Raw genomic sequence first — 72089 nt, 5'->3', positions numbered from 1 at the left:
CAAGCCTATGCCATAACCGATTGCATATAAGCATTAATATCAAGATTAAGCCATTTTCGCATGGCTTATATATATACATTAAGCCATTTTCGCATGACTTATATATATACACATACCAAAATCAACATTTCCAAATATAATCTAGCCTATACATGCCATAGGTTCAAATTCAAACTTATAAAGTACCGAAAACAGTCGATAGTGTGATAAACTTTGCTGACGATCCCCGAGCTCGTAACTTGACTCCAAAATCTATAAAACAGAGGCAAATATACACACAGAGTAAGCTATCATAGCTTAGTAAGTCATAAGCAAATAAATAACTCAATGACAATATCAACTCAATTAACCAAACCAATTAATGACATTTAATTTCAAGTTCACAATTTTATACACAACATATACTTTCATATATAAATTTTACTTTGGTCGAATATGTAACACCCCGAACCCGTGACCGTCGCCGGTGTCGGACACGAGGGGTTAACGGGCCAAATCCTCTCAAAGTACCAACCAATTTGGCCTTTCCAGACAGGCTGGAAAACTGCGTCACTGTCGCCTTAAAAATCATATCTCGAGTTCCAAAACTCGGAAACTGATTACGTAAATTTTCCATGAATTTAGACTCATATATCCATCCATGGATTTATTTCTAGAATTTTTGGTCGGGCCAATTGGTACAGTTTATTAGTCAAAGTCACCCATGTTACAGGGGTCGACTACACTGACCATCACGCGTTACAACTTGAATATCATCTCGTACAGAGCTCTAATGCTCATGACGTTTGTTTCTAATGAAACTAGACTCAAAGGGGAATCTATGAATATAAGGCATGACTTCTAATTGTTTCTGGATAATTTATGGTAAATTTTCAAAGTCGGGACAGGGGACCCAGAAACCGTTCTGGCCCTGTCACACGAGAACTTTAATATCTCTCAGTATACTGCTCATATGGTCGTTTCGTTTCGTCCATATAAAAATAGATTCATCAAGGTTCAATTTCATAATTTACTCACTATTTAATTCTACTTCTACTATTTTTAGTGATTTTTCAATCTCATCTCACTGCTGCTGTCCGCAACAGTTACTGCAGTAGACTATGCCAATTTCATGAATCTTTCCTTGGCCTTAATCATCCATCATACATGACACAAATTATGGCCACCTTATCAAAATTAAAGTTTCTAAGACTCGTGGCTATAGGTTCTAGCATCCCACTCGACGACCACATAGGCCATTTTCACATGGCTTAAAGTTTACAACCCACAGTTCAACAAAACATAATAGCCTATACATGCCAAATGTTCTTCAACAACGAAGACAATACCACAAGATTTCCAGCCGGTGTGATGACTTCAACGACGGTTCCGAGCACGCAACAATACGAGTCCAAGAGACCTAAAATGGGTGACAAGAAAATACCGAGTGAGTTTATAACTCAGTAAGTCATAAGCATTCAACAATCATCCATTGATAAAGTTATCACAACATGAACAATAAACGAGGCTAGGTACTCATCCATATTGAAACTATACCATAAATCCTCGGACCTTTCGGTTCAATCTCATACCAAGTCATACATCCACATTTCATATTCTATACAACAAGATATTTGAGGCATTTTCACACACTAACTCATTTCCACCATAATCATACAATTTCAATCATCACACACTAACCCCGAGCATGAACGTATTTTCTATTCGTCATGAGCTCAAGGTACTTACCCGATCCGCTGTCCGGGATTAGCTCGATGATGTCGCACACTCAGTGCCAATTGTAATGCAAGAGCATATAGTGAATCCGCACACTTAGTGCTATATGTATTCAACTCGCACACTTAGTGCTATATAATCAAACTCGCACACTTAGTGCTGTACAATTTTAAACCCGCACACTTAGTGCCATACCCTTCGAGCTCGCACACCCAGTGTCGTATATTTCCAGCATGCACACTTAGTGCCATATATTTGCAGCATGCACACTTAGTGCCATATATTTGCAGCATGCACACTTAGTGCCATATATTTTCAGCATGCACACTTAGTGCCAATCTCGCCACCGCATACACACGTATTGTTCAAGACACTTAGTGCCGAAAGCAACTTTCGCACATTTCACTATTTCTTTTACATTCAACAAATGTCATCACTCCATACACATACATTTCATTTATATATATATCATCCCATTAAACACAATTGCATAGATTTTTACAATCATTTAAGCAATATCAAATATATGCTTAATGACTTACCTTATTGGATGAAACGATTTCCAATCGACTACTCGATTATCTTTGTTTTGCCTTTGTTTGATTCTCCCCTTTTGATGTCTTGATCTCCTAGTATAAATACATTTAGTAGTTAAATTTCTTGCTGGATACTTATGTGTATAATTTAATGGTTTTCACTCCGTTCACAACTATCCTTGTTCAAAATATCAAAACCTTAGCCAACATTCAATTAATGCATCAAGGCGAATGTATTATCACTATTAAGGTAATCTAGTCTCAAGTATTTTCAATTCTAATGTACAACATCTCAAATTCCCATGACCGATCACACCTATTCTTACTTTCCAATATTCAAATATTCAAAATCACATCCTAAACACAATAGTCATGGACAATGCCGAATCCTCAAGTGTTTGAACATAAATTATTTTACTAATATAAACATTCACGAATCATATTCATAGGAAGACCAATTTCTTTCCATAGCACATTCATCATCCATACTTAGATGAAACAACCAAAATCCCTTCCTTTATACCTAGCCGAATGCTCCAATCATCCATACAAATTACAAATTTTGCATGGCTAAGTAGGAGCCATTTAACATGCAAGAAAAATAATCATAGGAGAAGAATTTATCATTCTAAGTAAGCTCCTATCTCCAACATTTAATCATTTGGCATTTTGCCTAGACACACATAAGAAATCTCAACTTCCTTGACCTTACCAAGAGTGCATCCACCATTCAACTTAGCATATTACAAAACCAAATCAACAAATTCAATGCTTACCTCCTAGTAGCCAAAGATACTTGCCGAATTGACCTAGGTAATCTTCCTTCCTTTCACTTTTTTTTTCAAGAACAACCTAAAAATGAACAATGAATGAACAAAACCTTTTTTTTTTTTTTCTTTCTCTCTAGCTACGGCACAATGGGGGCATCCATGCTCATTTTTTTTCATTTCTTTAATGCTAGTTTTTATTTTATGGCTTCCTACATACACCACTAGCAAAACATGTTGGAAACATGTTTCCTTTGCCCATAATCTTGTCATGGCGGCCACTCACCTTAGGAAAGGGGTTATTTGACATGCAAGGACAACCATTTTCCCACATGTATTAATAGGCCACCTTACATTTGCCTAGCACATTTTTAAATTTTCTCACATAAGTCCTATTTGATAAAATTCACTTACAATTAACAAAATCCAAACATTCAATTTTTCACACATTCATATTCACATATTCTAGACAATAAATATTACGTTAGAACATTTCGGTGACTCGGTTTAGCGGTCCCGAAACCACTTCCCGACTAGGGTCAATTTTTGGCTGTCACAACTCTCCCCACTTAAGAAATTTTCGTCCGAAAATCTTACCGGTAAATAGGCTCGGGTGTCGCTCTCTCATAGAGTCCTCAAGTTCCCAAGTGGCTTCTTCAATTCCGTGTTTATGCCACACACCTTCACTAATGGGATTTTCTTATTGCGCAACTCTTTTACTTCGCGCATCAGAATGCGAACCGGCTCTTCTTCATAACTCAAATTAGGCTGAACCTCGACCTCAGATGGAGTAATTACGTGTGTCGGGTCAGACCTATATCGTCGAAGCATCGAGACATGGAAAACGTTGTGAATCTTTTCAAGCTCAGGGGGTAACATTAATCGGTACGCTACTGGCCCAACTCGTTCGGATACTTTATACGGACCGATGAACCTCGGACTCAATTTGCCCTTACGGCCAAATCTAAGCACCTTCTTCCAGGGTGAGACTTTGAGAAATACCTTGTCTCCAACCTGATATTCAATGTCTTTTCTTCTCAAGTCCGCATATGACTTTTGGCGATCCGAAGCAGCTTTCAAACTTTCACGAATTACTCGAACTTTCTGCTCGGCATGTGACATCCCTAAATTGACCCTAGCCGGAAAGTGGTTTCGGGACCACTAAACCGAGTCATAAGAATAATTAACCATCATAATTGATGCTCATTATATGTATACATGCATGTGTGAAAAATTTCATGTTTGGATTTTGTTAATTGTAAGTGAATTTTTATCAAATAGGACTTATGTGAGAAAATTTAGAAATGTGCTAGGCAAATGTAAGGTGGCCTATTAATACATGTGGGAAGGTGTTGTCCTTGCATGTCAAATTAGCCAAAATGAAGCAAGATGGCCGGCCATGCTATGGGTGGAAACATGTCTCCAACATGTTAGACTAGTGATGCATGTAGGAAACAATAAAATAAGAAAGTTAGCATTAAAGAAATGGAAAAAAAGAAATGATGATAACAAAAAAAGAGTGTGGATGCTTTCCCCCCTTGCCGTACATGAGAGAAACAAAAGCAAAGAAAGAAAGAAAAAAAAAAAGAAGAGTTTGGTTGCTCATCCTTGGTGTCTTGGCGAATAGAAGAGGGAAATTGATAAAAGGAAGAAAGGAGAAATTTGGTTATGTTTTGTTCTTCTTGTCATGAACTAAAGGAAGAGAAAAGGGGAGAAGAAGCTAGGTATTCGGTCTTCTACTTGTTTGATTGAGGTAAGTTTTAAGTAAATTCTTTGAGATTTCATAAAAAATTTAGTTGATGGATAGGTTTTGATTGAGCCCATGTGTGTATTTAGATCCTTGTGGTGATTTGGCCATTCGACTAAGGTAGGAAACTTAGAAGATGATTTCTATTCCTTGTGTTTTGTGAGTAGGGAGCTTAGATTAAAGTTGAATAAGGGAATATGAGTATTGAGGATTTTGGTAATATGGAAATTGGCTATGAGAGTGTGCATGTGGTCACTTGCGAATGTGGGTGTTAAGGTTAGTAGGTTGGCCTAATTCTTGCATTAGGAACTCATGAACTTGATTTAAATACTTTAAATTTATGGTAGTTAAATGGAATTGAAAGGATCTATTAGACCATAGTAGCTATTGAGGGTTTAAGTTTGTGATTCGTGTTAAATTTGATGATAGGAAGAAAAATTGGCTTGTGTATGTGTAGTTGCGAATGTGAATTTGGGTAACCTTTCTTGTAACATTAGCATTTTAAAAGTGGCTAATAGGGATTTTTAATGAAAATTATGCCAAGGCCGAATGTATCATGAAATGAATAAAATGCTACATTGTGCTTATATGTATATTCGCCAAGGAAGCATGATATGAAGCTTGATAAGCTTGAAAGACGAATGACCGAATTAGCTATAGGTCATGTAAGGATTAATTTTATGCATACGTGAGTGTGTGGCATTAGTAGTTAATGGTATTCGCATTATTTTAACTAAGAATTTAAAATGAATGTTTGAAAGTTAAATAGGTCACCCGAGTGACCGAATGTGTTAAAAGCAAAATATGGTTGCCGTATGTGTGTGTTTGATTGAGAAGTAAATTTGTTTGTTTTAGCTCAAGAACTCAAAGGATCAAAGTTGGACAAGGGGAAAGACAAAGTAATTGAATAGCCGTTGAAGACGTGCGATAACATCCGAGGTAAGTCATAAAGCATATATTTGGCATTGATTTAAATGATCATAATATATATGCAATTGTGTTTAATGAATTGATGTGTAAGTGGAAATGTATGTGTATGGAATGATGCCATCGTTGAATGTATAAAGGTAGTAAAATGCATAACGTATTGGTCTTGGCACTAAGTGTGCGGGTATAAATGGACACGGTGACAAGATTGGCACTAAGTGTCGGGTTTAAAATTTGTACAGCACTAAGTGTGCGAATTTGATTATATAGCACTATGTGTGCGAGCTGATTATATAGCACTAAGTGTGCGGACTTATTATATGCTTTTGCATCACTATTGGCACTGAGTGTGCGATATTATCGAGTTGATCACGGACAGCGGATCGGGTAAGTACCTCGAGCTCATGACGAATAGAGAATACGTTCATGCTTGGGGTTGAATTCGGTAAGCCTTAAATCTATGTGATGATTGAAATTGTATGGTTGTGCTGGACATTGAGTTAATGTGTAAAAATGCTTGATTATCTTGTTGTGTAGAATATGAAATGTGGATGTATGAATTGGTACGAGATTGGACCGAAAGGTTCGAGGTATTATGGTATGGATTCGATATGGACGAGTACCTAGTTTCATTTGTTGTACATGTAGTAGTAATTTTATCAGTGGATTGACGAATGCTTATGACTTCTCGAGTTGTAAACTCACTCGGTGTTTTCTTGTCACCCATTTTAGGTCTTTGGGACTCGTACTATTGTGTGCTCGGAACCGTCGTTGAAGTCATCACACCGGCTGAAATCTTGTGGTATTACTTTTTTTGTTGTTGAAGAACATTTGGCATGTATAGGCTATTATATTTTGTCGATTTGTGGGATTGTAAACTTTAAGCCATGTGAAAATGGCCTATGTGGTCGTCGAGTGGGATGCTAGAACCTATAGCCACGAGTCTTAGAAACTCAAATTTTGTTAAGGTGGCCATAATTTGTGTCATGTATGATGGATGATTAAGGCCAAGGAAAAATTCATGAAATTTGCATAGTCTACTGCAGTAACTGTTGCGGACAGCAGCAGTGAGATGAGATTGAAAAATCACTAAAAATAGTAGAAGTAGAATTAAATAGTGAGTAAATTATGGAACTGAACCTTGATGAACCTATTTTTATATGGACGAAACGAAACGACCATATGAGCAGTATATCGGGAATTATTAAAGTTCTCGTGAGACAGGGCCAGAACGATTTCTGGGTCCCCTGTCGCGACTCTGAAAATTTACCATAAATTATCCAGAAAGAATTAGGAGTCATGCCTTATATGTACAGATTCCATTTTGAGTCTAGTTTCATTAGAAACAAACGGCACCAGTATTAAAGCTCTGTACAGAAAGATATTCAAGTTGTAACGCGCGGAGGTCAGAGCAGTCGATCCCTGTAACATGGGTGACTTTAACTAATAAACTGTACCAATTGGCCCAACCAAAAATTCTAAAAATAAATCCATGGATGGGTATATGAGTCTAAATTCAGGGAAAATTTACGAAACCAGTTTCCGAGTTTTGGAACTCAAGATATGATTTTTAAGGCGACGGTGACGCAGTTTTCCAGCCTGTCCAGAAATGCCAAATTGGTCGGTACTTTAAGAGGATTTGTCTCGTTAACCCTCGTGTCCGACACGGCGCCGCCACGAGTTAGGGGTGTTACAATTTTATTTGGTATCAGAGCTATGGTTTAGTCGGTTCTAGGACTACCATAGCGCGTGTGAGTCTAGCTATACATGCCAAATTGATAGTGCTTAATAATGTGATGACTTCTGACGGTTGAAATTTTTGTTTTAATTAGCGATGGAACCCGGTAGAGAGACCCTTGGCGGATGACGTTGAAAGTGTAGCGGCTGCTCTGCGCAAGGGACACCGCCTGTTGAGCCTCAGTCATCCATGAATAATCAAAATGAAGGCGAAACAAGCCTTCTTCACTATGATGAATGAGTGGGTCGCGAATATGCCGGACCAACCCGGCTGTCCAACCATTCCGAATTTAAACACTCCACCCCAAGAGCCCGCAATGCCTCCGATTCATCGATCCTGTGAGGCTGAGTAAACCACCGTGGACTTGATTAGGAAGCGTGGGGCCAAGGAGTTCAAGGCCATAGTTCTTGATGATGCCGAAAAGGCCGAGTTACGCTCGATAACACCATTAGAGTGTTAGATGATCTGTCATGCACACCGACGAATGTCTTAAGTGTGCTATATCCTTGTTGCGAGACTCAGCTTACTATTGGTGGAGGACTTTAATTTCCATAGTCCCAAATGAACGAGTTACTTGGGATTTCTTCCAATCCGAATTTCGAAAGAAATACATTAGTCAACGGTTCATCGATCGAAGCGTAAGGAATTCTTGGAACTCAAGCAAGGCGGATGATCAGATCTGAATCTGAACATGAGTTCGTAAGACTTAGTCGGTATGCTCGGGAGTGTGTGGCTGATGAGGTTGCGATGTGCAAAAGATTTGAAGAAGGATTGAATGAAGAGTTAAAGTTACTAGTGGGAATTTTGGAGATAAAGTAGTTCGTGACACTAGTCGAACGAGCCTGCAAGGCGGAAGAACTTGGGAAGGAGAAGAAGAAGGCTGAATTTGAAGCAAGAGATTACCGTAAAAGATCGACGAGTAAAGCTCCGTTCTCGGCTGTAAAGAGGTTCAGGGAGGACACTAGTAAGTCGAGGACGACTGCGGGAATTTCCATTAGAACCCGACCACTGACGGACTCCCGAGCTACTTCAGTAGCTAGTATGGGCAATAATCGTCAAGAGAGACCTGAATGCCCCCAATGTGGAAGGCGACACCTAGGTGAATGTTGGGGTAAGTCTCATTAATAGGGCTGTTATGGATGCGGTTCAAGGACCACTTCATTAGGGATTGCACGGAGCTAGATGAGAAGAATAAGATGCAAGGTGCGAGATCTAGTGGGGACACGGCTAGAGGTAGACCCCGAGGGTTTCGGGAGGTAGGGGTGGTAATCGAGGGGAGCCACCGACACGGTACTGTTCGATCTGAGACCGAGCTCCTGCTAGAGCATATGCCATCCGCGCGAGAGGAGGCATCCTCCTCGACGTTATCACCGGTACTTTTACTCTCTTTGATACTAGTGTGATTGCATTGAATGACCCGGCTCTACTCATTCATATGTATGTGAAACTTTAGCATCCGAGAAGACTCTACTGTTGAGTCTCTTGAGTTCGTAATTCGAGTGTCAAACCCTTTGGGTCAATACGTACTCGTTGATAAAGTGTGCAAGAGATGCCCCTAATAATTCGAGAATCTGCTTTTCCTACCGATCCGATGCTTTTACCATTTAATGAATTCGATGTTATTCTTGGTATGGATTGGTGATCGTACATGATGCAATGGTGGATCGCAAAAGGAAAACCATTGATTTGAGGAGTGCAAATAATGAGGTAGTCCGAGTCGAGTCTCTCGATTTAAAAGGAGCGCCAACGATAATATCTTCTATGACCGCTCGGAGGTATGTGAAAAAGGGTGTGAAACATACCTTGCGTATGTGTTTGGAAGTAAAGAGACGGAAAGGAAACTCGAATCGGTACCAGTGGTTTGTGAGTATTGGATGTTTTTCCCGAGGAGTTACCGGATTGCCACCGGTTCGAGAAGTGGAATTCGCATCGAAGTTGTACCGGTACTACGCCGATTTCAATAGCCCCGTATCGTATGGCATTAACGGAATTAAAGGAATTGAAGGTTCAATTGCAAGAACCGACGGATAGAGGTTTCGCTCGACCGAGTTTTTCTCCATGGGCGACTTTGTATTGTTTGTGAAGAAGAAGGACGGAACCATGAGGTTGTGCATCGACTATCGTCAACTCAATAAAGTGACGATAAAGAATAAATATCCATTGCCACGAATTGACGATTTGTTTGATCAATTAAAGGGAGCCTCGGTGTTTTCAAAGATAGATTTGAGGTCGGGTACTATCGGTTGAGGGTCCGAGAATCGGACATACCAAAACCGCTTTTAGAGCGAGGTATGGTCACTACGAATTCTTGGTGATGCCGTTTGGGCTCACTAATGCCCTCGGTGTTTATGGATTTAATGAATAGAATTTTCAGGCCATACTTGGATCGGTTCGTAGTTGTATTTATCGATGACATTTTGGTCTATTCGAGAGATGATGGCGAGCATCTTGAACACCGAGGCTAGTGTTGCAAATCTTACGAGATAAGCGATTATACGCAAAGTTCATAAATGTGAATTTTGGTTGAAAGAGGTTAGCTTTTTGGGGCACGTGGTGTCCGTGACGGTGTCGTGGTGGACGAACAAAATTCAGCCATAGTCGATTGGAAACCACCAAGGAATGTTACCGAAGTTAGGAGCTTTTTGGGGCTTGCGGTTATTACCGACGATTTGTAAAGGTTTCTCGACAATAGCCACGCCAATGACAAGGCTACTCCAAAAGGATGTTAAGTTTGAATGGACGGAGAAATGTCGAAAAGTTTCGATCAACCTGAAAGCTTATTTGGTGAAGCCCCAATTCTAGTGCAACCCGAATCGGGCAAAGAGTTTGTCATTTATAGTGACGCATCCCTACTTGGGTTGGGTTGCGTATTGATGCAAGAAGGGCGAGTTGTGGCCTATCGTCGAGGCAACTAAAGCCACATGAGAAAAATTATCCGACCCATGATCTCGAATTGGTCGCCATCGATTCGCCTTAAAGATATGGCGACATTACTTATTTGGTGAGAAGTGCCATGTGTATTCGGATCACAAAAGTCTCAAATATTTGATGACCCAAAGAGACTTGAACTGCGACAAAGGCGATGGCTCGAGTTGTTAAAGGATTATGAGCTCGTCATTGATTATCACCCGAGAAGGGCTAATGTGGTTGCGGATGCCTTAAGCGGAAATCACTATTTGCTTTATGACGATGAATGTACACTTGTCTATTCTACCCGACAATGTGTTAGTAGCCGAATTGAAGGCCAAACCATTGTTGGCTCATCAAATTCGGAAGCTCGAAAGTTGATGAGGAGTTGCTTGCAAACGGGTGAGTGTGTTCGAACAAGGAATCGAGTTTCAAATTGATGATGACGATTGTTTGAGGTTCGAAGTCGTCTGTGTGTTCCAAAGAATTGAACTTATTTCGATAATTCTAAATGAAGCCCATTGTAGTCGAATGTCAATCCACCGGGTAGTACTAAAATGTACAATGACCAAACGCCAATTTTGGTGGCCGGTGATGAAACGAGACATTTCAATTTGTTTCAAGGTGTCGATATGTCAACAAGTGAAAGCGGAACATCAAGTGCCATCGGGATTACTTGACCGATCATGATACCCGAATGGAAATGGGATCGAGTCACAATGGACTTTGTATCCGGACCGCCATTGTCGGTGAGTAAGAAGGATGCGATTTGGGTCGTTGTCGATAGACTAACTAAGTCGGCTCACTTTATCCCCGCACGCACGGATTTTTCAATGGACAAATTAGCGGAATTGTACGTTTCTCAGTTGTGAGATTACACGGGTGCCTATTTCTATCGTGTCGGATAGAGACCCAAGATTTACGTCGCGATTTTGGAAGGAATTGCAAGATGCTTTGGGTACCAAGTCGCATTTAGCACCGCTTTTCATCCCCAAACCGATGGTCAATCCGAACGGATAATTCAAATACTCGAGGATATGTTGAGATGTTGCATCCTTGAGTTTAGTGGTTCATGGGAGCGGTATTTACCTTTGATTGAATTCGCCTACAACAATAGCTTTCAATCAAGTATTAAGATGGCGCCTTACGAGGCTTTATACGGTCGTAAATACCGTACCCATTATTCTGGTGAACTTAGTGAAGGTAAATTCTTGAGGTTGATTTGGTTAAGGATGCCGAGCAAAAGTTCGAGTAATTCGTGAAAGTTTGAAAGTCGCCGGATCGCCAAAAGTCGTATGCGATTTGAAAAGAAAAGATATTGAATATCGGGTTGGAGACAAGGTCTTTCTCAAAGTTTCACCTTGGAAGAAGGTGCTTAGATTTGGTCGTAAGGGCAAATTGAGTCCGAGGTTTATCGGGCCATATGAAGTATCCGAACGAGTTGGGCGATCGCATATCGATTAATTTTGCCCCCGAGCTCGAAAGGATTCACAACGTTTTCATGTCTCGATGCTTGACGATATAGGTCTGATCCATCGCACGTAATTGCTCCATCCGAGATTGAGATTCAGCCTAATTTGAGCTATGAAGAGGAACCGGTTCGCATTATGATGCGTGAAGTAAAAGAGTTACATAATAAGAAAATCCGTTAGTGAAGGTGTTGTGGCATAAACACGGAATTGAAGAAGCCACTTGGGAACTTGAGGACTCTATGAAAGAGCGATACCGAGCCTATTTACGGTAAGATTTTGGGGACGAAAATTTCTTAAGTGGGGAGAGTTGTGACATCCCTAAATTGACCCTAGCCGGAAAGTGGTTTGGGACCACTAAACCGAGTCATAAGAATAATTAACCATCATAATTGATGCTCATTATATGTATACATGCATGTGTGAAAAATTTCATGTTTGGATTTTGTTAATTGTAAGTGAATTTTTATCAAATAGGACTTATGTGAGAAAATTTAGAAATGTGCTAGGCAAATGTAAGGTGGCCTATTAATACATGTGGGAAGGTGTTGTCCTTGCATGTCAAATTAGCCAAAATGAAGCAAGATGGCGGCCATGCTATGGGTGGAAACATGTCTCCAACATGTTAGACTAGTGATGCATGTAGGAAACAATAAAATAAGAAAGTTAGCATTAAAGAAATGGAAAAAAAGAAAATGATGATAACAAAAAAAAGAGTGTGGATGCTTTCCCCCCTTGCCGTACATGAGAGAAACAAAAGCAAAGAAAGAAAAAAAAAAAAAAAAAGAAGAGTTTGGTTGCTCATCCTTGGTGTCTTGGCCGAATAGAAGAGGGGAAATTGATAAAAGGAAGAAAGGAGAAATTTGGTTATGTTTTGTTCTTCTTGTCATGAACTAAAGGAAGAGAAAAAGGGGGGAGAAGAAGCTAGGTATTCGGTCTTCTACTTGTTTGATTGAGGTAAGTTTTAAGTAAATTCTTTGAGATTTCATAAAAAATTTAGTTGATGGATAGGTTTTGATTGAGCCCATGTGTGTATTTAGATCCTTGTGGTGATTTGGCCATTCGACTAAGGTAGGAAACTTAGAAGATGATTTCTATTCCTTGTGTTTTGTGAGTAGGGAGCTTAGATTAAAGTTGAATAAGGGAATATGAGTATTGAGGATTTTGGTAATATGGAAATTGGCTATGAGAGTGTGCATGTGGTCACTTGCGAATGTGGGTGTTAAGGTTAGTAGGTTGGCCTAATTCTTGCATTAGGAACTCATGAACTTGATTTAAATACTTTAAATTTATGGTAGTTAAATGGAATTGAAAGGATCTATTCGACCATAGTAGCTATTGAGGGTTTAAGTTTGTGATTCGTGTTAAATTTGATGATAGGAAGAAAAATTGGCTTGTGTATGTGTAGTTGCGAATGTGAATTTGGGTAACCTTTCTTGTAACATTAGCATTTTAAAAGTGGCTAATAGGGATTTTAATGAAAATTATGCCAAGGCCGAATGTATCATGAAATGAATAAAATGCTACATTGTGCTTATATGTATATTCGCCAAGGAAGCATGATATGAAGCTTGATAAGCTTGAAAGACGAATGACCGAATTAGCTATAGGTCATGTAAGGATTAATTTTATGCATACGTGAGTGTGTGGCATTAGTAGTTAATGGTATTCGGCATTATTTTAACTAAGAATTTAAAATGAATGTTTGAAAGTTAAATAGGTCACCCGAGTGACCGAATGTGTTAAAAGCAAAATATGGTTGCCGTATGTGTGTGTTTGATTGAGAAGTAAATTTGTTTGTTTTAGCTCAAGGACTCAAAGGATCAAAGTTGGACAAGGGGAAAGACAAAGTAATTGAATAGCCGTTGAAGACGTGCGATAACATCCGAGGTAAGTCATAAAGCATATATTTGGCATTGATTTAAATGATCATAATATATATGCAATTGTGTTTAATGAATTGATGTGTAAGTGGAAATGTATGTGTATGGAATGATGCCATCGTTGAATGTATAAAGGTAGTAAAATGCATAACGTATTGGTCTTGGCACTAAGTGTGCGGGTATAAATGGACACGGTGACAAGATTGGCACTAAGTGTCGGGTTTAAAATTTGTACAGCACTAAGTGTGCGAATTTGATTATATAGCACTATGTGTGCGAGCTGATTATATAGCACTAAGTGTGCGGACTTATTATATGCTTTTGCATCACTATTGGCACTGAGTGTGCGATATTATCGAGTTGATCACGGACAGCGGATCGGGTAAGTACCTCGAGCTCATGACGAATAGAGAATACGTTCATGCTTGGGGTTGAATTCGGTAAGCCTTAAATCTATGTGATGATTGAAATTGTATGGTTGTGCTGGAAATTGAGTTAATGTGTAAAAATGCTTCGATTATCTTGTTGTGTAGAATATGAAATGTGGATGTATGAATTGGTACGAGATTGGACCGAAAGGTTCGAGGTATTATGGTATGGATTCGATATGGATGAGTACCTAGTTTCATTTGTTGTACATGTAGTAGTAATTTTATCAGTGGATTGACGAATGCTTATGACTTACTGAGTTGTAAACTCACTCAGTGTTTTCTTGTCACCCATTTTAGGTCACTGGGACTCGTACTATTGTGTGCTCGGAACCGTCGTTGAAGTCATCACACCGGCTGAAATCTTGTGGTATTACTTTTTTTTGTTGTTGAAGAACATTTGGCATGTATAGGCTATTATATTTTGTCGATTTGTGGGATTGTAAACTTTAAGCCATGTGAAAATGGCCTATGTGGTCGTCGAGTGGGATGCTAGAACCTATAGCCACGAGTCTTAGAAACTCAAATTTTGTTAAGGTGGCCATAATTTGTGTCATGTATGATGGATGATTAAGGCCAAGGAAAAATTCATGAAATTTGCATAGTCTACTGCAGTAACTGTTGCGGACAGCAGCAGTGAGATGAGATTGAAAATCACTAAAAATAGTAGAAGTAGAATTAAATAGTGAGTAAATTATGGAACTGAACCTTGATGAACCTATTTTTATATGGACGAAACGAAACGACCATATGAGCAGTATATCGGGAATTATTAAAGTTCTCGTGAGACAGGGCCAGAACGATTTCTGGGTCCCCTGTCGCGACTTTGAAAATTTACCATAAATTATCCAGAAAGAATTAGGAGTCATGCCTTATATGTACAGATTCCATTTTGAGTCTAGTTTCATTAGAAACAAACGGCACCAGTACTAAAGCCCTGTACAGAAAGATATTCAAGTTGTAACGCGCGGAGGTCAGAGCAGTCGATCCCTGTAACATGGGTGACTTTAACTAATAAACTGTACCAATTGGCCCAACCAAAATTCTAAAAATAAATCAATGGATGGGTATATGAGTCTAAATTCAGGGAAAATTTACGAAACCAGTTTCCGAGTTTTGGAACTCGAGATATGATTTTTAAGGCGACGGTGACGCAGTTTTCCAGCCTGTCCAGAAATGCCAAATTGGTCGGTACTTTAAGAGGATTTGTCTCGTTAACCCCTCGTGTCCGACACCGGCGTCGGCCACGAGTTAGGGGTGTTACACGGCATCCTTAATCAAATCAACCCCGAAGATTTTACCTTCAGTAAGTTCAGTCCAGAATAATGGGGTACGGCATTTACGACCGTATAAAGCCTCGTAAGGCGCCATCTTAATACTTGATTGAAAGCTATTGTTGTAAGTGAATTCAACCAAAGGTAAATACCGTTCCCATGAACCACTAAACTCAAGGATGCAACATTTTAACATATCTTCGAGTATTTGAATTATCCGTTCGGATTGACCATCGGTTTGGGGGTGAAAAGCAGTGCTAAAATGCAGCTTGGTACCCAAAGCCTCTTGCAATTTCTTCCAAAATCGCGATGTAAATCTTGGGTCTCTATCCGACACGATAGAAATAGGCACCCCATGCAATCGAATAATTTGGGAGACGTATAATTCTGCCAATTTATCAAGCGAAAAATCCGTGCGGACAGGAATAAAATGAGCAGACTTGGTCAGTCTATCAACAATGACCCAGATCGCATCCTTCTTACTTGCTGACAATGGCAGTCCGGATACAAAGTCCATGGTGACTCGATCTCATTTCCACTCGGGTATCGTGATCGGCTGAAGTAATCCCGATGGCACTTGATGCTCCGCTTTCACTTGTTGACATATTAAACATCTCGAAACAAAGTCAGAGATGTCTCGTTTCATACCATGCCACCAAAACCGACGTTTCAGGTCATTGTACATTTTAGTACTACCCGGGTGGATTGACATTCGACTACTGTGAGCCTCGTTCAAAATCATCGAAACAAGTTCCGAATTCCTTGGAATACATAATCGACCCTTGAACATCAAGCAATCATGGTCGTCAATCTGAAATTCTGATTCCTCCTTCGAAACACATTCGGCTCTCTTAGCGACCAATTCGGCGTCGACCTTCTGAGATTCAAGTACTTGTTGAATCAATAACGGTTTGGTCTCTAATTCGACTACTAGCACCCCATCGGGTGAAACGGATAGATGAGCATCCATCGCTCTCAAAGCAAACAGTGCCTTGCGACTTAAAGCATCGGCCACCACGTTGGCCTTTCCCGGGTGATAATCAATGATGAGTTCATAGTCTTTCAACAACTCAAGCCAACGTCTTTGTCGCAGGTTTAAATCTCTCTGAGTCATCAAATATTTTAGACTCTTGTGGTCCGAATAAATGTGACACCTTTCTCCAAACAAGTAATGCCGCCATATCTTCAAGGCGAACACTATGGCTGCTAGTTCAAGGTCATGGGTCGGATAGTTTCTCTCATGCGGCTTTAGTTGTCTCGACGCGTAAGCCACAACTCGACCTTCTTGCATCAACACACAACCTAACCCAAGCAAGGATGCGTCACTGTATATGACGAACTCTTTACCGGACTCCGGCTGTACTAGTACCGGGGCCTCGGTTAAACAGGTTTTTAGTCGATCGAAACTTTCTTGACAGCGTTCGACCACTCGTACTTAACATCTTTTTGGAGTAGTTTCGTCATTGGCGCAGCTATCATCGAAAAACCTTTCACAGATCGTCGATAGTATCCGGCAAGCCCCAAAAAGCTCCTAACTTCGGTAACATTCCTTGGAGGTTTCCAATCGACTATGGCCGAAATTTTGTTCGGGTCCACCCTGACACCCGATGCGGACACCACGTGCCCCAAAAAGCTAACCTCTCTCAACCAAAATTCACATTTATTGAACTTTGCGTATAACTGCTTATCTTGTAAAATTTGCAACACTAGCCTCAGGTGTTCAAAGATGTTCGGTTTCATCTCTCGAATAGACCAAAATGTCATCGATAAATACAACTACGAACCGATCCAAGTATGGCCTGAAAATTCTATTCATTAAATCCATAAATCTGTAGGGCATTAGTGAGCCCAAACGGCATCACCAAGAATTCAGTAGTGACCGTACTCGTTCTAAATGCGGTTTTGGTACGTCCGATTCTCGGACCTCAACCGATAGTACCCGACCTCAAATCTATTTTTGAGAACACTGAGGCTCCCTTTAATTGATCAAACAAATCGTCAATTCGTGGCAACGGATATTTATTCTTTATCGTCACTTTATTGAGTTGACGATAGTCGATGCACAACCTCATGGTTCCGTCCTTCTTTTTCACAAACAATACTGGTGCGCCCCATGGAGAAAAACTCGGTCGAGTGAAACCTCTATCCGTCAACTCTTGCAATTGAACCTTCAATTCCCTTAATTTCATTAATGCCATACGATACGGGGCTATTGAGATCGGTGTAGTACCCGGTACAGCTTCGATGCCGAATTCCACTTCTCGAACCGGTGGCAATCCCGGTAACTCCTCAGGAAAAACATCTGAATACTCACAAACCACTTGTACCGATTTGAGTTTCCTTTCCGTCTCTTTACTTTCAAACACATACGCAAGGTATGTTTCACACCCCTTTTTCATGTACCTCCGAGCGGTCATAGAAGATACTATAGCTGGCACTCTTTTTAAATCAGTAGACTCGACTCGGACTACCTCATTATTTGCACTCCTCAAATCAATGGTCTTCCTTTGCGTCCACCATGCATCATGTACGGTCACCAATCCATACCAAGAATAACATCGAATTCATCAAATGGTAGAAGCATCGATCGGTCAAAAATAGGATTCTCGAATTATTAGGGGCATCTCTTGCACACTTTATCAACTAGTATGTATTGACCCAAAGGGTTTGACACTGAATTACGAACTCAAGAGACTCAACAGTAGAGTCTTCTTGGATGCTAAAGTTTCACATACATATGAATGAGTAGAGCCGGGGTCAATCAATGTAATCACACTAGTATCAAAGAGAGTAAAAGTACCAGTGATAACGTCAGGGGAGGATGCCTCCTCTCGTGCGCGGATGGCATATGCTCTAGCAGAGAACACGGTCTCGGATCGAACAGCCGTATCGTGGCTCTCTCTCGATTACCACCCCTACCTCCTGAAATCCTCGGGGGTCTACCTCTAGCCGTCGCCCCACTAGATCTTGCACCTTGCATCTTATTCTCCTCATCTAGCTCCGTGCAATCTCTAATGAAGTGGTCCTTGAACCACATCCGTAATGAGCCCTATTAATGACTTACCCCAACATTCACCTAGGTGTCGTCTTCCACATTGGGGCATTCAGTGTTTCTCTTGACGATTATTGCCCACACTAGCTACTCAAGTAGCTCGGGGTCCGTCGATGGTCGGGCTCTGATGGAAATTCCCGCAGTCACCCTCGATTTACTAGTGTCCTCCCTGAATTTCTTTACGGTCGAGAACGGAGCTTTACTCGTTGATCTTTTACGGTAATCTCTTGCTTCAAATTCAGCCTTCTTCTTCTCCTTCCCAAGTTCTTCCGCCTTGCAGTGCTCGTTCAACTAGTGTCACGAACTCCTTTATCTCCAAAATTCCCACTAGTAACTTTAACTCTTCATTCAATCCTTCTTCAAATCCTTTGCACATAGCAACCTCATCACCACACACTCCGGGCATACCGATCGAGTCTTACGAACTCATGTTCAGATTCGAGATCTTGTCATACGGCCTTGCTTGAGTTCCAAGAATTCCTTGCGCTTCGATCGATGAACTGTTGACTAATGTATTTCTTTCGAAATTCGATTGAAAGAAATCCCAAGTAACTCGCTCGTTTGGGACTATGGAAATTAAAGTCCTCCACCAATAGTAAGTCGAGTCTCGCAACAAGGATATAGCACACTTAAGACATTCATCGGTGTGCGTGAGTTCATCTAACACTCGAATGGTGTTATCGAGCGTAACTCGGCCTTTTCGGCATCATCAAGAACTATGGCCTTGAACTCCTCGGCCCCACGCTTCCTAATCAAGTCCACGGTGGTTTACTCACTTTACAGGATCAAGAATCGGAGGCATTGCGGGCTCTTGGGGTGGAGTATTTAAATTCGGAATGGTTGGACAGCCGGGTTGGTTCGGGCATATTGCGCGACCCACTCATTCATCATGGTGAAGAAGGCTTGTTTCGCCCTTCATTTTGATTATTCGCGGATGACTAAGGCTCAACAAAGCGGTGTCCCTTGCGCGGAGCAGCCGCTACACCTTCAACGTCATCCGCCAAGGGTCTCTCTACCGGGTTCCATTTGCTAATCACAACAAAAATTTCAACCGTCAGAAGTCATCACATTTTTAAGCACTAACAATTTGGCATGTATAGCTAGACTCACACGCTCTATGGTAGTCTTAGAACTGACTAAACCTGGATCTGATACCATTAAAATTGTAACACCCCAAACCCGTGACCGTCGCCGGTGTCGGACACGAGGGGTTAACGGGCCAAATCCTCTCAAAGTACCAACCAATTTGGCCTTTCCAGACAGGCTGGAAAACTACGTCACTGTCGCCTTAAAAATCATATCTCGAGTTCCAAAACTCGGAAACTGATTACGTAAATTTTTCCTGAATTTAGACTCATATATCCATCCATGGATTTATTTCTAGAATTTTTGGTCAGGCCAATTGGTACAGTTTATTAGTCAAAGTCACCCATGTTACAGGGGTCGACTACACTGACCATCGCGCGTTACAACTTGAATATCATCTCGTACAGAGCTCTAATGCTCATGACGTTTGTTTCTAATGAAACTAGACTCAAAGGGGAATCTATGAATATAAGGCATGACTTCTAATTGTTTCTGGATAATTTATGGTAAATTTTCAAAGTCGGGACAGGGGACCCAGAAACCGTTCTGGCCCTGTCACACGAGAACTTTAATATCTCTCAGTATACTGCTCATATGGTCGTTTCGTTTCATCCATATAAAAATAGATTCATCAAGGTTAAATTTCATAATTTACTCACTATTTAATTCTACTTCTACTATTTTAGTGATTTTTCAATCTCATCTCACTGCTGCTGTCCGCAACAGTTACTGCAGAGACTATGCCAATTTCATGAATCTTTCCTTGGCCTTAATCATCCATCATACATGACACAAATTATGGCCACCTTATCAAAATTAAAGTTTCTAAGACTCGTGGCTATAGGTTCTAGCATCCCACTCGATGACCACATAGGCCATTTTCACATGGCTTAAAGTTTACAACCCACAGTTCAACAAAACATAATAGCCTATACATGCCAAATGTTCTTCAACAACGAAGACAATACCACAAGATTTCCAGCCGGTGTGATGACTTCAACGACGGTTCCGAGCACGCAACAATACGAGTCCAAGAGACCTAAAATGGGTGACAAGAAAATACCGAGTGAGTTTATAACTCAAGAAGTCATAAGCATTCAACAATCATCCATTGATAAAGTTATCACAACATGAACAATAAACGAGGCTAGGTACTCATCCATATTGAAACTATACCATAAATCCTCGGACCTTTCGGTTCAATCTCATACCAAGTCATACATCCACATTTCATATTCTATACAACAAGATATTTGAGGCATTTTCACACACTAACTCATTTCCACCATAATCATACAATTTCAATCATCACACACTAATCCCGAGCATGAACGTATTTTCTATTCGTCATGAGCTCAAGGTACTTACCCGATCCGCTGTCCGGATTAGCTCGATGATGTCGCACACTCAGTGCCAATTGTAATGCAAGAGCATATAGTGAATCCGCACACTTAGTGCTATATGTATTCAACTCGCACACTTAGTGCTATATAATCAAACTCGCACACTTAGTGCTGTACAATTTTAAACCCGCACACTTAGTGCCATACCCTTCGAGCTCGCACACCCAAAGGTCAGATATTTCCAGCATGCACACTTAGTGCCATATATTTCCAGCATGCACACTTAGTGCCATATATTTTCAGCATGCACACTTAGTGCCAATCTCGTCACCGTACACACGTATTGTTCAAGACACTTAGTGCCGAAAGCAACTTTTCGCACATTTCACTATTTCTTTTACATTCAACAAATGTCATCACTCCATACACATACATTTCATTTATATATATATCATCCCATTAAACACAATTGCATAGATTTTTACAATCATTTAAGCAATATCAAATATATGCTTAATGACTTACCTTATTGGATGAAACGATTTCCAATCGACTACTCGATTATCTTTGTTTTGCCTTTGTTTGATTCTCCCCTTTTGATGTCTTGATCTCCTAGTATAAATACATTTAGTAGTTAAATTTCTTGCTGGATACTTATGTGTATAATTTAATGGTTTTCACTCCGCTCACAACTATCCTTGTTCAAAATATCAAAACCTTAGCCAACATTCAATTAATGCATCAAGGCCGAATGTATTATCACTATTAAGGTAATCTAGTCTCAAGTATTTTCAATTCTAATGTACAACATCTCAAATTCCCATGACCGATCACACCTATTCTTACTTTCCAATATTCAAATATTCAAAATCACATCCTAAACACAATAGTCATGGACAATGCCGAATCCTCAAGTGTTTGAACATAAATTATTTTACTAATATAAACATTCACGAATCATATTCATAGGAAGACCAATTTCTTTCCATAGCACATTCATCATCCATACTTAGATGAAACAACCAAAATCCTTCCTTTATACCCTAGCCGAATGCTCCAATCATCCATACAAATTACAAATTTTGCATGGCTAAGTAGGAGCCATTTAACATACAAGAAAAATAATCATAGGAGAAGAATTTATCATTCTAAGTAAGCTCCTATCTCCAACATTTAATCATTTGGCATTTTGCCTAGACACACATAAGAAATCTCAACTTCCTTGACCTTACCAAGAGTGCATCCACCATTCAACTTAGCATATTACAAAACCAAATCAACAAATTCAATGCTTACCTCCTAGTAGCCAAAGATACTTGCCGAATTGACCTAGGTAATCTTCCTTCCTTTCACTTTTTTTTCAAGAACAACCAAAAGAATGAACAATGAATGAACAAAACCTTTTTTTTTTTTCTCTCTAACTACGGCACAATGGGGGCATCCATGCTCATTTTTTTTCATTTCTTTAATGCTAGTTTTTATTTTATGGCTTCCTACATACACCACTAGCAAAACATGTTGGAAACATGTTTCCTTTGCCCATAATCTTGTCATGGCCGGCCACTCACCTTAGGAAAGGGGTTATTTGACATGCAAGGACAACCATTTTCCCACATGTATTAATAAGCCACCTTACATTTGCCTAGCACATTTTAAATTTTCTCACATAAGTCCTATTTGATAAAATTCACTTACAATTAACAAAATCCAAACATTCAATTTTCCACACATTCATATTCACATATTCTAGACAATAAATATTACGTTAGAACATTTCGGTGACTCGGTTTAGCGGTCCCGAAACCACTTCCCGACTAGGGTCAATTTTGGGCTGTCACAGAATATATATATATATTATCAAAGTAACATTCAATTTCAAAACCATAGTACCATTATATAACCGAATATATACACACTCATAAGCATATACTCTTGAATCAAACTTTAATATCTCATACTTATACATATCATGTGGCCAAATATACTTCACAAATACACATATATTTTCATTAGCATAACGTATAATTTGCATCGCATATCAAATAACCAACTTACCTTAATTTCAAATAGGTAATAAACTATCACATACCTCTTCACTTAGCTCGATTTACACATTCGATCACAACTTATCATTGCCCGTTGAAGCATTTGGAATTGAATAGGATACTCGGATAATCACACATATCATACAATGCCAACGTCCCAGACGTGGTCTTACATGTAATCACATATCGATTAATCGATGCCACTGTCCCAAATAAAGTCTTACACGAATCAAATATGATGCCGATGTCCCAGACATGGTCTTACACGTAATCACATATCGATGCCAACGTCCCAAACGTGATCTTACACGAGAACACATATCGAAAATCCTATGTCATGACATATGTATCCTAGCTATTCCTAAGGTTCGTACGGGGCTTTCGGACGTCGTAACTCGATCGAATCGAACTCGTACACATAACTTTTAAGCATATTCACATTCGGCTATTATATATATATATATTCACATAATTCATTTCAGCATATAAAACTCTTATTTATTTAAAATTAACGTCTATTTGCTTATAAACTTACCTCGGACAACAATAATCGAAACGGGACAACTAATCGACAACTTTGGTTTTCTCCCGATCCAAATCCGATTTCTTTGGTTCTTGATCTAAACATATTCGAATTAAACTCATTCAAACATAATCTCATTCAATTTAGTCCAAAAACACATAATTTAAAAAATTACCATTTTACCCCTAACATTTTACACTTTTTACAATTTAGTCCAAATTACACAAAACACAAAACATGCAAAATTTGTACACACCATGCTTAGGCCGAATGTTACCCATGTTCATACAAGTCCATGCATTTCATTTATTTCACATTTTAGTCCCTCAATTTATTATTTTTTCAATTTAATCCTAATTATCAAAATCATCAAAAATTCCAATACAAAACATATTAATCCAAAACATATCTTTCATAATTCATCAACTAACATCACAAAGCCAATTATTCATCAATGACATAACTCAAAATACTCATCAAAATCGAAATTCAAGTATGGGCTTTGTACATTACACTGCAATGATCTAAAAAACGTAAAAATTATCAAAAACCGAACAAAAACTAACCTTGAATCAAGCTTGGACAAGGCTGAATACCGTAAGCTTATTTCTTTTCTTTCTTTCTCAATTTTCGGTCAAAAGTATGAACAAAATGCATTGTTGTTTTATTTTATTTTTATTATAACATATATTATTTAACAATTTACAAATTTAACCTTTATAATTTAATAACTAAAACATATATATTAAGGCCACAACCGTCTATCACTAACTCCAATGGTAATATTGCAACTTAAATACCTTAAATTAAAAAGACAACAACAATTCTTCCCTTACACATAAAACTATCAAATTTTCATTTTACGCGATTAAGCCCTTTTATTAAATCGGGCACTCAAACGACAAAATTAAAACACGAAAATTTCACACATATAAATTCACACATTATAAACACAGAAAATAATATTAAAATATTTTTCTGATTTGTATTCGTGGTCCCGAAACCACCGTTCCGAATAGGGTCTAAATCAGGCTGTTACATGTACTTTACGCGATTTAGTCCTTTTTATCAAATTAAGCAAATAAACGGTAAAATTTATTAATGAAATTTTTATACGGTAACACTATCATGCTGTAGGCACTAAAATAATAATAAAATAAATTTTCCAACTTCAGATTTGTGGTCACAAAACCACTATTCTAATTTTATTGAAAACGGGCTATTACACCCATGATTTAATTTCTATAAAAATAAAAAAAAAATGGCTAGAAACTTAGTTGAAATAAGTGGCCAAATGACAAACTAGGTTTTAGAGCTTTCTTCTCTTTAGCTACAATGGTAGACGGTTGAAGTGGAGAATATGATCACTCTTTCTACTTAATTTTGATTTATATAGTTAGATTAATTTACAATTAAACTTAATTAATTGACTTAATTATAATTAATTAAGCTTTAATCCGTAATTAGTTTAATCTAATGACATTCAACATCACATCCTACCATCATCTATTGAAGATTGTTTTATTAGCTATTTTAGTCTATTGGATAATTGTTATCTTATCTAAGTCCGTAAGCCTTTTCCTAATTAAAAATCTATAGCAATTAAACATTTACAATTTGATCCCTGGGCCTTAATTAATCACATTTTTAAATAAATTACTTAACCAAATTTCAATATATCTAAATAATCACTCCGTAAATATCTCTATTTAATATTTACGGAAACAAGAATCTGAAACTACATTTTTCGAACCATTAGAAATCGAGTCATTATAGAGCCTATCAAACGAGAATATAAAGACCCCTCACATTTGATGAACCGATGGAGAGTGTTGATTCCAAACTCTGGACAATAACAATAAAAACTGATATGGATTTTATGAAATCCAACTTAGTCCGGAAACTTATCGAAAGTTATTGATTCTTTATAATATAAAATTGGTCAATAATTCATGTTATTGAAAATCTATTCTTGGACAACCCGAGAGTTCTATTTCCATTCAAAGTAAGTGTGTGAGGTTTGTATCACTTATGTGTTAATCTCTAACATACTTACCCAAACTATGACCCTAATTTTAAATTAAATTCTTTAAATATTTTAATTAAATTTTCAAAATATCATTATCATATTAATTAAGTTATTCCGTTACAAATTTCAAACAATTTAAATTATGTAATGAAATTAATCTTCTACTTATTTTATACACAAACAACTAAATAGATATAATATAAAAGGTTTATTATATATTTAAAACCCTTAAAAATAATTTAATAATTAATTGAGCCTCAATTAAAAACAGCACTCAATTAAGTTCTTAACCAAATTTAAGCAAACAATTAAACTCTCACATCGACACTTTTTATGGAAGCGATTAACATTGTTAACTTCGCCACATAGCACGCTAAGGTTGTGTCACGTGATAAATTCTAATAATTTCACTTAATTTTTAAAAATCTAAATTTTAAAAATTTTAATTTTTAAAATTATAATAAATATTAAAAATAATAGAAAAATTGTTTAAAAATATTTTATCTTCTCTTTTTTTTTTTTACTATCTTCCTCTTTTTCCTTTATTTTTTCTTTCCAATTACCATTTTCCCTTTTTTAATTTTATTTTAAAAATATATATATAGGATTATAAATTCAATAATCAAACAGTATATCTCACTAATTTATGGGTTTTACTGGAGATAAATAAAAATCAAAACATTTATGGAATATAAGACCACAATACCATTTTCTTAATCAATCAAATATTCCATGGTAAAGCTTTAAAAGGAAAAACGAAATGAACATGAATTCAAGAAATTAAACCCAAAGTCCGCCTTTTAATTCAAACTTGGAAAAGGAAAAGCCAAGAAATTATTTTCATACCTGAAATGGTAGTAGCTAAGTCCATGTTTAACCCCAGACTTTAACTCGCAATCAGCACAAGTTTGAACACCAACAGCATGACTTTGCCCATCACACCACTCACCAGCATAGGAATCACCTGTATAAAACCTATAAACCCCAAATCCATGCCTTAAACCCTGTCTATATTGCCCCCTATATCTACTCCCCCTGCTCCAACTCTCTACTCCTTACCCCTCATATCTCCCTTCAACCCATTCCCCTTCGTATCTCCCATTCACAAAATAGTTATAAACCCCACTCCCATTACACTTGCCCTTGTGAAATCCACCTTCATAAAAATCTCCATTGCTGTAGAACTCCACTCCTCTATTCAGTCGGCAGAAGCCTTTTTTTTTTTTCTCTGCTGCTGTTGTTTTTATTACATTGAGTCTCTCCAATGAACCATTCGACGGGCTTCGAATTAGGTTAGGAAAAGTAGAATCTTGATTTGAAACAAACAATGCCTTGGTTTATTAAAGTTTTGTTTTTTGAAGATAAAAAAAAAAATAACGGGAAAAAGGAAAATGGAAAGAAGAAAATAAAGGAAAAAAGGAACGATAGTTAAAATAAAAAGAGAAATATTTTATTAAAGAATAATTTTTAGATTTTTTATATTTTTAAAAATTAAAAAATCATATTTCGTTATGTGGCACCACCTAAACATGCCACGTGGCAAAATAAACTGCATTAAATGGCTTCATAAAAAGTATTGAAGGCTTAATTAATTATTTAAATTCTATTAAGAGTTCAATTATGTTATTTTTAATTTAAAAACTCAATTAATTATTAAATTATTTTCAAAAATATTTTTATATAATAACCCATATAAAAGTGATAGGATTTATTCTATCTTAATAAAAATTTCGTTCATGTTTAAAATTAAAACAAAATTTCATACCAAATAAAAAATAAACATTTAATAACTATGAAAATAATATAATAGACAGAGACATTTTTAAGTACGAATGATGTGAATATTTAATATGCATTTCATACTCGTATAAATTTCAACAATTCAATAACACATACATATTTATGTTTACATTATTAAAAAATTAATATATAATATTTTTTGAATTTGTTTAAAAGTATTTAGTTAATGTTTGACTTATTTTTATTTAATATTTGAATTGTATTTTATCATCTAAATTGGTATGTATGCACTAACATAATTATTTTGTGTTAACATGATTTTCATAGTTAATCGGCATATAGCAGACTTCTCGTTGTGTCATATGATTTAGTATAAATTAAAAATTTTAAAATAAATAAACTAATGAAAAAATAAACTTTTATTCTGAAAATTTTATACTTTATTATTAATTTATATATTTATTTTTAAAATTTTAAATTTATATTGATCACGTGACATATTAAAAGCTATCACATATCATCAATGGATTAACTATCAATATAATATCAACATAAACTAACGATATTAATATGAAATAATAACTTAAATAATAAAATACAAATTCAAACACTAATAAAATCTAAAAATATTAATTACTTTAAACAAATTCAAACAAGAAATTACGTATTAACTCTTGGAAAAAATTTTAAGACAGCAAATTATCAAGTCATTTTAGATGTCAAAGATACTTATAAAATATCTTACTTTACCTTTTCCGCTTCTTAAAAATAGTATGGCGGCATGGGACTACTGTTTATTGGTGTTTTTATTTAATGTTTACAAAAATAAGGGGTTAATTTAATCTTATAGACCCACTTGATTTTTTTATTATTTTTGTTCTTTAGTTAAGTGGTCCCACTCCCTACATCACGAAAGACCTAAATCTTACGATCATATTATTTATTTTAGATTTTTTGGGGGATTATAGAAGGGAACAAATGCTTTTATTGGTGGGGTCAACATCAACATCCACACCAAAATTTGGGGAAAACCGAAAACCCCCCAGTTTCATTTTTGGATCTATGCAAGTTTTTATCCCTTACATCTGGAATATTGTACTTCTTTTATTTTATATAAGTTATTATAATATTATGCATAGAGGTCTAAAATGATTAAAAAAAAAGGACAATTGAAAAAGAATGAGAGCACGTGTGAAGATGAGAACAGATGCATGTCTTACCTTTGAGTACAGTTCTGGAACGAGTTTTCCGGGCCCACCAACCTTGAAAAAAAGCGAGAAAGGGTAAATTTGGAAAGGAAAAACATATCCTCCAAATAGTATTAAAATATTCATCAAATTTTATTTATCAATATATAATATAATTTTGTAAATTTTTAAATATTACAAATGAAATTAAAATAACAATACAAAAATAAAAATGTAACATTTTCAATCCCGTCTATGAATTTAAAATTTCCATTTATTAATGCATGAAAACAATTTTTAATGAATTTTTAAATACTCCCTTAATATTTTTATCCAGTGCAGATACTGACGATAGAGAGAGGTGGCCTTTTCAGCAACCAACTTTGTGTTGTTTGTTGAAGAGATGGGAAGGGTCTTTTTAGAAAAGTGGCAGTACAAGTAACTTTTTTTTTTTTTAACTTTTTTGGTGTCGCTCTATATGTAAAAGTATCAAAATTAATAAAAATAATTTCCCTGGTGTCAAATTTAAATGTTGTGGCACTAACAATTTCTTTCTTTTTTTTTAGGTGTTGCCTCATGTGGAGGCACAAAAAACAATGTTTTTTTGTTTTTTTTAGTGCCACTTATTTATCTGGTGAAGGTTTTAAAAAAAAATTAGGATTTTTTTGTTATGTTGAAAGAAAGAAAAAAGATAAATAAATATATTATGTTGAAGGGAGAATATTTATTATTATGGTGGTGTTTTATGAAAAAATTGTCTAGCTTTTAAGATATGTATGTGTTCACGTTGATACTGTGACGTTTGAAGTGGCACACATTTCATTTATCGTGTGGAGAGTGTACCATCACTCTTATAGATAAACGACTCATAAAATATAATATCGTTTTTTGCTCACCCGTAATGAAATACCTAGGTTAACACTAAGGGAGATGGAGCAATTGGTAATGGTTAAATGGTTAAGAGTTCCTGTTGACAATGGTTACACAATCACAAGGTAAAATGGTTACACAATCACAAGATAATTATGAGTATGTTGTCAAAAGTTTCTGTTGACATGCTTATCAATGGTTACACATAATTATCTAAAAAACAAGAAAAATGACGGTTATTGATATATGGAAATGTAAGACATTGATATATGAATGTGGAATATGTTTGATAAATGTGTTCATTCTTAACTATGGAATTATGTACCTCATGTGTGCTATTTGCATAACAATAATATTTCAAATACTTTGGTGAGTAAAGCTTAAATATGAAATAGTATGAAATCGAGACAAGTTGTTATGAAAATATATTTAAATTATCTGTAAGTGTTTTGTACTCCTCGGTAATACCTCGTACTCTGTTCTGGCGACAGATACGGGTAAAAGGTGTTATAAGAAGCCCTGCACCAATGGTCACATGCCACATTTGTAGTTGGCACCAGGAGAAAAATAAAAAAAAAATTACCTAATGCAATCACATTTGGAGCTAGGACCCAAAAAAAAAAAAGAACTTTGTTCATAGATTTTGGTGCCTCTATATGAAGAAGTGTCACCGAAAAAGTAAAAAAATAAAAATCATTGGTGCTACTACATTTGAAACTGTGACCGAAGATATTTTTTTTTTAAAATTTGGTACCTCCACATTAAGAGGTGACACTAAAATAAAATTACTGACATTGATGCCACCACATTTGAATTTATCACCAGAATAAAAAAAATTATTATTTTTTTCCTTCTTCGTACTCGTGAAAATACAAGTATTTCAAAGAACACATACAAATGTTGCCTAAAAAGTGACATACCAAAAATAATATTTTTTAAAGGTAATCATTTACTATATAATTAACTGATAATTAACTGATGATTGAGTCAAAATTTAAGATGTTATCGCCATTCACGTCTATTATAAAACTAAAGTCATTCTCATAATTAATCTTAAAATTAAATTATTTTCATAATTTTTTAAAATTATATAGGATCACTATTGTAAAAAAAGCCAGATGGGAACCGAGGGTAGAGAGTGCGAGGCTCAATCACTATTTGGCTAAGGGAAAAAATTATGAGAAAAATGGAATAATGTACAAAGGGTGTTGATTGATGAACGGCCCGCAAGTTTAAACCCTACTTTTTCCTTTTTGTTCATGGTTGTTAAACCCTACTTTTTCCTTTTTGTTCATGGTTGTTAAACCCTACTTGTTTATATACATAAAACGCCAGTGAGCTATATGAGTTCGTATTGTATTTGATTGTCTTGTTCAACTTTAGCTTCAAAAGCTTTAGTCAGGCTCTAGTTTTATCCACATCACCATCGTCATAATATCCCTCCTATCACCAGACAGAACAATCAAATCCCTCTTCTCTTCAACACTTGTGCTGCTACTAAAATAACAGGAATCGATTCAAGACATGTTATGGAAGAGGCATAATAATCAAAATAAAAATGAAGGCAAATAGATGAATAGAAAAAATGAAGAGGATTACTCTTAAATGTGCCTGTGAAACACATATACATATACACCCTTCAGTTGCATATATTATGTCAAAAGATTTGTTTACTGATCTATTCTGGAAATTTCAAAATCCCAAATTCAAAGATAAAAAGGAAATAAAATTATATAAGAAAAAGAACCTCCATTACTGCCACGAGACGGAAAAGTAGGTGTTCCACTTCCGTGCTTTTCCTGGAGCCCTATTCCCCTACACCATCTTCATTTGCCCTACAAAAACATTGTTGACAACCTATTTCTCCATCTTTCGCCCATCAAACCATTCTAGTTTAATTAGACTGAACAATGATCAACCTTGTCAAGAAAGTTTATGAGCACAAGTGTCTTGGATGATACGATAAGCACAATCAACAAGGAACTGCAATGCCAAAATCTCTTCTCAGTGCTGTATCTTGATCCCTGTATGGTGATAGCAATACAAAGCACAAAGCGCATATTTCTACTCACCAGCAGGTTGTTTTTGCTCTGCTGGTTTCACCTGAACAGCAGCAGGAACAGCATGAACGGATGGGAAACCTGGAACAAGCTGATATGGCTTTCCAGATGACTGTGTGGTTGCAAATTGTGCAGCATGTATAAGTCCCTGTGATGCTATGCCACCACCTTTCATATTACCAGCAGCAGCAACTACAGCCTTTGCAGGGTCAGTGGTGCCAGTATTAGCAGGAGTAACTGGAGAACACAATGACAACACTGACGTTGAAGTTGATGATCCTGAAGGCAGTGCCTGCTGTTGCTCATTACGGTGTCTTTGAAGAAAGAACCCATTTGCAGCTGTTGTGGTTGGTGAGTGTTGAGCTTGGGCCTGAATGTAAGCATTTGAGAAGAACAGTTGCGCTTGATGTAGTGCATGCTTTTGCTGCTGCTGTTGATGTAGCACTGATTGGGGCTTCGTCCCCATACTTGAAGATGAACTTAAATGGGGGTTTCCCAGGACTGATGGCACACTCCTCCCACCAACAGGAGATGATATCTGACTAGGCAATGATGGTGAGTTCTTGGTCAGCTGAGATGATAAACTAGATGCTTGACAACCTTTGTTGCCAGTAGAAGTGGAACCTGTTGTCCTGGGACTACCACCAGCACTTCTGGAGATTGAAGTTGTTGGAGAGCCAACCACCATCGGAGTAGAGGGGGATGGGGTGCTACTAGGAGGCTGTTGATTTTGTGTTGAGTTAGGATTAGCTGTGAAAGAAATCTCTGTGTGGTTTTGCTGCGGCCGGGCTTGTTGCTGGGAAATATTTTTTAGGCTTGATGAAGTTGAAGATAGAGATGGAGAAGAAGCTTGAGAGCCAGTTGTCCTTACAGAATTCTTCCATTGAGGAGATTGAGCTGGACTGCTGCTGGTTTGCACAAGATTTTGAGGGAAAGGAGACAGGGCATTTTGGAATTTTGTAGCCATAGAAGATGAAGGAAGGTGATCAGAATAAGCATTTCCATTACTTGTCACCGGCACCTTGCTTCGAGAAGCAGAAGCAGCCCCAAATTGGTGCGGCTTCTGAAGCTGAAGCATCTGCTGTTGCTGCTGCTGTTGATTCCGCTGAAGTTGCTGCCGACCACTAGGAGCATTTACACAACTGATTGAAGCAGGCATAACAGAACCTGAAGTTCTGGGAGCAGAGCCAAGATTAGTTGTACGGGCAGAACTATCAATAACATTGCTGCCAGGAATAGTGGAAACAGACGAATCAGACAGATCCGACCTGGTGAAGGCAATGGACTGCCCAGCAGTAGCTGAACTCTTTCCTGCCATGGCATTCCTTCCTTCTTCCACACTAGATGCATCATTAGTTCCATGATTCCCTTCTTCGGAAGCAATATAATTATTCTTCTTCTGTTGGGCTGTTTGGGCAGCTACAGCAGCTGCCATGATGCCTTGCCTTGAACTCTCCCGAAGGCTTTGAAGAATTGCATGATCTCGTCCAAAGGAGGAAATATCAACGCCAGGAGTAGTAGTACCATTAATGGAGGCAATCGACATGGCAAATGACTGAGATGTAAGAGACTCAACTCCAGCCTTTGAACCTGACTGTTGGATATGTTGTTTCTTTTCCCCCTGGTTACAGCCAGAACTGGTGGAACCACCCAATGATGCAGCAGTCATCAAGGTGAAATTAGGAGGTTGTAAAGGCATGGCAAAATTCTGACCATAAATATTCATATTTGCACGAGATACTCGGCTGTCAGAAGTTGATGGGCTATCTTTGCCACTTAATTCACCTTCAAGGTGCCGGGCTTGATAAGAAGCATGCTGACTTGGTTGTTGCTGCCGCTGCTGTAGTGGCAAGGGATGAGACGACTGGTTTTTGGGGGCAGGAAAGCCTTGCAAGGTTCCACTGCCACTACCACCACTTCCATGAGGCCTCTGCTGCAGGTTCTGCAAATGCTTCTGGGAGGATGATGCACCAATAGACATGTTAGTGTTCTGATGACCTTGTTGGATTTGCTGTAACTGTGTAGGTGGCTGTTGCTGCTGCTGAAGCTGTGTTGGGTGAACCATTTGGGAAGAATAGAAAGATCCAGGAATAAAAGGCATAGGCTGCGCATGATTCCCTCGATATGCAGGTGGTGCCCCAACATGTGCAGGAAATGGAAACGGATATGCATTATTCTGCAGAACTGCCAAGTACTGGGTTTCGTTGCTAGGCATATTCACATAGTTGAAGCTCATTGCAGGGGCGGCAGTTGCACCAGCAGGGGCGGCACTCACTGAGGCAGAATTAGACGAGCTCAAAGTTGTGCTGCCAGCACCAGGAGATTTCACAGACCCAGGTCGGACAGTCCCAGCAGCAGCCTGTTGCTGGCTCAATGGGAAAATAAAAGCAGGGCCATGCTGAAATAGAAATAAACCAAAAAGAAAAATATCAAATTTTTGTCCAGATATAATTGTGGAATTAACACAACACTGGACTTCATTAGAAACAAATGAACAGAAAAGTGAAATGAGGTTTTCTCGGGCAAGAGCATACCAGGATATTACTGGGTGCCCCAGGAGGTAGAGCTTGCTGGAGCAGCATTTGCTTTCTCTGTGCAGAATCCACCATGTTGGTAGCAGCCTGTGAACTTTTATCTTTGCCACCATGACCAGGGAAAATTGCAAGAGTCTGCCCCTTGTCTTGTACAGAACTCACAGCTCTCCCAGGAATGTTCCCATTCAATTCCGAAGCAGGCACAACATTTAGATTTGCCTTCAGACCATAGAGTGAAGCTGAACCAGGTGCCGTGGGCCAGAAAGGATTCATCTTCATGAATTGCTGGTGACAGTGTACATTCCGAGCAATGTAGCAATGGGTTGCAGATCTCTTTGGCCTTGGTTGAGTAAACAGCAAATGTGGAGACTGCAAAAGTCCAAAAGTTCAAGGTAAATTAGAACCCAAAACAATTAAATAACCAAGACCTGAAAACATTAAGAACATATCGACATGCCTGAATAGATGCTGAAGATACAGCGCTCCCATCCACGGATACAACACCTTGCAGAGGAGCCATGTATCTGCTCAGGAAGGGAAAAAAATTCATTACCCCCCATTACAACATCTAAACCACTGGTTTATATACTAAAGACAAAAAAGCACAAAACCCAATATCAAATCAACAAGCTATACCCCATTGGAGGAACTCCACCAGGCCAGCTAGCCAATGACATCGGCAAAGGTAAAGCACAAGATTGTGCTGTAGAAAGCAAAAAACATAAGTCCAGATCAGAAACAAGAGAGGAAAAATTTTCCCAGGAAAAAAAGGATTAACTTTTACCAGATTTCTCTTTATCGGGCTGCTGTTGCTCCTGCTTTAGAACATTGTGTTTGAACTTGCTCACACCGACACTACCTGTGCCACTATCTCTATCAGATTTCTCCAAATCAAGCTTTAGATGAGCATTCATTTCACTCTTTATAACTGGATTATGCGATTCAGTTTCTTCAGCAGTCAGTTTGGCCTTCTTATTATCCTCGGCTTCCACATTCACATCTTCATTTCCGACATTCACTCTTTTATCATCTTCCTTAACCGTAGACTTCATCTCCTGCACAAGAAAAGAAAAAAAGCCATTAATTTATGATACACATCATACCAAGAGACTGGTGAAAGCTAGGTGACTAACCAATTCCATATCTGTGGGCAATGGTTTAGGATCTGAAACCCCAAAATCAATCTCATCATCCCTCTCTGGTGATGATCTAGATGGAGGAAGAGCCTAAAACCAAAATAAAAAATAGCTTAGAATTCCAGAGACAAAGAATCAACTAGAAGGGAGATAAAAGAGCTTGCATCTTTTAAGAAAAGGAGGATCCACACCATCAGATCTATCTGGAACTTCACTTCCCGCTGACTCTCGACCTCACCAACTGTTGAATTCCTGAAACACCAAAGCTTTCGAGACTTATAACACCCCATAAAAAGTTAACGAGGAATGAGTAGAAGGAAACAATGCTCACGCTTTTGTCACAGTCTCACGCTCATCATCCAATCTGGGACCAGCAATAGAGGGATTATTAGCAGGAGAAGGTAAAGTTTCCTTCATTGGCGATTGAAACTCCTCTTTTTTACAGATACCCACGTCTCTAATCTCAGATTCTTCAGTCAAAGGCTTAGAATCTGGTACCAAATTGTTCTTCTCTTCCTTCTTTGGTTCAGCCTGAACGAGCTCTGCAGAAGCTGGTCCAGCTTGAGAAGAATTCATCAAATAAGTACCATCAATTTCAGCCATGGAGGTAGCTTCAATTTTAGCGGGTTGATCAATTTCAACCTTAGTTGTAGATGAAATTGAATTGTTCGAAACAGAGAATATAGGAGGTGGTGCTACCGCAGTAGTTTCATCCTCGTACTTCACCGGTCTTGGTCTTTTCCTCTTGGGAGCTGCAACAACAATACCCAAATCAAAATCTGTAGCCCAATTGCTCAGAAAAGCAGAAGTTTCTATTTCTTCTAAGCTGAAAGTTACTAACCAATTGCAGACATAGGAGTAGCAGAAGAGTTAGAATTTGAAGGTATATTGGAAGATGGTTGAGGAAGGGTTGACGGGGAGTAGGAGATCGGTGAAGAGACTCTTGATTTAGAATCAAGATTGTGTTTATTAACTTCTCGTGAATCGAACTTGACCGAATCATTCCCATTTGTATCTTGCTTCGATGGGACTTGTGGCTGCCTCATCAAACCATATAAGACCTCCGCAATCTCCATCTCTATCTCTTCCTGAGCTGAAGATGAGGATTTCGACGAAGATTTGGGTGGCCTTTGCTTTGGTCCGTTAGCCTTCACGTCAAAAACCAAATCTTTGTCACTAGATTTAACAAAAAAAGAGCCAAAAACAAAGAAAAAAAAATTCAGAAAACTGACCATCTTCTTCCTCATAGTAGCATTGGAAGAAGATGGAGAGGCTGGAGCCGGAGACGGTGATGTTATCATCCCAGCTACACCTGTTCTCACCGGCGAAGTTGAAGCTTGACGGTGAATCTGATCTCCGCCTACTAAACCAACACCACCGCCACTTGATGCCCATTCATGAGACCTTTTAGTAGAAGCTGTACAAAATAAAATAAAAGGAAAAATAACAAATCAGCCACTTCAAAAGCAGAATACTTGCTAACAAAAAGGCTGAAATTCGTTAATCTCTTCCACCTCTCTACCTGACCGAGCTTTTCTAGGCACCGACACGCCAATCATCTCATCGGCTGCCTTCCACGTAGACGAGGTACTTGTGCTGGTAGTCAGAACAGGCCCCGAAGGCGGTATCGTTCTAATGACTTTCACGGGTAGTGGAAAACTCTTCCGATGTTGATGCTGCTGCTGTTGATGATGAATCGACAAAGACCCGGCCATGTTGTTCGGCGGAATCATCCGAACAGAACCTCCTCCAGGTATTCCCCCTCCGTCTTCGTCGTCATCATCTTCATCGTCGTTCACACTTTCTTCAGAACTTTCATCGGCCCCGTCTTCTCTGTTACTTATCAATCTATCGCCTCTTCTTCTCTTACTCGTTCTACTAAAGCGATCTCTTTCTCTTTCTCTTTCTATATCTCGCTCTCTATCTCGTTCTCTTTCCCTTTCCCTTTCTCGATCTCGATCCTTCTTCCGATCTCTTAAACGCGTCGTTTCTTGAAACTCCACCGGCCCATCATCCTCTGCACAATACAAAAGGGAAAAAAAAAATAAACAAATCAGAAAACTTCACTATGAAGACACCGTTAGAGGTGAAAAGAAAGACCAGATCTGATTTTAAAACCTGGGGAGTCTCTAACAGAGCTACTTCTATGCCGCCGCCGTGAAAGGCCATGTGTGGCGGAAACGGCAGCCATAGTGGCTCTCCTCGCTTCTCTGGTTCTATCCATCTTCGTAAATCAACTCCTTTTGCAGATAACGAATTAGTTGATATAGAAACAAGACTAATCGCATCACTCCTCAGTCAATCGTCTCAAATCTACCATAATTCGCCCAGAAATGAACTCCGGTGACTGATTCCGGCGAGAATCCGATCTCGATAATTTTTCAAAGATCTTGTGTTGAAACAATCTGTCAGACTCAGACTTGAAAGATTTTAGCTTTTCTCTTCTTTCCCTCTGCCCCCCTCTCTCTCTCCGCTCTCTTCTCCTTATCTCCCTTTCCTATTTTTGTGCTCTAAATGTCATCTTCTTTTCGCTATTTCACCCTCAACGAAACCCACTCCAAGCCTTAATGAACGGCCAAGATCCCTGATTGCAATAAGTGCCCACATCTTAACCGTTGATTCCTCGACAAATCCAACGGTTTTCATTGGCTTAAACCAACATGGCAAGATCTGAACGGTTGATTAATTATCTCTTCTCGCTCTTAACCCTTTCTAAATTATTCTATATTGCAACGTGTCATATTTTATTTTTCTTCCCTACTAAGCTTCCGTAGTTTCATCTCACTCGCTACCGATTTGGTAACAATAAAAAATTAATTTGTAATAAATTTAAAATTTAAAATTTCTTGCCAAAAAATATTTTAAAAATTAAAATTGCTTGGAGAGCTAAGAACTGTTTCCCAAGAATCTCGATTAACATAAGTAGGGACTCTTGGATTTCCCGAAGTGATTCGTGACCTGCTATTGCCGGTTGCAGAGTGGTAAAAAGTACATGAGCATTACCATCTCATGGACTCAGCTGACCACAAAATATATGTTTACCACCGGTTAATGTTCATTATTTCGGTTCCGTGTTTATACTAATCTGCATATATTAGTGTAATAATGTTTGTATTGTAATTATCTTTTAAAAATTTAAAAATAATGGAAACGCAATTTTAACATAAAATTAATAATACATATTAATAATATATAGAAGATATTAAAAAAGATATATTTTATTATGGAATTTAAAATATTATATTAATTATAATAAATAAGTATGTCAATATTTTATTATTAAATTTTGTACTAATAAACAAATTAAATTATGAAAAACAGTTGTAGTTAATGTTGGTTTTGGACACCCATAATTAACGGCTCATTTTGCAACTTTTTTTTTCATGGCCATCAAGGAAAATAAAACAAAAGCTTTTTTTTTAATTTAAAATGAAATTACCAAAGCAATTTTTAAATTGGTGTATATAGTGGGAAAATGAATGGATAAAAAAAGAGTAAACAGGACTTTTTCTTTCAACGAGAAAAGGAGCTTAAAAGTGTTCTTTAAAAGGAATTAAATTATATTTTTTGAGTGTGTGTTTAGTGTTGCGGAATATAGACGATTTTTTATTACACAATTTTCTTTTCATCAGTACATCGAACCAATTCAACAACGATTCCGTATGTTTTCCTTAAGAGTTTGTTCATATATTTTTGTTAATGGCATGTTAGTTTTTTTTAACAGATCCAAAATGTTGTAACGACCAAACGTTAATGGCTGAACGCCATTCTCATATTTGAATGGCCTTTTACTGTATTTTTTAGTGGTAAAATGATCGGGCTACTGTGTACGAACACTCAGTAAAGAGATTTGTACAAAAAATATAAAAATTGAAATGCGACTTTGCTACAAGTGTCATAAGGTTATAATATTTCTAGTGTTTATAACAGAACACTAAGTATTCTGAGGATTGAGTGACAAGATTGACCAACAATAACCAAGCATGCAACAAGAAAGTCTATCAAGCTAATTTCTAGATAACATTGTATGAAAAATCATAAATGAGTGAATTACGTTGAAATCTAAACTATAAAAACTAAATTACAAATATACTAATTTCACAAGATTAACAACTAGGGCACTAGAATGTTTAATTTTCCTAATTGGTCCAATTTTACTTCTCGATCACTATTTTACCCAACTAAGCAATTCAATCTAGTTTATCTTTCGACCTCACTAAAATAAATTGGACTAATTGAATTAGTGTTCAATAGGATCTCCTCTTAGTCTCACCTATCTAAATAGTCTCCTAGAGTCGTCAATTCTATGTTTTATATTTTATTTGATTCAGTCTAAATTTCACGATCTAGTCCCTAAACTTTAAATCAATCAATTAATATTTCAATTAATCAACGACATACAAAATTAGTTCACATCCATAATCAATTCAAGCAACTCAATAATTTTTATGTTAAATCACACAAGAAAAATAACAGAAGTTAAATTGAGTTTAGAAATGATCAATATAATCAGCAGAATCCTTGAATTAATTGAAGGTTTGATGTGTTAAATCCCCGAATATTGAACCAAATCGATAAAATGCGAAATCGAATGAAGAAAATACTAAAAGTCAATTGAAATATTAAAGAGATTATAAAATGTACAAGTAGGTCTTTATACTGTTTACTATGAAAAGGAAAATGCAATAAAAATGTAAAAAGAATGTTTATAAGAATCTAACCAAAAAGAGCAAAATCCTAAATACTATATGAAAAGTGTTATAAAAGTACTATTTATATCTGACACAAATTGACATATAAAGGAAAATTTTGCCCTCACTTAACATTTGGCTTAAAGCTTGATGGACTAAAATGCCATTTAGAATTTGAGCCTTGTCAAAGTCAATGTCTTGACATCCACACCTTGGTGTCGTGACATCTACACCTTGGTGTCGCGACATCAGCAATAATTTACTCCATTGGGTGCTTTGGGGCTTCAGTATTGCGATAATAACCTCCAAATGTCGCAACATTATACTCAAGTGACTTGACTTTTTCAACTTTGGAGACCGTGGCTAGTGTTACAACCTTGCTAGCTTGGAGTTGTGACCCCAAAGGTTGATGTCGTGACATCACCACTTGGTGTTGTGACATTACAGGTAGTCCACTTAATGTGCATTTTGGAGAAGTCCAACTCTTCAATTGATAGTGGAAGTATTGGTGTCACGGCCTTGGTCCTAATGTAGGCTCCTTTTCTCATTTTCACCTCAACCAAGTGCATAAAACAAGCTTAGTTCAAGGTTAAGAGCCTAATGGCATAAGCTTGCTATTATCCTAAAAAAGCATAAAAACATAATAAAGATGAAGATTACACAAAATCTATTAACTATGAAAATGTAGTAAAAGACATCATACACTACTCAAAAGTAAGCTCTTTAAGTCTTTGCTTAGTCTTAATTTGATGTATACAGATATGGAAGATCAAACTCCCCCACACTTAAAGTATTTGCTTAGCCTCAGGCAAACACTGAATACACTAACATGCAAACAGGCGACTCTTGAGTAATGATGATGTATAAAATATGGTAAACAACTATGTGCAATGTATGAAACCTTTGTAGCATACAACTTAAGTATGCTGTATAGGTAATTCATAACTCCTAAAGTAAATTCAATAAGTTCAAAACATTACAAAGCAAATAGATATAGAGGCAATTATGCAAAAGAACCACCATCCTTTATGTTTTTCCATCAAAATAACTTATGTAGATGTAATGTCTATCAAAAAAAAAAGAATTCAAATCATCCACTTTTCATATATATATGCAAATCAAGAACTAATGTACAAAAATGTCTAAGGGTGGGTTTGGATGGGCACTGGAGTGCGGTGCATTGCATTTAGCTTATTTTTTGTCTCACATTATAGTATCACTATAGTATCTAATCTCATCGCCATCACTATTTTTACACTAACCGTAGGTAAATGCACCCCCATCTAAACCCACCCTAAGTCACATAGGACTTCTAGGCTTGTAATGTCACATCCTATATTTTATGATTATTGGCACAAGAATGAGAATAAGGAAAAAGTGGTCTAGTGGTTTAATACTCCTTAGCTATCCTAGTAGTCCTAAGTTTAAGTCCTCTTATTCACACCTTTTCATTTATTTTTTTAAACATTTTCCCATGTGTTTATTAAGCTTGTCGTCCACCCTTTAATTTCCATGGTTAGGAGGATTTCTTTCCTCTATTAAGGGCTAAACTTACTAAAAGTTGAAGGAGCATGATCCTCTTTTCACTCCATGTCTTCCTCTCTTACCATTTTATCTCACCCTTGCCATAGTAGAGATTCATTGAACCTAGAACTAGTTGACCAACCTTTCCTCCCACTCACCCAATAATTATTTCCATCATTTCATCCCTCTCCTCCATATTTCTCTCTTTTTCTCTCATTTCTCACCTATTTTTTCTCTTTTTACAATATCACCACCTTTTCTTCTTTTCAATTTTTCTTCCTTCCTCTACAGTGATCGACCCCTCCACCACCGACCACCATGCTTTGAGGCCACCGCACCACCTCCTCCTCTTCCCTGTCACCGTCCATTACCACTGTGACCACAACTGCAAACCACTGTGGTTTTCTTTTCTCCTCCATTCCTCTTTCTTTCATTGTAATATTTCATCTTCTTTTTTTTTGTCGAACCTTCACCATTTCTTTTACTACACCTTTCATCAGAACATCATCGCTGGTGGTTGAGTTTTCCTCTTTTTTTCTCTATATTTTTTCCATTATTTTATTTTGACTAATCTTATACCCTCTCACTTTAATAAATTTTTTAGACCACCCAACTATCTAATCTCATGTCTATATTGATCCATTGTTCATCTCGAATTGATCAAGTGTGCAAGTGTGGGTTATTTGATCATAAACTCCTCCTTTTGGTGATTTCCTCTCTTGGCCGAATGGTACAGTGGCCATAATAATTATTTTTATTTAATTATTTACGTATTAATACTATCCTTTACGCTCTTTGAAGGTCTAATTAATAGTAATAGGAGAGATAATTAACTTTGGATAGGAGATCGTAGATTCAAGTGTGCAAACCGTGAGGTAAGTGTTATGATGAGATTTTTAGTGATCAATCCATTAATAATAAATATCTTTCGAAAAATTCTAACCAATAGAGATCATATATGTGTTTAGACACATCTTTTGAGTTTAGATCCAAGCGGAATCAATACTAGGGGATTGTGGCATTGTGGATCTATGAAAAATGTGTGGGTTCAATACGATTAGTTGTATGTAACGTGTTTGTTTTTGTTATATTAATAATTTAATTATAATTAATTGTGAGTACACTAAGTATTCAAAAAAGAGTTGAAAAACTCCTCAAAAGGTACCCAAGTAAGTGACTCTAACCGAGTACATTTTTATGAAATGTATGATATATGATATGATTATTGCTATAATAATGATGTATGTGTAGATCTTATCCTCATTATATGTGATGCATGACTTATGTAATACGTTTGATAATTTAAACATGAGATATCTACAGATGAGTATGTTAATATTAGGATCTATGATCTAATGTGTAAAGCATGTTGAAACATGTTAAAGTGATTACTAAGTGATATGTAAGCATGTCTACATGCCTAAGTGTAAAAGTGATTCATATGTGTTAAAAAGTGAAATTACCATATCACATGTATGGGGTGGGATGTTATGAAAGGTGGAAATAAGTGGCAGTTTATCTAGAAATCAGTGGTGGTCTGTCCACAAATGGTGATTCGGATGAATGAGTTTAGGGGAACTAAATATTGGTGTGTAACAGAAATCGGTAGGAAATTTTATAAAATGTGTATCGTTTTAAAGTATGCATCGACATGTTCATGCATAAGTTTCAGTGTTAGGACTTATGATTATTATGATGATTGATATTTTGATTTGTATGTGATTTTATCTGTGTTGATCTCACATTGTCACCCACATTACTGATGTGTTTCAGATAATCCTCATGGTTAGGACTTGGATGCAATCATTAGTGAACCTCTCGGAAATGATTTTATATGAATATGGATTTTTATTATGTTTCGAACTTTTATGGACTTTATTACTATTTGGGATTTTATTTTATGTTAGACTATAGAACTGTGGCATGGGATTTTTTTTAAAACTTTAGACAATTTTCATGGATTATTACTTATGGATAAAATAATTTAGACTTTTTCCTAATAAAACTGTTTTCACAAATTTAATATATCAAATCTAAATTTAAAAGAATCACTAAGTTGATTTCCAAATGGTAATGAAGGATCTTCATCAAAATTTTCAAAATTATAATGGTAATGAAGGATCTTCATCAAAATTTTCAAAATTATTCTCATCGTTTTCAAAAGAAATAATAACACATGTTTCAAAAATGAATGAACACGCTTCAACTAAATGTTTTCGCCACAGATAAGGCCCATGTAATTGCTTAAATCGAGCGGTTACATTTAGTGGTATCAGAGCCACTCGCCGTGCCTCTCGAGCGATGGTGGGGCAAACTTCAACGAAGACACTGAGTCCTTAAGGGGGTGAATATAACGCCTTAGGCGAATCCCACATTGACAGAGCATGGGAGAGACATGGGCCATATAAAAGGGTAGCAACACTTAAGTGGTAAGAGACCTTTTGGGGGTGTATGCGTGCTCCCAAGAACAAAGCCATAAGGGTCATGTGTGCCCAAAACAGATAATATCTTACCGGGCTAGGTGTTGGCTATGACATGTAATGTTCTAAAGCTATAAGACGGTTTGATATAAAAGAAAAGTCAGCATCAAAATGGCGTACGAACTAGGAATGGTGTAGCACATGACATTGTTCCTTAATCACTTTCAAATATTACCATAATTCTCACCACTTTATTTCTCCTTCTCTCACCTCTCTTATTTCTCCACAATGTAAGAATACACAATCCTATATTCATGAGTATTGAGAAAACTAACGAGAATAGTTTATTATGAAACAAAAATAATTCATTTTAAGCTCAAGGAAAATTTATCTTTTGAGTACATTCCACAACTAAATCCTCTTTTCACTCACAATGCTTTTCACTTGTTCAATGTTTTTTAACCACTAGCTATGCTTTTAACCCTTACATTGCTTTTATAAACTTAAGATTTTTTATTCAGCCAATTTTGGAAGCAAGAATCTATACTCATTATATTGGATCATTTCTTCATTTCTCACTCAAGTACACATTTTTTAAGGCCACCAAAATGTGTCTACCTAACCCTTAATGTCTATGGTCCGACGTCTTATTCTAAGTGCAATTCAAAAGTAATGGTACAGAGAAACAAGGTTGAGTATAAACTCAATTTTTAGGCTAAAGGTCTCAAAAATAGGGGTTTGTAACATTCCGATTTTGGGCCTAGCTGAAATAGTGGTTTCAAGACCATAAATTTGAAGTAGAAATAATTACTTTATAAATGTGTTGAGGCCTATGATATGTTTGCATGATTGTATGAAAGTTTCGTTAAGAAATTTTGTTGATAGAGTGTCCAATTTGATTTTTAGGACTAAATTGCAAAAGTTGCAAAATATGTGATTCAAGAAGCTTTAAGCATGAAATAGCCATGAGTTATTAATTAGAGGTCCTTAAATAGCAATTTGACCAATTTCTATTTTTATGGACAAAAATGGACATGAATAGGTAAATTTTCAAAGTTTAGTAAAAAGGGCATTTTGGTCATTTGATAAATAAAAGAATAAAAAGGGAAAACAAAGCCAAAAATTGTCCATCTTCTTCAACCCTTGGCCGAATTTCATAAAGGACTCCATAGTTGGGTTTTGTTTGTAACACCCCTTAAACCCAAAATGTCACCAAAACAGGGTTATGAGGCATCATCGGAATTAAACGCTAATAACGAACAACACAGAGTCATAAATCTATATTTCAATTTAAAATTTCTTAAATTCCATCTTTAAGTCTCTAATATGGACCTACGAAGCCCAAAATATACTTAGGAAGTGTTTTGGGATTAAACCGGGAACTTTGGAAACTTTTCCTTGAGAATAGGGGCAAACGCCCGTGTGGCCTATGACATGTCTATGTGGCCTGCCCGTTGGGCCAGCCTATGGGTAGATCTGACTTTCTCACACGACCGTGGAACTAACCTGTGGGCAATTCTGACTTTGCCACACGGCCTGGGCACACGCCCATGTGACTTGGCCGTGTGAAAACATGATTTTCACCATTTTGAAGCTATTTTCACATATCAAACACACCTAATTCATGCCTAATACATTGACTTATAAATCTTGATCCAATAACATTCATCTATTCATTTCAAATACTTATTAAAAGTTACAAATTACTTACGCCCAAAACATAAATATATTAAAGTGACTAAAACAAAACCTAATACATGCCACATTTCTAAAAGATAGATTCATCAACAGAAATTAAGGTCAGGTCGGGATTAACTCGGATGCTGCACCAAACTTCAACTTTACCTAGCCTACACACGAAAACAAACCGTACGCTGAGTATTGGAAATACTCAGTGGTACTACCATAATTCAAATTAAAGTAAATATAAAATATCATAAACATGCATAGATAATTAACAAATCATACATATAATTCATACCAAGTTATCATATTTCCATTGTATTATTTTCATTATTTGATTCAATATCTCATCAATAAGATTACCAACTGTTCATGAACCTTTGGTTTATCTCTCAATCACATATAAATATCCCATTCACATTCAAATATGAATAATTCATGAACTTTGGTTTTAAGCCTTCAATCTCATAGCATAAATTGCATTTTTTTTAATTCATCTTACAATATCACTTTCTCATTTCATTCAATAATTAAATTTATCAATTGCATTTGATTTTTCTCTTCACATATATTTCCGCTATTAACATAACTCAGACTTTGGAGGATACATGGATCCAACCAAACACACCAGAGCAGCGGCCAGCGCCTTATCGGATAGTTCGAAGCAAATAAGTGACGACCAACGTCTCATCGGCTAAGCCGAAGCAAAGTGGCAACCAACACCTCATCGAATCTATTCGAAGTAAATATGACACACCAAGTGTCTCATCGACTCGAGGTCGAAGAATCCCTGAATTCTTCTTATCCTATGGCATGCCAACTATATCCACCCTAGCCCGACTAGTTAATAGGGTATCGGAATCATTTGAATTCAAATCAATCACAATAACAATTCAATCACAACTTTAAATTCACCACAAATCATTATATAATTCAATGAAATCCAATTCTCATTCAATTCAAATAACACTACTTACCTCAATTTCATTTTTCATGCACATATATTGAAATTAAACATTTAATAATAAATAACTTGAATTAAGGTAATAAAAACTGATATTTTCTCGAGCTACTCCTCGATCACTTTTTCCTTTCCCTTAGCATTCAACGCCTCGGTTTCTTTGTTTGTTACTAAAATTAGCATAATTATAAATAATAAATAACGCACATATTTTATAGAAAATAATAACTTTCCATGCAACTTTAACCTAAATCCCAAATTTGTCTTAACTATTTTCATCTTCTTCGTTTTTAGAATTCATATTATTTCTTTATCCAATTTCCATCAAAACTTTAATATAACCATAAAATCTTTATCATTTTTCCATAATTTTAAATTTCTATCAATTAAACCCCTAATTTCATCATTAGTTCAACATAAACCCTACTTAAAAGTATATCATCTTTCAATATTTTCACACAAATTCAAAAGTATTCAATTTTAGAATTTCAAAAACATCAAAATCACTAAGAAAGGGACTTAATTGACTTACCAATTTAACTTCTAAGCTTTCAAACCCTACTTTCTCCTTTTTCTTTTCTTTTCTTTTCTTCTTTCTTTCTTTCTATTTCGTTCCTTCTCTATTTCTTTTCTTGTTTTTCTTTCTTTTATTTATTCTTTATTTTATTTTATTTCTTTCATTTACTAAATTAATAATTAATTATAAAATATCTAATTAATACAAATAAAATACTACATGTGTATTCATACACACATGTACACATATAATATTTCATCACCATACATTTGTCATTATCTCAATTAATTGATAAATATATAATAATAATAATAATAATAATATTATTATTATTATTATTATTATTATTATAATAAGTAAATATCTTTTACTTAATTTATAAGTAAATTTATATATTATATACACTTGTACTAACAATTTAAATACACATGTATCAATTTTCTAACTTACACATGTCACTAATTTAGTTTAATTACTAATTTAATCATTTATTCTTTCTCTATTCTATGATTAAGCTTTTATGCTCGATTCAATTTAATCATTTCTACTAATTACTTCTAATTAAAAATAAATTCACCTAATTAAAATCTAATTCAACTCACAACTAACTTCGTAAATTTTTTTTATAAATATTTATGAACTCATTTTCCTAAGACGGAAGTCCTAAACTCACTTTTCTGGTGGCCGTGAAATATGGGTCGTTACATTTTCCCCCTTAATAAATTTCGTCCTCGAAAATTACCTGAGAATAGATGGGGGTACTGAGCTCTTATAGTTTCTTCTGGTTCCCAAGTCGCTTCTTCCACTTTATGACTTTTCCATAGCACTTTTCCTTTTATTTCTTAATTCTTTTATCTCCCGTGCTAGAATCTCAACTGGTTCTTCTTCATAAGATAAATCCGGTTGAATCTCAATATCTTCAATAGAAATGACATGAGAAGGATCTGATCTATATCTGCGTTGCATTGAAACATGGAAAACATCGTGTATCTTCTGTAATTCCGGAGGGAAAGCTAATCGATAAGCAACTGGTCCGATTCTCTCTACAATTTCATACGACCCAATGTCATGAGGGCTCAATTTACCTTTCCGACCAAATCTCAACACTTTCTTCCATGGAGAAACTTTAAAAAATACTTTATCCCCAACTAAATACTCAATGTCCCGTCGTTTCAAATCAATGTAGGACTCTTGTCTATCAAATACAGCTTTTAATCTCTCTTGTACTTTCTTGACTGTCTCTTTTGTTTCTTGAATCAATTCCGGTCCAATCACTTTTCTTTCATTCAGTTCAGTCCAACACACAGGTAATCTACATCTTCGTCCATACAATGCTTCATATGGAGCCATCTAAATACTTGATTGGAAACTATTATTATACACAAATTCAGCTAAAGGTAAATAACGTTCCCAACCTGATTCAAAATCAATGATGCAAGCCCGAAGCATATCTTCTAATATTTGAATTACCCGTTCGGATTGTCCATCAGTCTGCGGATGAAATGCTATCTTAAAATTAAGCCGTGTGCCTAGTGACTCATGTAACTGTCTCCAAAGTCTTGATGTAAATCGAGGATCTCGATCTAAGATTATAGATATTGGAATACCATGCAATCTAACTATTTGCCGAATATATATATTAGCCAGTTTCTGAAGTGACCAACCGGTTCTCACTGCTACAAAATGCGCTGACTTAGTAAGTCGATCAAATATTACCCAAATAGCATCTTTTGTTTGCCGACAGTGGCAATCCCGTAACAAAATCCATTGTGATACGATCCCATTTCCACTCAGGAATACTTATCGGCTGAAGCAATCCAGTAGGAACCTGATGTTCTACCTTTACTTGCTGACATGTAAGACATTTACCAACATATTCAACTATATCTTTTTTCATTCTGAGCCACCAATACAAATCTCGTAGATCACGATACATCTTTATGCCTCCCGGGTGTAAAGCAAATGAACCATCGTGTGCTTCTTAGAGTATTAACTCTTTCAATTCAGATTTAGCAGGAACACAAACTCGATCTCGGTACCTTAAGCATCCATGTGCATCAATGCTAAAATTTTCTACCGTTCCAATCTGTATCATCTCTCTTTTCTTCAATAATTTTTCATCTTTCAATTGAGCTGATGTAATCTGGTTGAACATCATTGGTTTAACTTTCAATTCAGCTATCAAACTTCCATCATCACAGATACTGAGCCGTGCAAACATTTCTCTCAAATCAATTGCAGCTTTTCTATTCAAAGCGTCAGCCACTACATTAGCTTTTCCTGGATGATAATCTATGACACAATCATAATCTTTTAAAAGCTCGGTCCACCGTCTCTGTCACAAATTCAATTCTTTTTGGGAGAGGAGATATTTCAAACTTTTATGGTCCGTATAAATATAGCATTTCTCACTGTATAAGTAGTGTCTCCAAATCTTCAAGGTAAAAATCACTGCTGCTAGCTCCAAATCATGAGTTGGATAGTTACGCTCATGTGGTTTCAACAGACGAGATGTATAAGCTATTACTTTCCCCTCTTGCATCAGTACATAGCCCAAACCACTTAATGAAGCATCACTGTATACAATAAAATCTTTTCCCGATTCTGGTAATGTCAAAATTGGTGCCTTTGTCAACATCTGCTTCAACTTTTCAAAACTTTCTTGACACTGATCATCCCATACAAATGGTACATTATTTTGTAGCAGTTTGGTCATCGACAAAGCTATCTTCAAAAATCCATTTACAAATCTTCTATAATACCCAGCTAAACCAAGAAAACTACGTACCTCTGATACGTTTCTTGGTGGTTTCCACTGTACAATCGCTTCAATCTTCTTTGGATCAACTCGGATTCCATCTACAGATGCTACATGACCCAGGAATACAACCTCTGACAACCAAAATTCACATTTTCTGAGCTTTCCATACAATTATTTTTCCCGTAATATCTGTAGTACAATCCTGAGATGCTGATTATGCTCTAAATCTGACTTTGAATAAACTAGTATATCATCAATAAAAATTACTACAAAATGGTCTAAATATGGTTGAAAGATACGATTCATGAGATCCATAAAAGCAGTTGGAGCATTTTTCAACCTGAATGGCATTACTAGGAACTCATAGTGACCATACCTTGTACGGAAGGTTGTCTTTGGAACGTCACTTCCTTTTACTTTCAACTGGTAGTAGCTTGACCTTTAGTCAATTTTCGAAAATATAGAAGCTCCTCTCAACTGATCAAACAAATCATCAATGCGAGGAAGTGGATACTTGTTCTTGATTGTTGCTTTATTCAACTGTCTATAGTCAATGCAGAGTTGCATCAAGCCGTCTTTCTTCTTAACAAATAATACTGGAGCTCCCCACAGTGATATGCTCGGTCGAATAAAACCACGGTCTAATAAGTCTTGAAACTGTATCTTCAGCTCTTTTAACTCTGTAGGTGACATCCAATACGGAGGTATAGAGATTGGTGCTGTGGCCGGATAAACCTCAATAGCGAACTCGACTTCCCTATTTGGCGGTAAACCCGGTAATTCTTCAGGAAATACATCAGGAAACTCACAAACTGTCTGAATTTTACTGCAGTGGCTTCCAACTGAATCTGAATTAATAACATATGCCAAATATGCTGAACAACCCTGCTGAAGTAATTTACTAGCCTTTATTGCTGAAACAATTTGTGCTGGCCCACTAGTACGAATGCCATTTACTTCAACCTGACCTTCACTCGCTGTCTGAATGCTGAATCTTTTTTTATAGTAGTCCAAAATCACTTCATTTTCAGATAACCAGTCCATTCCCAATATTATATCAAAATCCCTAAATGGCATAATCAACCAAGTCAACTGGAAAAGTTTTATTCTGTATAATCAACGAGCATCTTGGATAGACCTGGTTCACTAACATTGTTTGCCCCAATTGACTCGACACCTCAATAGACACTTTAGATACTTCGGATTTTAATTTTCCCAACTCAACTAAATTTGAATTAATATAGGAATGCAAAGATCCAGGATCAATTAACGCATGAACAGACTCAGAATATAATAGAAATATACCTGTTACCACATCATGAGCATCACCTTCTTCGCGGGTTCTGACCACATATGCTCTAGTCGGCACCTTAGCTTCAGACTGCTGGGTCACTATGTCATTCCCTCTTCTCATACCTTCTCCTCTAGATACTGATCCACCTCTACCCGATCCTCTGCCTCTAGCAGTAGAGACAGATCTTTGTGATGTCACAGGTGTAGCACTATCATTCTTCAGGAAATCTTTAATATAATGATCTGTAGATCCACATTTAAAACACCCTCTGGTCAATCTCCAGCATTCACCTCTGTGCTTTTTCCCGTAATGTTCACAATCTGGAATTTTAACATCTCGGGACGGACCTCTTACACTACCGATGGATACTGTAGTTTGTTTCCCCTGACTCTTTTCTCTTTTATTTGATCTAAAACTGGGTCTCCATCCACTTCGAGAATCCCTGGATCTTTTAGGTAAAGGATTCGAACTTGCAGTTCCCATACGTTTCCCAACCAATTTAGAAGTTTCAGACTTTTTTGTCAAGTCCTAAGACTTGCTCTACCATCTTGGCCTGCTTAATCAAATCAATAAATTTAGTGATTTGCTGAGATACTAATTGCAGTTTTATTTCATATCTTAATCCACGTAAGAATCTTTTACAGCTGTCAGCTTCTGTCAGAATAAACTCGGAGGCATATCTACTAAGTCTCGAAAATTCCCTCTCGTAATCTATAACCGACATATTACCCTATTGCAGCATTAGAAACTCTTACTTGTCTTCGATATACATTTCTCCGATATATTTTTTTTGAAACTCTTTCTGAAATATATCCCAGGTTATCTAATTCTCTAGTAAATGTCGAACCACTAATTCCCACCATACATAAGCCTCCCATTGCAGTAATGATACAACACATAATAGACTTTCCTAGAGAGTGTATTCTAGTTGTTACAATACTCTTTTGATCGATTCCATCCAATTTTCAGCTATGGACGGATCAACTCCTTTCAGACCCGAGAATTCTGTGGCACCGTATTTTCTTAGTTCCTTAATTGGGGCCAGTCTAGGAATAGATACAGTCGTAGTAGTAGGTATAGACTCCACTTCTCATTGAAGAGCATTAGCTAATTTTTTACTAATTCAGATTCACTTCTACCTTTTTCATCTCTTTCTACATTAAGGGGTGGGTTTCTAAGTGGATTTACACTGGGAGTAGCTGACTCTGTTTCGTCTAAATCGTACGACTCTTCATCCCTAGTGAACATTTCTACATTTATATCATCAAGGTGTTCATCAGACATCTTTAATCTATAAAACAAAACAATTAGATAGACCAGCATCCAAAAATCCCGACTCAGTTTTGACTTGACTGTGGCATGTACTTCTAGACTCACTTACGAGCTCGATTTAGTCAGAGAATCGGCTAAACCTGATAGCTCTGATACCAATAAAATGTAAGACCCTTTAACCCTAAACCGTCACCGGAATAGGGTTACGAGGTATTACCAGAATTAAACGCTAATAAAGAACAACACCGGGTCATAAATCTATATTTCAATATAAAATTTCTTAAATTCCATCTTTAAGTCCCTAATATAGACCTACGAGGCCCAAAATATACTTAGGAAGTGTTTTGGGATTAAACCGAGAACTTTGGAAATTTTTCCTTGAGAATAGGGGCACACGCCCGTATGGCCTGGGACATGCCCGTGTGGCCTGCCCGTGGGGCTCCCATGGCTGTGGGGCCAGCCCGTGGGCAGATCTAACTTTCTCACGCGACCGTGGAACTAACCTGTGGGCAATTCTGACTTTGCCACACGGCCTAGGCTCACGCCCATTTGACTTGGCCGTATGAAAACATGATTTTTCACCATTTTAAAGCTATTTTCACATATCAAACACACCTAATTCATGCCCAATACATTGACTTATAAATCTTGACCAAATAACATTCATCTATTCATTTCAAATACTTCTTAAATGTTACAAATTACTTACACCCAAAACATAAATATATTAAAGTGACTAAAACAAAACCTAATACATGCCACATTTCCAAAAGATAGATTCATCACCAGAAATTAAGGTCAGGTCGGGATTAACTCGGATGCTGCACCAAACTTCAACTTTACCTAGCCTGCACACGGAAACAAACTGTACGCTGAAATACTCAGTGGTATTACTATAATTCAAATTAAAGAAAATATAAAATATCATAAACATGCATAGATAATTAACAAGTCATACATATAATTCATGTAACACCCCGTACCCGAGACCGTTGTCGGAGTCGAACACGAGGTATTTACGGACTTATTTCATTATAAAACACAGTTCATTTAAAATTTCCAGACAAGCTGGCTAACTGCGTCACTGTCACCTTAAAAATCATATCTCTAGTTCCAAAACTCGAAAACCAGTTCTGTAAATTTTTCCTGAAACTAGACTCATATTTCCATCTACAAATTTTTTTCTAGAATTTTTGGTCAGGCCAATTAGTACAGTTTATTAGTTAAAGTCTCCCCTGTTACAGGGTTTGACTACTCTGACCTTCATGCATTACGACTTATAAATCTCCCTGTACAGGGCTTCAATACTTATACCGTTTGTTTCTAATGAAACTAGACTCAAAAAGGAATCTATACATATATTGCATGACTTCTAATTATCTCTGGTTAATTTATAGTGAATTTTCAAAGTCAGATCAGGGGATCCAGAAATTGCTCTGGCCCTATTCCACGATAACTTAAATATCTCTCAAAATACGACTCATATGATCATTTCGTTTCTTCCATATGAAAGTAGATTCATCAAGGTTCGATTACATAATTCTTTCACTATTTAGTTTCATTCCTACTATTTTTAGTGATTTTTCAAATTTACGTCACTGCTGCTGTCAGCATCTGCCTTTAAGGTAGACTTTACCTATTTCATAGTTTCCATGATTCAACTAGCCCTTTAGCATATATATAGCACAAAATATGATCATGATTAACCATTCCAATGGCCAATCATTGCCAAGCATATCCACACCTCTCAATAACCATATACATACAAAATGATTATATCACTATGCTCAAAATATATAAGCCATTTTCGCATGGCTATCCAAATATATACAACACCAAGTACTTTACTAATAACAAAAGGGCAGTCCTATACATGCCATTAGCAGAGTTCAACTAAAAGAGTACCAAAGGGGCTTTGATAGTGTGGACGACTTCGACTTCAACAATCCCGAGTCCTATAGCTGACGAACCAAAATCTATAAAACAGAGATTCAAAGAACGGAGTAAGCATTTAATGCTTAGTAAGTTCTGAGCAATGAAATCATGCACAACTGAAGTATAGCATTCATATGACTAAACGAATAATTTCATATACACATATTCTCACAATCATACCTACTTCACATTTCCAACCCTTATATTCATACATAAGAAATCAACTTGACTAAAAGCCGGAAGCTTGTTAATCGATTGAGCAAATACTATTTAGAAGGAATCAATTATCTCAATGCACATACGAAACATACCTCATTGTTGGGATTTTACGAGCGTATTAATTGAAATTATTACAGCAAGATCGCTCATTCCCAAACCCAAGTATCTTCGAGATTTAGCCGGATATAACCACTCGCACAAGGCCTTCGGGTCTTAGCCCGGATACAATCGCTAGCACAAATGCCTTCGGGTCTTAGCCCGGATATAGCAACTCGCACAAATGCCTTCGGATCTTATTCCGGATATAGTCACTAGCATAAAAGCCTTCGGGACTTAGCCCGGATATCATTCGAATAACCATGCACATATATCAATAATCATGACACATCCATATTTCATTTTCATTACCAAAGCTCAAACACAAGACACTTACCACACTTACTAATTTCGGCTCAATAGCCACATACAAAGAACACGATTTTGATTTGCTTTATGACATGATCTCTATGCACATACGGCTACCCATCATACGTATAGACTAATTAATTCAACATATAATTCAAGTAGAATCGTTATATCACCGTATTTTTGTTATGACTATACGTCATGACTTAATCGAATCGTAAACTAAGTTTCATTACTCGAAAACTTACCTCGGATGTTGTCGAACGATTTCGGTGGCTATTCGATCACTTTTTCCTTTCCCTTGTCCAACTTTGGTCCTTTAAGCTCTTGAGCTAATTCAAGCAAATTTAACTTATTAAGTCTCATTATGCTAGCTTATGGCCGAATATGACAAGGAGTTGATAGGTCATATGGCCACCTTTAGCTCAAATACAAAGTGGTCATACGCATTTTTAATCACATTGAGCAATTTAATACAATTAATCTAACATTTCCTCATGTGCACCTTCATGACCGAATACACACATCATTAACCTATTATCAATTAACTAAACACTTTAACAAATTCTCCTTGAGCCGATTATCTAAGTCAAGATAAAAGCATCAATATGCTTGCCCCTAACCGAATACATGCAACACCAATCTATCTCATGTGGCCGAATATGCATGTCTATGTTGAGGCCAATTATATGCTTAATACTTCCTACAAATATGGTTACTTGTATTAACTACATACCATCTTGTTTCAAGTTCAAAACTCGGCTAATACACATATGTACACTAGTAATCAAATACTAATATTTGCACTTCACCTTACTACCATTTCTCATGCAAATAACATGAACAACAACCATATTTCCTACTATGGCCGAATGCATCAAGACACCATACCATTTCAATTTTGGTCATGGGTTAAACAAAGAACCTAATGTCTATCTTAAAAAAAATGCTAAAAAGAAAATCCAAGAGGCATCAATCCACCATCACATGTATCATTATAAAGCTTCACATTTAGCATGCAAATGACATCAACACAAATCCACCTTAGCCGAAACTTAACTCATCTTCATGCATCAACACCAACATCAAACACCACCCAAGAAGACAACACCCATGGCCGAATATCATCTCCATCACATAGCAAAGATTTAAACCATGGGCTAGGTAGAACTCAAGCTAACAACTAAAACATGCATGCATCTCATGGAACATCATCAAACATACCTTAATCTAGATACAAGTATGGTAGAACCTCCTCAACCTTTTCTTCCCTCCTTCCTTTGATTTTTCGGTCAAGAAGAAACAAATGAGAACCTTTTCTTTTTTTTTTCATCATCCTACTAACCATTATTATTTTATCATTTCTAACATAAACCATTAACACAACATGTTTATGACATGTTTTACCCATCACCCTTTGTCATGGCCGCCACTACTAATTAAATGGGGAAATTGACATGCAAGTCCACCCTTTGATTACATGCACTAATAGATCCTTATAGATTAACCTATCACATTTCAAAAGTGTCACACATAAGTCCTATTAACTAAATTCACATGCAATTAACTAAATCAAAGCTTAAAACTTTCACACATTCATATTCACATATTTTAGACAATAATTATCATATTCAAAAAATTTGGTGACTCGGTTTAGCGGTCCCGAAACCGCTTTCTGACTAGGGCCACTTTAAGGCTGTCACAACTCTCCCCCACTTTAAGAAATTTTCGTCCCCGAAAATCTTACCGGTAAATAGATTTGGGTATCGTTCTTTCATAGAGTTCTCGGGTTCCCAAGTAGCTTCTTCCATCCCGTGTTTGAGCCATAACACTTTTACTAAAAGAACCTTTTTGTTTCGCAACTCTTTTACTTCACGAGCTAGGATAGAATGGGTTCTTCTTTATAACTCATATCGGCTTGAATTTCAACCTCGGAGGGACTTATTATGTGCGAAGGATCAGATCTGTAACGTCGAAGCATCGAAACATGAAAAATGTTGTGGATCCTTTCAAGTTCAGGGGGTAAAATCAATCTATACGCAACTGGACCGACTCGTTCGGATATTTCATATAGCCCGATGAACCTCGGACTCAATTTGCCCTTACGCCCAAATCTGAGCATCTTTTTCCAAGGTGAAACTTTAAGAAACACTTTATCTCCCACTTGATACTCAATGTCCTTTCGTTTCAAATCCGCGTACGACTTTTGACTATCTGTGGCTGCCTTCAGACTTTCACGGATTACTTTTACTTTCTGCTCAGCATCTTTAATCAAATCAACTCCAAAAATTTTTCCTTCACCGAGCTCAGTCCAAAACAATGGTGTACGGCATTTACGACCGTACAAAGCCTCGTAAGGTGCCATCTTAATACTTGATTGAAAACTATTGTTGTAAGCGAATTCAATCAAAGGTAAATGCCGTTCCCATGAACCACTAAACTCAAGGATGCAACATCTTAACATATCCTCGAGTATCTGAATTATCCGCTCAGATTGACCATCGGTTTGGGGATGAAAAGCGGTGCTAAAATGCAACTTGGTACCCAAAGCTTCTTGCAATTTCTTCCAAAATCGCGAGGTGAATCTCGGATCTCTATCCGACACAATAGAAATAGGTACCCCGTGTAATCTCACAATCTGAGAAACATACAATTCAACTATTTTATCCAATGAAAAATCCGTGCGTACGGGGATAAAGTGAGCCGACTTAGTCAGTCTATCAACAACTACCCAAATCGCATCTTTCTTACTTGCCAACATCGGCAACCCAGATTACAAAGTCCATCGTGACTCGATCCCATTTCCATTCGTATCATGATCTATCAAGTAATCCGTAGGCACTTGATGTTCCGTCTTCACTTGTCGACATACTAAGCACTTGAAACAAAATCGGAAATGTCTCATTTCATACCATGCCACCAAAACTGACGTCTCAGATCATTGTACATTTTCGTACTCCCCGGGTGAATTGACATTCGGCTACAATGAGCTTCGTTCAGAATCATCGAAATAAGTTCTAAATTTCTTGAAACACACAAACGACTTCTGAACCTCAAACAATCGTCATCATCAATTTGAAACTCTGATTCCATATTCGAAACACATTCAGCCCGTTTTGCAACCAATTCATCATCGACTTTCTGAGCTTCACGAATTTGATGAATCAACAATGGTTTGGCCTTTAATTCACTACTAACACATTGTCGGGTAAAAACAGACAAGTGTACATTCATCGTCAGTAAAGCAAGCAAAGTGATTTTCGGCTTAAGGCGTCCGCAACCACATTAGCCTTTCCCGGGTGATAATCAATGACAAGCTCATAATCTTTCAACAACTCAAGCCAACGCCTTTGTCACAGATTCAAGTCTCTTTGAGTCATCAAATATTTGAGACTTTTGTGATCCGAATATACATGGCACTTCTCACCAAATAAATAATGTCGCCATATTTTCAAAGGGAATACGATGGCAGCTAGTTCGAGATCATGGGTCGGATAATTTTTCTCATGTGGCTTTAATTGTCTTGACGCATAGGCCACAACTCGACCTTCTTGCATCAATACGCAACCCAACCCAAGTAGGGATGCATCACTATAAATGACAAACTCCTTGCCTGATTCGGGTTGCACTAGAATTGGAGCTTTAGTCAAATAAGTTTTCAGTTGATCAAAACTTTTCTGACATTTTTCCGTCTATTCAAACTTAACATCTTTCTGAAGTAGCTTCGTCATTGGTGTGGCTATCATCAAGAAACCTTTTACAAACCGTCTGTAGTAACCGACAAGTCCCAAAAAGCTCCGAACCTCAGTGATATTTCTCGGAGGCTTCCAGTTAAGTATGGCTGAAATTTTGCTCGGATCAACTCGAATACCTGATGCAGACACCACATGACCCAAGAAGCTAACCTCTCTTAACCAGAACTCACACTTACTGAACTTAGCATATAATTACTTATCCCGTAAAGTTTGCAACACTAATCCCAGGTGTTCAGCATGATCGGTTTCATTTCTCGAATAGACCAAAATATCGTCGATAAACACAACTACAAATTGATCCAAATACGGTCTGAAGATCCGATTCATCAAATCCATAAATATCGTGGGGGCATTAGTGAGCCGAAACGGCATCACTAAGAATTCGTAGTGACCGCATCTCGTTCTGAAAGCAGTTTTGGGTATGTCCGAATCTCGAATTCGTAACTGATAATAACCCGATCTCAAATCTATCTTTGAAAACACCGAGGCTCCCTTTAGTTGATCAAACAAATCATCAATGCGCGGTATCAGATATTTATTCTTTATTGTCACCTTATTTAGCTGACGATAGTCGATGCACAACCTCATGGTTCCGTCCTTCTTTTCACAAACAATCTGGTGCACCCTAAGGTGAGAAACTTGGTCGAGCGAAACCTCTATCCGTCAACTCTTGCAACTGAGCTTTCAACTCTTTTAACTCGCTTGGTGCCATACGATACGGAGCTATCGAGATCGGTGTAGTCCTGTACAAGCTCAATACCAAACTCTACCTCCGAACAGTGGTAAACCCGTAATTCTTCGGAAAAACATCCGGTATTCACAAACCACCGGCACAGATTCAAGTTTCCTTTCTGGCTCTTTATTATCAAGTACGTATGCAAGATACGCTTCACACCCTTTTCTCACATATTTTTGGGCTAACATCGAGGATATTATTGTTGGCAATCCATAGAAGGCAGTAGACTCAACTCAGATTATCTCATTATTTGCGCACCTCAAATCAATAGTCTTGCTTTTGCAATTCACAACCGCATCATGCACGGTCAACCAATCCAAACCGAGAATAACATCAAACTCATCAAACAAAGAAAAGCATCAAGTCCACGGAAAACATGAACCTCGAATTACTAGGGACATTTCTTACACACTTTGTCGACAAGCACGTACGACCCAAGGGATTTGACACAAGTACGAACTCGAGAGACTCAATAGGTAAAGTCTTCTTGGATGCTAAGGTTTCACATATATAAGAATGAGTAGAACCAGGTCAATCAAAGCAATCACATTAGTATCAAAGAGAGTAAAAGTACGGTAATAACATCCGGCGAGGAAGCATCCTCGGCGTCTGGCGATAGCGTAAGCTCTAGCAGAGCACGAGCCTCGAGATCTGGTTGTAGCATCTCTAGATCCTCTCGGACCGCCACTAGCATTGCCCGTATTTCTAGATGGTCTACCCCGAGCAGTAGTAGCACCAGGTTTCCCACTCTGATTTATGTTCTGTTTAGACAATCTCGGGCAATCTTTAATAAAGTGGTCAGCTGATCCGCACTTGTAACAGGTGCGGTCATGAAATCTACAACTCCCCGAATGCATTTACCACAATACTGGCACTCCATTCTGTCTCGACGATCGTTTCCAACACTAGTGACCGAAGTGACTCCTGTACTCACAGGGGGTCGGTCGCGATCTCGTCTAGAAAAACCCGAAGTGTCTCTAGACTGGCCTAAGTCATTTCTAAATTTCTTCGATGACTGTTGGAAGGGCTTTCTCGAAGATCTCTTTCAAACTCCTTTGCTCCCATATCGCCTTTCCTTTTTCCTTCATCGAGCTCCTCGGCTTTGCAAGCTCGCTCAACAAGTACCACAAATTTCTGATTTCTAAAATGCCAACATACGACTTTATATCATCATTCATCCATCTTCAAACGTTACACATCACGACTTCAAGAAATGCATTCTCGTGCATACTGGCTAAGCCTCACAAACTTTTGTTCATAGTCAGTAACCGACATGGAACCTTGTTTAAGTTCAAGAAATTCCTTCCGTTTTTGATCCATGAATCTCTGACTGATATACTTTTTTCGAAACTCGGTTTAGAAAAACTCCCAAGTTACCTGCTCTCTGGGTACAACAGAGGTCAATGTATTCCACCAATAGTAGGCAGAATCACGTAGCAAGGAGATAGTACACTTTAGGCACTCATCAGGTGTGCAAGATAGCTCATCGAGTACCCAAATAGTGTTGTCCAACCAAAATTCAGCTTGCTCGGCATCATCGCTGTCCGTAGCTTTAAATTCGGTAGCCCCGTGTTTTTGGATTCATCAACTGGGGCTTATTTAACCTTATTTGGTCATTGTCAAGGTATTGTAGGTCTTGGGGTGGTATTAGTCGGGAATGGAGGTTGTGGAACACCAGATTAGTTCGAATGTATTGGTTGAACCAATCATTCATCACGCTATAAAAAGCTTGTCTAGCCTCATCATTCGGATTACTAGCAATAGGTTGAGAGTCCGCCGGTGCTGTCCCTTATGCGGGAGCAGGCGCTACACTCTCAAGATCATCAGCTACCGCTTGGTTGGGATCAGGATCCATTACTATAAATAAACACATTTTCAATTGTCAAAAATCACCACACTATCAAATAATCACATAATGGCATGTATAGCTAGACCCAAACGTATTACGGTAGTCTTAGAATCGACTAAACTGTGCTCTGATACCAACAAAATTGTAACACCCCGTACCCGAGACCGTTGCCGGAGTCGAACACGAGGTATTTACGGACTTATTTCATTGTAAAACACAGTTTATTTAAAATTTCCAGACAAGCTGGCTAACTGCGTCACTGTCACCTTAAAAATCATATCTCGAGTTCCAAAACTCGAAAACCAGTTCTGTAAATTTTTCCTGAAACTAGACTCATATGTCCATCTACAAATTTCTTTCTAGAATTTTTGGTCAGGCCAATTAGTACAGTTTATTAGTTAAAGTCTCCCCTATTACAGGGTTCGACTACTCTGACCTTCATGCATTACGACTTATAAATCTCCCTGTACAGGGCTTCAATACTTATGCAGTTTGTTTCTAATGAAACTAGACTCAAAAAGGAATCTATAAATATATGGCATGACTTCTAATTATCTCTGGTTAATTTATAGTGAATTTTCAAAGTCAGCTCAGGGGATCCAAAAATCGCTCTGGCCCTGTTCCACGATAACTTAAATATCTCTCAAAATACGACTCATATGATCATTTCGTTTCTTCCATATGAAAGTAGATTCATCAAGGTTCGATTACATAATTTTTTCACTATTTAGTTTCATTCCTACTATTTTTAGTGAATTTTCAAATTTACATCACTGCTGCTGTCAGCATCTGCCTTTAAGGTAGACTTTACCTATTTCATAGTTTCCATGATTCAACTAGCCCTTTAGCATATATAGCACAAAATATGATCATGATTAACCATTCCAATGGCCAATCATTGCCAAGCATATCCACACCTCTCAATAACCATATACATACAAAATGATTATATCACTATGCTCAAAATATATAAGCCATTTTCGCATGGCTATCCAAATATATACAACACCAAGTACTTTACTAATAACAAAAGGGCAGTCCTATACATGCCATTAGCAGAGTTCAACCAAAAGAGTACCAAAGGGGCTTTGATAGTGTGGATGACTTCGACTTCAACAATCCTGAGTCCGATAGCTGATGAACCAAAATCTATAAAACAGAGATTCAAAGAACGGAGTAAGCATTTAATGCTTAGTAAGTTCTGAGCAATGAAATCATGCACAACTGAAGTATAGCATTCATACGACTAAACGAATAATTTCATATACACATATTCTCACAATCATACCTATTTCACATTTCCAACCCTTATATTCATACATAAGAAATCAACTTGACTAAAAGCCGGAAGCTTGTTAATCGATTGAGCAAATACTATTTAGAAGGAATCAATTATCTCAATGCACATACGAAACATACCTCATTGCTGGGATTTTACGAGCGTATTAATTGAAATTATTACAGCAAGATCGCTCATTTCCAAACCCAAGTATCTTCGGGATTTAACCGGATATAACCACTCGCACAAGGCTTTGGTCTTAGCCGGATATGGTCACTAGCATAAATGCCTTGGGACTTAGCCGGATATAATTGCTAGCACAAATGCCTTTGGTCTTAGCCCAGGATATAGCAACTCGCTCAAATGCCTTCGGATCTTAGTCCGGATATAGTCAACGGCATAAAAGCCTTGGGACTTAGCCCAGATATCATTCAATAACCATGCACATATATCAATAATCATGACACATCCATATTTCATTTTCATTACCAAAGCTCAAACACAAGACACTTATCACACTTACTAATTTCGGCTCAATAGCCACATACAAAGAGCACGATTTTGATTTGCTTTATGACATGATCTCTATGCACATACGGCTACCCATCATACGTATAGACTAATTAATTCAACATATAATTCAAGTAGAATCGTTATATCACCGTATTTTTGTTATGACTATACGTCATGACTTAATCGAATCGTAAACTAAGTTTCATTACTCGAAAACTTACCTCGGATGTTGTCGAACGATTTCGGCGGCTATTCGATCACTTTTTCCTTTCCCTTGTCCAACTTTGGTCCTCTAAGTTCTTGAGCTAATTCAAGCAAATTTAACTTATTAAGGTCTCATTATGCTAGCTTATGGCCGAATATGACAAGGAGTTGATAGGTCATATGGCCACCTTTAGCTCAAATACAAAGTGGTCATACGCATTTTTAATCACATTGAGCAATTTAATATAATTAATCTAACATTTCCTCATGTGCACCTTCATGACCGAATACACACATCATTAACCTATTATCAATTAACTAAGCACTTTAACAAATTCTCCTTGAGCCGATTATCTAAGTCAAGATAAAAGCATCAATATGCTTGCCCCTAACCGAATACATGCAACACCAATCTATCTCATGTGGCCGAATATGCATGTCTATGTTGAGGCCAATTATATGCTTAATACTTCCTACAAATATGGTTACTTGTATTAACTACATACCATCTTGTTTCAAGTTCAAAACTCGGCTAATACACATATGTACACTAGTAATCAAATACTAATATTTGCACTTCACCTTACTACCATTTCTCATGCAAATAACATGAACAACAACCATATTTCCTACTATGGCTGAATGCATCAAGACACCATACTATTTCAATTTTGGTCATGGGTTAAACAAAGAACCTAATGTCGATCTCAAAAAAAAAGCTAAAAAGAAAATCCAAGAGGCATCAATCCACCATCATATGTATCATTATAAAGCTTCACATTTAGCATGCAAATGACATCAACACAAATCCACCTTAGCCGAAACTTAACTCATCTTCATGCATCAACACCAACATCAAACACCACCCAAGAAGACAACACCCATGGCCGAATATCATCTCCATCACATAGCAAAGATTTAAACCATAGGCTAGGTAGAACTCAAGCTAACAACTAAAACATGCATGCATCTCATGGAACATCATCAAACATACCTTAATCTAGATACAAGTATGGTAGAACCTCCTCAACCTTTTCTTCCCTCCTTCCTTTGATTTTTGGTCAAGAAGAAACAAATGAGAACCTTTTTTTTTTTTTCATCATCCTACTAACCATTATTATTTTATCATTTCTAACATAAACCATTAACACAACATGTTTATGACATGTTTTACCCATCACCCTTTGTCATGGCGGCCACTACTAATTAAATGGGGAAATTGACATGCAAGTCCACCCTTTGATTACATGCACTAATAGATCCTTATAGATTAACCTATCACATTTCAAAAGTGTCACACATAAGTCCTATTAACTAAATTCACATGCAATTAACTAAATCAAAGCTTAAAACTTTCACACATTCATATTCACATATTTTAGACAATAATTATCATATTCAAAAAATTTGGTGACTCGGTTTAGCGGTCCCGAAACCGCTTTCCGACTAGGGTCACTTTAGGGCTGTCACAATTCATACCAAGTTATCATATTTCCATTGTATTATTTTCATTATTTGATTATCTCATCAATAAGATTACCAACTATTCATGAACCTTTGGTTCATCTTTCAATCATATATAAATATCCCATTCACATTCAAATATGAATAATTCATGAACCTTGGTTTTAAGCCTTCAATCTCATAGCACAAATTGCATTTTTTTTAATTCATCTTACAATATCACTTTCTCATTTCATTCAATACTTAAATTTATCAATTTCATTTGATTTTTCTCTTCACATATATTTCCCCTATTAACATAACTCAGACTTTGGAGGATACACGAATCCAACCAAACACACCAGAGCGGCGGCCAACGCCTTATCAGATAGTTCAAAGCAAATAAGTGACGACCAACGTCTCATCGGCTAAGCCGAAGCAAAGTGGCTACCAACGCCTCATTGAATCTATCCGAAGTAAATATGACACACCAAGTGTCTCATCGACTCGAGATCGAAGAATCCCTAAATTCTTCCTATCCTATGGCATGCCAACTATATCCACCCTAGCCCGACTAGTTAATAGGGTATCGGAATCATTCAAATTCAAATCAATCACAATAACAATTCAATCACAACTTTAAATTCACCACAAATCATTATACAATTTAATTTCACACATGAATACATTCATCAATAAAATCCAATTCTCATTCAATTCAAATATCACTACTTACCTCAATTTCATTTTTCATGCACTTATATTGAATTTAAACATTTAATAATAAATAACTTGAATTAAGGTAATAGAAATCGATATTTTCTCGAGCTACTCCTCGATCACTTTTTCCTTTCCCTTCACATTTAACGTCTCGGTTTCTTTGTTTGCTACGAAAATTAGCATAATTATAATTTATTAATAACACACATATTTTATAGAAAATAATAACTTTCCATGCAACTTTAACCTAAATCCCAAATTTGTCCTAACTATTTTCATCTTCTTCCTTTTTATAATTCATATTATTTCCTTATTCAATTTCCATCAAAACTTTAATATAACCATCAAATTTTTATCATTTTTCCATAATTTTGAATTGCTATCAATTAAACCTCCAATTTCATCATTAGTTCAACATAAACCCTACTTAACAGTATATCAGCTTTCAATATTTTCACACAAATTCAAAAGTATTGAACTTTAGAACTTCAAAAACATCAAAATCACTAAGAAAGGGACTTAATTGACTTACCAATTTAACTTCTAAGATTTCAAACCCTAATTTCTCCTTTTTCTTTTCTTTTCTTCTTTCTTTCTTTCTTTCTATTTCGTTTCTTCTCTGTTTCTTTCTCTTGTTTTTCTTGTTTTTATTTATTCTTTATTTTATTTTATTTCTTTCATTTACTAAATTAATAATTAATTATAAAATATCTAATTAATACAAATAAAATACTACATGTGTATTCATACACACATGTACACATGTAATATTTCATCACCATACATTTGTCATTATCTCAATTAATTGATAAAATAATAATAATAATAATAATAATAATAATAATAATAATAATAATAATAATAATAATAATAATAATAATAATAATAATAATAATAATAATAGTAAGTAAATATCTTTTACTTAATTTATAAGTAAATTTATATATTATATACACTTGTACTAATAATTTAAATACACATGTATTTATTTTCTAACTTACACATGTCACTAATTTAGTTTAAGTACTAATTTAATCCTTTATCTTTTCTCTATTCTATGATTAGCTTTTATGCTCTATTTAATTTAATCCTTTGTACTAATTACTTCTAATTAAAAATAAATTCACCTAATTAAAATCTAATTCAACTCACAACTAACATTGTAAATACTTTTTTCTAAATATTTACGAACTCATTTTCCTAAGACGGAAGCCCTAAACTCACTTTTTCGGTGCCCGTGAAAGATGGGTCGTTACATTGTCACTTTCAAGATTGCTGAAAAAAATATTTACGAACTCATTTTCCTAAGACGGAAGCCCTAAACTCACTTTTCCGGTGCCCGTGAAAGATGGGTCGTTACATTGTCACTTTCAAGATTGCTTGTAAGTGTATCCTAGTCCCGTTTTTAATGTTCTTTACATTTTTAAAGTTGTTATAAATCGATCTAGCCATTTCTACCATTTATTTGAGCTAAGGTTGATGCTTAGGGTTTGAACCATGTGTGACATGCATGTATTTTTATGTTTCATGGTAGATTATGAAAGTTTGATGTGTGATAAACATCTTTTACTAAGTGATTTTTTTGCTGAAAACACCTAAAAAGGGCTTATTTGTAAAAGTTGTAAAAATAGGTAGTGGAAATGTGATTTGATGAAAAATGTAGACTGGTATAAGCATGATATAGGTTGGACTAAGCTTGGGTAACAAAGAAAATGAGTATATTTCATTTTACGAGCCTAAGGACTAATTTGTAAATTTGTGAAAGTTTAGAGGCAAAATTGTAATTTTGCCAAATTATGGTTTTTGGACTGATTTGAATAATGTGATAATTAAACGAGCTAAATTTGCTATTATAGATCAAGAAAAATGGAGTCCGGACCTAGCCGGGGAAAGAACAAAGTTGTGGACTAAATTGAATTAGTTAGCCATATTTTGTACCAAGGTAAGTTCGTGTGTAAATAATGAAACTTATATTATGTATTTAATATTTTGTTATTGCATGACTTGTACAATTATCATCATGGATTTTTTCGACAAAGATTCGATACTGCGATATTCCCGGTTAAACCTTAGGAATAGTTAGGATACAAATGTCATGACATTAGAGTTATGAGTTTATGTGTAAGACTATATCTGGGATATGACATCGTTATGAGATTTTGTGTAAGACCATGTCTGGGACATGGCATCAATATGAGAATCGTGTAAGACCATAGCTGGACTGTTGGCATTGATATGAGATCCCATGTAAGACTATATCTGGGATATGGTATTGGTGTGATTCTATGTGTATGTAATTCCCGAGTATCCTTTAGTATCCCAAGTGGTTCAACGGGTGATTTAAAGATTATGTCAAAGATATGAAAGGTTATGATTATGTTATGAAGTGATACAAGTACATACGCAAAACTCATGAGAAATGATCCCAGTTTAAGATGCATTATTGGTAAGGATGCAAATGAGTAAGATATGTTTATGATCACTTGATGATTTTGTACTAATTTACATTATGTTATATGTTTGTTATTGCATGTTTAAATTTTTTTATTATTTACATGCTAACTTACTAAGCTTAAAGCTTACCTCTTCCTTTTCATTTTTATAGTGTTATCAAGCTAGCTCGGGGATTGAAGAAGGTTGAAGATCCACTTACCCTATCAAATTATTGTTTTGGGTACTTATGATTCCATTATTTTGAGTTATGGCATGTATAGGGACTTGGTCTTTTTTGTGATATGTGTCATTATTGATTTGGCCAAGTGTGTTGGCTTGTAATGGCAATTGATTCATTTTGTAAATAGCCATATGGTGTAACAGCCCGGTTTTAGCTTAAATCAGAATGGTGGTTTTGGAACCACAAAATTTGAGGTCGTAAAATTATTTTAATATTATTTTTGGTGTTTATAGCATGTGATTATATATGTGTGAAAATTTCGTGAACTAATTTTATCGTTTAATAGCTCAATTTGAGAAAAAAAGATTAAATCGCGTAAAATGCAAAAGTTGCATTCTATTAGTTAAATGTGTCAATTGGCCTTGACTTTTAAATATGGTGGCCTTAAATGGTAATTAGACCATTTTAAATGATAATGGACTATTATGGACAACCATTATATGTTTTTAATGTTCATTCATTAAGGGTAAATAAGTAATTTTGCAAATAAGTTAATTAAAATACAACAAAATATGAATTTTTGTCCATCTTTCTTAATTGTGACCGAATATTGAAGAAGAAGAATGTTTAAATGGAGTTTTAGGGCTCGACACTTGTAAATGTAATTTGGTAAGTGTTTTGAGCTCGATTTTTGATTATTTTTATGTTTTTGTAATCATTGCTTCGTGTTCTAGCTAGCCCATGTTCTAATTTTTAAGTTTGTTGATGATTTTTTAAAATTCCATTGATGAATCCATGAGCTCTTGAATGCTTGATAATGGAAAATGATTATTTATTGATAGATTTTAATGTTTTGTAAAGTGATTTTGAGTAAAAATGTCAATAAGGGATTAAATTGAGAAAATGTGAAATGTTGTGGTTAAAAGTGTGAAATAAATGAAAATATGGGCTGCTATAAAGCTATACAAAATTCAGCTAGCATGGGTTGTCCTTAAATTTCATGAATTTGCAACTTTATGAAATAGGGACTAAATTGTAAAAATATGAAACTTCAAGGGCTAAAGTGTAAAAATACCCAAATATGTGTTTGTGGACTAAATTGAATGTTTGATGGATAAAAGAGTTAATTTTGAATGTGTTTAGATCAAGAACGAAAGAAATCGGATTTAGATCGGGGAAATCGAAAGTTGTCGAATAGTCGGTCTGATTCGTTCATTGTATATACGAGGTAAGTTCATATGCAAATAAATGTCTTTAAATTGAATTATATATGTTTAATTATCATTGAATTTCTATGAATGTTGAATGAGCAAATACAAGTAAGAATCGATGAAGTTACGATATTGAAAATTCCCGTACGAACTTTAGGAATATTATAGGATACAAATGTCATGACATTAGGTTATCAAGATGTAACTACATGTAAGACCATGTCTGGGACATGGGCATTAAGACCATGTCTGGGACATTGGCATTGTCTTGTGATTATGTGTAAGACCATGTCTGGGACATTGACATCGTATTATGATTTCGTGTAAGACCCTGTCTGGGACAGTTGCATCGATATGTGGTAACATGTAAGACCATATCTGGGACATGGCATTGTAACAATTGCGAATGGTTCAACGGGCAAAGTCATGTTGAGAAAGAATGCGTGAATGAGTTAAGTGAATAGGTACGTACGAGATTCATACGAGTATTGAAAAAGGAAGTAGTTGATGAATTCAATTATGATATTGAATATGTGTACAATGAGAAAGGTTTGTGAACTTGTATGTGTTTAGCTATGCTTAGCATACTTGAATTGATATGCAAATATTCATATGATGACTTTATTTGTATATGGCTTACTAAGCTTTTAAAGCTTAATGTGTTTATTTTTAACTATTTTATAGATTATCAAAGCTAGCTCAAACTAGGGGATTGTCGGGAAATGTCATCACACTATCGATGTGACAGTCCTAATTCGACCCTAGTAGGAATGTGGTTTTGGGGCCACAAGACCGAGTCCAAAAATTTATTTAAAATTTGGTTGCATATCCTCTATGTGTATTAGTGCATGTGTGAAAATTTGATGTTTTAATTTAGACTTATGAATGTGAATTTCATGTGATTGACTTAGTTGAGAACTTAAGAAAATATGATAGGGGAATATGTAAGGATCAAATAATAACAAAGTGAGGAAACTTGGGTTTGCATGTCAAATTGCCCAAAACCCAAGTAGTGGCCGCCAAGCCATGATGCCCCATCCACTAGTTTGAATTTCAATGCAATTCTTTTATTAGTTAACAATTAAAATAAATTAAAGAAAGGAATTAAAAGAAAAGATGAATAAAATAAGGAAGGAAGAGGAGTATTCATCTTCTTTCTTTCTTTTTTTGCAATTGCCGTGAGTTAGGAGAAGGAAGGAAGAAATGCTCTAGACATTGGCCAACTCAAAGGGGTTGATTAAGGTAGGATTTATGTTACTTTTACTAAATTCTTGTGAAAATCTAGTTAGTAGCCAATGGCTTATTACAACCCATATGTTAATTTTCTACCTAAAGGGTTACTTAGATGGCATATGGTTAGGAAGAGGTAAATGCTAAGAGTATGGTGCTTTTGATGTTGTGAATGGAAGTAGTGGAAAAGTGAAAGAAAATTTATGTAGAAATGTGGTATATGTGGATTTATAGGATGTTACAAATAGATGTGAAGCCATGCTAGATTAGGAAAAATTAGGTCAAGTGTTCATGAGATGAAATTTTGTGTTTAGATGAATTAAAGATGATAGTATAGTTGATATCATATATATATATGCATATTCGGCCATCAAATTAAGAGCATAGGTGATGTTGAGTCTAAGTTTTGCACATTCATATATATATATATATATATATATATATATATATATATATATATATATAAATGTATGCCCATTCGTGATATTACTTTTGGATTATATATATAATTGACTAAAAATGAGTAATTAGCAAGGGTGGTTGCGAATTTCCAATTATATATATATATGCATGTGTGATTGGATTATTGATAGTAGGGTGATAGCATATGGTTATTAGTAGAATAGCTCAAAAACATATGGTAGGAAGATAAGAATTAGTCATGTATCTCCTATGATATGAAATCATTAATATTTTGATATAAATATTTAGCAAGGCAGTTAAACTAGTTAATTTATTGATTAAGCTCAAGAAGTTAAAGGAGGAGAATCAAGCAAAGGCAAAGGAAAGAACATCGAGTAGCCGAGTTGGAACCGTTTTACCCAACACAAGGTAAGTTATTAAGCATATATTTTGTATTGATTTAAATAATCATAATACCTATGTACTTATGCCGAATGGAATGATATATAAATGCATGTAGTGACAAAATTATCGAGTGTAAAAGATGTGAGATGTATTGTGTTGTTGATTTGGCACTAAGTGTGCGGGTATAAACATTTACGATAATGAGATTGGCACTAAGTGTGCGAGTTTAATTGTATAGCACTAAGTGTGCGAGTTTGATTATTAAGCACTAAGTGTGCGGACTTACTATATATTTTGAATAATTATTAACGTTAAGTGTGCGACTTTATCGAGTAGATCATGGACGTGGAATGAGTAGATACTTTGAGTTCATGAGGAATAGGCGTTATGTTTATATTTGGAACTGAGCTTGGTAAGTCTTGAACCTATGTGGTGATTATATTTGAAGTTAGGAACATAAGATTATTGTGGAATAGATGAAATGCTATTATTAGTATGATCTAAACGAAAATAAAATGATGTGTGGAAATGCATCAAATATCATATCGAATATCATACGAGATGTCAATGGAGGCTTGGCTAGTTGAGAGCATGTAATGATAAATGTGCGTGAAATTATAGCATAGTCGGTATGGATGGAGTACCTAATCTTGCATTATTTGTTTTCTTTTATGATACTTTATAAATGGATGGTAGTGTAATGCTTATGACTTACTGAGTTATATACTCATTTGGTGTGTTTATTTGTCACTTATTTAGGTTCCTTTGATCCATTTTTGTGTGCTCGGGACCATCGTCGAAGTCATCACACCAGCTTGCAACTTTTTGGTATCTTCTTCTTAGTTGGTCTAAGAGAACATTTTGGCATGTATAGGCTATTATGTTTTGTTTGAACTTTGGTATGTATACTTTTAGCCATGCGAAAATGGCATAAATGTTAAGTTGGATTTGGTCTTATGATACTTAGTTATAAGTAATAGTTAAAGTCTATTTGATTATTATGCCGTTTGTCATGGCTAATCATTTCCGGTGTTACACTCATGATATGG

At 36.4% G+C, this 72089-nt stretch overlaps 1 protein-coding gene across 3 annotated transcripts; it reads right to left on the bottom strand.

The window, feature by feature from the left end:
- Positions 1-30840: 30840 nt before the first annotated feature.
- Positions 30841-37588, bottom strand: LOC108464872 (protein TIME FOR COFFEE-like). 3 transcript variants are annotated; one of them, XM_017765148.2, is made up of 13 exons: positions 37116-37588; positions 36520-37014; positions 36230-36414; positions 35839-36145; positions 35329-35749; positions 35189-35249; positions 34995-35087; positions 34646-34916; positions 34498-34564; positions 34319-34385; positions 33862-34230; positions 31340-33725; positions 30841-31250 (listed from the first exon to the last, which is right to left on the bottom strand). In XM_017765148.2, the coding sequence occupies exons 1-13, from the start codon at positions 37219-37221 to the stop codon at positions 31240-31242; spliced, it is 4839 nt and encodes a 1612-aa protein (XP_017620637.2). In that variant the 5' UTR covers positions 37222-37588; the 3' UTR covers positions 30841-31239. The 3 variants fall into 3 exon arrangements, with proteins under 3 accessions (XP_017620637.2, XP_052876085.1, XP_052876084.1); XM_053020125.1 differs by having other exon boundaries at positions 36320-36414; positions 37116-37587; XM_053020124.1 differs by having other exon boundaries at positions 35839-36414.
- Positions 37589-72089: the final 34501 nt, after the last annotated feature.

This window comes from Gossypium arboreum, chromosome 10, assembly GCF_025698485.1.
Source record: "Gossypium arboreum isolate Shixiya-1 chromosome 10, ASM2569848v2, whole genome shotgun sequence".
In the NCBI taxonomy this organism is placed as follows: Eukaryota; Viridiplantae; Streptophyta; class Magnoliopsida; order Malvales; family Malvaceae; genus Gossypium; species Gossypium arboreum.
Note: the sequence above shows the minus strand (reverse complement) of the source record. Positions and strands in the feature narration are given on the sequence as shown.

Bases quoted from the DNA above. Each gene is read 5' to 3' on its own strand.
- LOC108464872 (XM_053020124.1), bottom strand. From the start codon at position 37,221: ATGGATAGAACCAGAGAAGCGAGGAGAGCCACTATGGCTGCCGTTTCC. The intron at 35,750-35,838 runs GTTAGTAACTTT...TTGTTGTTGCAG, and splicing joins TACTCCTATGTCTGCAATTG to CTCCCAAGAGGAAAAGACCA. The intron at 33,726-33,861 runs GTATGCTCTTGC...TTTCTATTTCAG, and splicing joins GGGCACCCAGTAATATCCTG to CATGGCCCTGCTTTTATTTT.